The 72,089-nt window shown below is 46.4% G+C and overlaps 1 protein-coding gene across 1 annotated transcript; it reads left to right on the top strand.

Moving 5' to 3' along the window:
- Positions 1-27,543: 27,543 nt before the first annotated feature.
- On the top strand, positions 27,544-31,422 carry LOC139060122 (notch-regulated ankyrin repeat-containing protein-like). Its single transcript, XM_070538996.1, has one exon. It carries the CDS (start codon positions 27,667-27,669, stop codon positions 27,982-27,984), a length of 318 nt encoding a protein of 105 aa, XP_070395097.1. The 5' UTR covers positions 27,544-27,666; the 3' UTR covers positions 27,985-31,422.
- Positions 31,423-72,089: the final 40,667 nt, after the last annotated feature.

The following is a 72,089-nucleotide window of genomic DNA, read 5'->3' on the forward strand; positions in this document are numbered from 1 at the left end:
GCTAGAATCCAACTGCGCCATGGCCGAGCAGATCACTCTGTTTCACTGGCTACACCATAGGTGGTTAAGAAGAGGAAGATTGTTCCGTTATCGAAGGTGACCAACCTTTCTGGGACATCGGCCTGGCTACTGTCGTTGCCACGAATGAGCGCGTCCTGAAGGGCTTTGTGGGTGACTGTATAGGCACAGCCATTTCTATCTGAAGAAAAATAAAATTGAAAGTCCTTGTGCTCCACCACGAAACAATTTGACCACACTCTGCAAACAATTAAAAAGAAAAGAACTAAGAGGGATATAGCTGCAAGTGCTTTGGCAGACTAGTGGGCTGCCAGAGATCTTAAACCATTTTTGAGCTAACCACAGTGGCCTACCTTTTATTCTCAGGCACTTAATCCTTAGAAGTTTAATAGTTGGTGCACTGGCTGATGATCCTTTTTTGGGAGAGCGTATTATCCCTCCGAATCGCTCCCCTCGGTCTAACTATTCAAACAATGCGGCTTAACGCTTCATCCGTCATATTTTGAAGGAGGAACTGTCTATATTTCATGGCCAAAGCACTAGGTTGCTCATGCTGGTATTCGCTGCGTACCGTGGCTTTTATACAACGGTAAATATATCTTTATATTAAAATTTGAAGACTGCGTTGACACACGAACAAGAACTGGTCCCTGAAGGCAGCCCACACGCAGAACGCGGCATTGCACGTAGAGCGTTGTCTTAGCCGTTTAGCAGGAAACAAGTTCCAGTCACCACTGCCTCGCGATGCTTTGCTTGACCGAATCCGCAACGGCCAGGTATACGAAGTTCCGCTCGTTCCTCAATACGCACACAAAGGTCTGCTTGTTCCGGCTCATTGAGTGCAGCACAGCTAGATAAAGGTGCACTGCCAGCACGCCCTGCATAAAAAGGTTATCATTGCAGTTTACTTTTTTTTTACACAACAGTGCAAAGTACAATGCAATCAAAGTGTTACAAGGCACTAGAACTGTATACAACCACACCAACATTCTGTCACAAAAAGCCATACTTTCCTAAGAATAATGCCGATTTAATGACTCCTCCCCCAACATGTATTTCAACGCAACTGTTTTTCTTGCCTTAATTTCGTATTAGCACGAAGAATGGCACATGGCCGGCGCGATAAAAGTAAAAGGTAGAGCTGCGTTAAAACTGCTTAATAGGTTTTCACACGCTGAAGCTGGTTTTTATATTGAGTTACTTGATAAGTGGTAGTGCTCCTCAGAAAAGCCTACATTATCATAGCAGAAGCAAAAACTGCTTAATACGCGTCGCCTCTACCAATTGCGTGGGCGGCGCCGCTTAGCTGTCAGGGTGTGAAGCTGGTAGTCGGTATACAGTAGAGCGGTAGCGCTGTGCCCAAACAATATTCCTCTGCATCAGAAAATAAACACTGCATCCACCCGCGGGCACGGATATTCCCGCTGCGACTACCCAACAGTGCAGTATGTTGTTATTGGTTATTATTTTTTTATTTACTTTTGCATTCCGGTCCCCTATAAAGCGGCCGCCGGGACCCTGAGTCGAACTCTCTATGCCCCAGCTCAACAGCAGAACGACCCAGCCACCGAGACACCACGGCGCATCCATTGCACTCATCACGCCGCTATATTATACGTACGACGACGATGATGGCGCGATGACGACGGCATGACTAGAATCGAATTATGAAGCTGGAGTCACGACGATGGAACGACCACGACGTCATCAAGGCGACGGTAAGAAAGCGAATTCATGACGACTGTACGACGACGATGGTGTGACGACGATGCTGGAATGACGACGATACAATAACCAGGATGGCATCACAACCACTAGCACATACCTAGAGGCCCAAGCTATTAGATAACTTGGTTCACCGGGTCGGCGTGAAAAGCATGAGACGACGGCACGACGAAAATAAGATCCGGACATCCCCCCTTGATTTGCTCGTGTTTGTGTGCGTGTGTGCGCGCGTGTGTGTGTGTGTGTGTGCGCGCGTGTGTGCGCGCGTGTGTGCGCGTGTGTGTGCGCGAGTGTGCGTGTGTGTGCATGTGTGTGCGTGTGTGTGCGTGTGTGTGCATGTGTGTGCGCATGCCCTAAATTCCGTGCCCTAAAGCTCTATAACGATTGAGAGAAGCAGCCTTCGTTAGAGAGACTTCCAAGTGTTACAAAGGTCCCGCTTCGGAGCTCGGAAACGTCTTTCGCTGCTCAAGCCCTGTCTTCGAAAAACGCCTGGAAAGGCTGCACGCTCACTGCAACCAACTCTGTCTTTGAGTGCTCACCGTCAAGGGAAGGTGAAGGAATCACTCACCCTACTTCTCACGCCACTACCGATGCGCCCACAAGCGCCGGCATGCTTCAAGTTTTCTCCGCTTTCCCAAGGCGCGCCGGCAGCCCCGACACGCGTTCCACTCCTGCGATGGGTGCCGGATACGATCTTGCTCTACTAAAACCTTCCCCAAATTACTCCGGATGGTCCATAATGAGCGTCCAGAAATACGACCTTATGTCACTGGAAATTTTCACGCTCCTGACTTTTACTGTTGTCTTAAAGCGATCGTTCGCAAAGCCTGGCTGAAAGGATTAAGACGACTACAATATAACAACAGGCGGCCGCGATCTGACCATATTCTTTTCGGTGTAGGCGCGATACGAATGACGAAATAGACGCGTCGTCATTAAATCGTCGTTCGCGAACGCACGGTGAGTCCCAGAATCGGGTATGTGCCCTTCGTGGTGCCCTTCTGCGCCCTTGGTCGGCGACCGCGACGCTGCCATGGAAAACTGCTCCCCGGCGGCAGAACGACGACTCCTCGACCTGCCTTGTCATCCGTGGTGATGGGGGGGAGGGATCCTGGCCTCCTTCCTTCCCGCTCGCCGCACCTCTCTGGGTAGGGTTCACCTCCGGGGCACGTGGCGCGGCGCCCTCGTACTGTGTTAGCTGCGCCACTGCCACCACCGAACCCTACATCCATGCAAGCAGGGGACACACGGACCACCCTTTATTCCGCCATGGTCGGGCCCCTTTCCCTCGCCGCGGTGACGGTGTTCGTTTCTCTTCCTTCTCTCAGCCTCGAGGAGGAAGAGGAGGGTGCCCTTCTTTCTTTCGCCTTCATCCGTCGTGGTGGTGGCCCCCTTGGCGCGCTCTCTTGGTTACTACTACTTCCTTTCCCGTCGGTTCATGGTGCGACACGGTCTCGACCCCGCCTCGCTGCCTTCTTCCGAGTTTCGCAGAAGCGACAGCGATGCGGCATGAAGCCTCCCCCCGTTCTCTTCGCGCTCTGCTTTTCAAGAGACGCCCAGATCCCGTGGTTCGTTGGCCGGGGTCACGGACGTCTTCTCGGGGATCACGGAAGAAAAAAAGAAATCTAGAAGGAAGCCAGGGTCACTGAGGGCATCTGATACTCTGTGCTAGTGTCAAACAATTCGAAACTGGAGTCTTCCTGAAACAGAGCAACAGTGAGCCAGTGAGCAGCGGCCTCTCCTCGAATGTGGAGAAAGCGGCGCTGGTGCACGTATGCCGAACGTATTGCACAGCGCACTCTGAGCATGCTGTCAAACGCCAGACACTGGCCCAGAACGTGCTTCAGACAGAGCGTCTACTTGTACGATGTGTTTTGAGAGGTTCACGCTCTTGAGGGTCCACCGTGCATTTAATCAGCTCCCAAATGCAACATTTTCGCCAGTCAAACATGTTTTATCATCGCTGTTTCTTTTCAAAATCCCAGTGACCAATTCCATGTGATAGGGTAGCTTGGCGAGATTCAGTGCAAGCAAACTCATAAAATTGCGGTGCGCAGTGAAATGGCCCTGGGGCGCCTCCAGTTTGTTTTTGCGTCACCTGGCAACCGTGAGCGAAACGAGTGCAAACAGGTGTCCCCGCGCTACTACAACGGAAGGCTCATCCGTGAGTTGAATGGCGAGCTTTACGCCCATACCATAGCTCTCTTCACGTAGCCTTGATTACAGCCCCGTAACCCAGTCATACATAAATAAATCATCGATATTAGCACATAGGTGTAAGTCGGTTCTGAAGTGCGAATGAATTCCAGTGCGAATGGTCAAAAATTATTGACGACACCTCTCACTCGTTGATACGGGCTTTTATATATATAGCCGGCGACAACTTAAGAATGCAGTGGCCTTATGTATCACTGTTCAACTGAAAGAGAGTTTGCATAGGTGCGCCAGGCAATTACGCTCACTTACTTTCGTGACGTCAGGCGCCTTCTGTTTTCCTGCGTGTTTAAGACGACTCACTGCACCATACAGGTCTATTATTGTGTCACCTGTGTGCGAAAGCTGAATTTGTTGGCAAGTTTTACGGGTTAGTCACGATATCAGTGTTCAGCGAACGTACTACTTTAGCTAGAAATAACGAGCTTTTATTTTCCCATTAGCGTTGTATTTACGTTATCAGAGCAACCGCACTTATGCTGTGAGTAGACTCCAGATGGCGCGGCCTATTTCAAGGGTGAAGTCGTGGCAAGCGCTGGCTTGCCACGAACATTAGGCTGTCACCGAGTATAGCGCATTTTCACTCGCTCATGTTCGAATTTATGCCTAAGTATGTGCTCCTTATAGTCTCATGAACGCATCTAAGCACCCAGTTCAGCAGCAAAGAGAGACTGTAATCGTCAGGTGCAAGCCATGTTTCTTACGTTAATTGCACCAATAACGCCACCTAGACCATACTTCTCCTTTAAACGAATCTATCACTGATATGCTTTGTTGACGAAAGAAATGCTGCTTGTATGTACTAAAGTGCTGCTCAGGTAACTACAAATTCATTCGCTTGGGCACAATATGGTCATTTGGGCCAATGAAGGAATTAAAAGCATATGAATAGGTGAGGAAGTGAAAGGGGGAACGAAATTTTCCCACAGTTGGACCTCCATTTAGCAATGCAGAAGTTGCTAAAATTTTTGAATAAACCGATACGACTTTTTAAAACAATTTCTCTCTCTAATAACTCAATTTGGGAGAAGCCTTCCACAGATACATAAGCTCGTTCCTCAGGGATCGCAAGGCCACGCTCAAGATAGGTGACCAAGTCCGACAATTTCAGTTTGGGCTCCAGAGGCACGTCACAAGCAGCGGTAGTCTCACCACTGCTTTTTAACATCGCCATGAAGAAGCTATCCCAAAGGCTCTCCAACATAGAAGGGATCAATCATACGCTCTTCGCTGATGACATCACAATCTGGTGCACTGGAGGAAGCGAATGAGCTGTTGAATTAGGCTTACAGGAGACTGTACAACAAACACAGATGTACCTGGAAAATACAGGGCTTAGATGCTCCCCGAGCAAGTCTGAGCTCCTCCTCTACAGGCAAGTCAGGAGAAGTCGCAAACCTAGAGGCTGGAAACCGTTATCTGAAATAAACATCAAACTCCACATTAAAAGCGGCTGTACCATCCCCAGAGTAGACACCATTCGGGTCCTTGGCATGTTCATCGAATCCAATGGCAGTAACAATACGACGCTCAACAAGCTCACAGCCAAGATTGAGAACATGATCAGACTCATCAACAGAGGCTCGGATAGGCGTGGAGGCCTATGTGAAGACAACCTCCTCAGGTTGTTCCACGCCTCCTCATGAGTCATATAGTTTATGTGGCAGCCATGCGGGAAGCTGTAGAACAAACAGAGATGTACCTGGAAAATACAGGGATTAGATGCTCCCCGAGCAAGTTTGAGCTTGTCCTCTACAGGCCAGTGAGGAGAGGTCGCAAACCTAGAGGCTGTAAACCGTTGTCTGAAATAAACATCAAACTCCACACTAAAAGCGACTGTAACATCCCCAGAGTAGACACCATTCGGGTGCTTGGTATGTTCATCGAATCCAATAGCAGTAACAATACGACGCTCAACAAGCTCACAGCCAAGACTGAGAACGTGATCAGACTCATGAACGGAGTCTCGAATAGGCGTGGAGGCCTAAAGGAAGATAACCTCCTCAGGTTGTCCCACGCCTTCCTCATGTGTCATATAGTTTATGTGGCAGCCATGCACCATTGGTATAACTCTGTGAAGAACGATTAAACACGCTCATCTGAAAAAGTATCAAAAAAGTACTAGGCATTCTGCTACGGGCGAGCACGGACCTCCTTATGCAACTAGGAGTGCACAACACATTGGGCGAGATAACTGAGGCCCAGGAGTCAGCCCAACTGGCCCGTATACCCTGTAGCCCGGCTGGAAAGAAGGTCCTGGAAGTTCTTGGGATCAACCCTATCCTCATTTAAGAGCGGAAATATGAAATCTCAGAAGGTCAAAGGAACAACATACGAGCCGCACCGTTTCCCCGTAATGTTCAACCTGAACACAACGTAGGCAGACGAATGGCAAGAGCCCTCGCCCTCCTCAAGAGTACCAAAGACGATCCCTACTCGGCATGTTTTGTCGACTCAGCCCAATATGGACAGTCGTCTAACTTCGCCATTGCCCTAGTTGATCACAACAGACAGATAGTGAATACGGCTTCCCTGAAGTGCTCAACACCTACCAGAGCGGAGCAGGTCGCAGTTGCTATAGCCCTCCTAGATAACAGCAGATCACAAATCTTCACCGATTCGAGATCGGCGGTCAGGGCTTTCGCTTCAGGATCCATCACTGAGGAGGCTCACAAGATTCTCAAGAACAAGATAACCTCTCAACACACCATCACGTGATTTCCGGCTTACCTCGACCGCCAGCTTGACTCCTTTCCCAATCTCAATGACATCGCCCACTCCCAAGCGCGCACACTAACTTACCGCGCGGGAGCAGGGTCGAGATCAGACTTCGGGGCTCTCGAGTTTCGGGACACTCACTACTTTCAGCGAAATCACTACTCACTATCACCTGGGTAGGAGGATTTATCCTCCCTCTCATAGCAAACTGGCTAGACCCCTGGCGTCCCCTTTACGCATGCTTCAGACTAAGTGGTATCCAAACCGATCGCTGCAGATCACTCTGGAGGGATACGATCACTGCAGAGGCTTTTAGCTCTACTTGCCCTGACTGTGGGGCTGTTAGTAATGTCGCACAGATGCACTGGCGATGCCCCTCGTTACAGGGACCCAATCACATCACGGAAGAAGAATGGAGCTCTGAATTCTCACGTCAAACTTGGGCTGTTCAGAGAGCCCACGATGCGGCGGTTAGGCTCGGTCTACCAGTCCCCGCGTGGGAACGGCCCGCAGCTCTGCCCTAGGGCAAAGCTTCTCAGGACCATGTAAATAAAGTTCTTTGTCTGTCTGTCTGTCTGTCTGTCTGTCTGTCTGTCTGTCTGTCTGTATGTATGTATGTATGTATGTATGTATGTATGTATGTATGTATGTATGTATGTATGTATGTATGTATGTATGTATGTATGTATGTATGTATGTATGTATGTATGTATGTATGTATGTATGTATGTATGTATGTATGTATGTATGTATGTATGTATGTATGTATGTATGTATGTATGTATGTATGTATGTCTGTCTGTCTGTCTGTCTGTCTGTCTGTCTGTCTGTCTGTCTGTAATAGCATATACAGCCAAATAATTGCACTACTTAACGACATATTTTAATTTCCCAGGGCGTCACCTGATTTAGGTTCAGCTGTACGCGTTGCTCTCGTGTGCTAGTTCCAGAGTTGTCCTTCCTTACACGGGAACTTGCTTTTATCCCATATATTACCCACGCCCCAACACGGGCTGTCTACTACGCAAGTAAATTTTAATAGAGCTAAGCCATGGCTAAACACATAGACGAAAATTTTCGCTACACCCCTCTAAGCTGAACAAATACTTGGTATACGCCAGTTCTTTTCGCCGATTCCTGCTCCCCTCGTTGCCTGACATTCTTATCTTTTTTTTATACGTGGGAATTTTCACGTGGTGTTGTCCTTCAATGCCAAAAGCAGCGCTAACCGTTCATACTAACACGTGCTGTTGGTAGAACAGCCGGAACAAAAGAAGTGGGAAGGGCTGCTTTCAGGATCGTCGCACGCAGACCGGCTGCAGCCATGGGAAGTGCGTGAGTGCCTGGAACAGCTCCAAGAGTCGAGACTCAAGGCGCAACACTCCCGCGTTACATGCACTACACAGCAGCAAAAAGCGAACGCGCGCTCCCATGCTGTTCATTCAAGGCGTTTACACCATCACAAAAAGAAAGCGAAACGCCGCACCGCGCTGTTAGCGCATCGGGCTAACGCGTTACGTAATGGGCACGTGGGCGACCTGAGCGCTTGTCTTCACGAGTGCTATTTTGCTGCAGCTCGCTCGTTCTCCTCACTCCGCACTTAATTGGGCGTTAGCTCACTTTCTACATTTTCCTTCTTTTCGTTATCTTTAGAATCACCGATCATGCCATTTTCTTAGAACGTATAACCGTTCTGCTGTGAAACGGCAGCGTCTGGGCAACTATCTCCCTCAGTTGGCATACGTCAGTGAAATCGACGGCAGCTTAAGACTTCCTTAGAAGATACAGAACCGAACGTGACCTTTATAAATAGTGTACTTGTGTAGCTTCGCGCCATCTGTATTCCCCTTGCTCTCATTTTCTTTTCCATACGCCCGGCCGATACCGACACGGAACATTGAATCCCACCTTTCTAAATCTGACTAATTATGATTTATGCAAAAATTGGAGGGAGGGAGGCTTTTAAACTTTGTTAATTATGTGTGCATAATGCGATGCATGCACTGATGATTCTTTAAGTAAAAATTCTAAATGAATTTCAGGCTCAGGCAACACTGGGCAAAGTCATCACTTGCCACTGCTGGTCCCTGCTGGAACGCCTTCCATATACATCATAGTAATTCGGTATACGTGTTCAAGAAATGTCACAGAGGCTAATAGAAAAATATGTACAAGAATTCTAACATACTGAGGCGTCGCTTGCGGTATACAAAGAGGGGGAAAAGAAGGGGGACTGTAGTGTTTGTGGACCTACAGTTTCATGCAAATCTAACAAGAAAGTAGTCTCAATAAGCAGTGTTTGAGTTAAAAAAGCAACTAACTGCTTGAGTGACTGCACTGTGCACAGACATTTGCATAAGCAGTATATCCCAAACTCCGTGAAAGGCAACATACAATTGTGCTATGATATCCTGTGCTTTGGCACTTTGTCATCATGCTGCTATATACTGACACCGACCCGGACAAACCTGTAGATCTTCTTTCTTTTCAAGCATCACAACTCTTTAACTAGCGTTTGCGGTGCTTACAGACAAGAAAAGAAGATTAAAATATTTCTCATTTTTCAAATCAAAATCTTGTGGACTTTCTTTAATCGCCAACAAAGCTCATGCATGGCATAATTAACGTGCTAACAAACCAGGCTAACAACCTGGGATCAATTTCCTTTTTTCTTTCATTGACAAGCGGATTTCCAACGGCTGTATCCAAACTCAGTTGTCCTTGCTCTCGTTCCTGTAACGCTCCAAGGGATCTCCCAGGTCATCGGCGTCTTCTACCGTATGCACTCGAAGCAGCTTAGTTGTACGGTTTGCTGACTCATCCTTGCCATTTGCAGGTGGGTGTGGAATGCACACCACTGTATAGTGTCGAGACACTGGTATATCAGCATAGTGCAGGATGTAGAAGTGTGAAGTAAGGTAAAGTGCAGTGATCATAGGTTGGTGAGGTCTAGGATGTCCATCAATATGAAGAGAGGAAGAATGAAATTAGTCAAGAAGAAACAGGACAACCTAGACGCAGTAAAAGTAAAAGCAGACCAACTCAGGCTGCTGCTTGCAAACAACTAGGCAGCTTTAGAAAAGAGAGACGAAGATGACATAGAGGTAATAAACGAAATCATAATTAGGCTGATTTCAGAAGCAGCAATTGAAGATGGAGGTAAGGCACCAAGGCAACCAGTAGATAAACTCTCCCAAGTAACAAAGTACCTAATAAAGAAATGACAAAGCATGAAAGAGATGAGATAGAATTTGCGGAACTGTCAAAATTGATCAACAAAGAGAAAAGAAAAAAATTAAATTAAATTATGGGGTTTTACGTGCCAAAACCCCTTTCTGATTATGAGACACGCCGTAGTGGAGGACTGCACAAATTTCGACCATCTGGGGTTCTTTAACGTGCACCTAAATCTAAGTACACGGGTGTTTTCGCATTTCGCCCGCATCGAAGTGCGGCCGCCGTGGCCGGGATTCGATCCCGCGACCTTGTGCTCAGCAGCCTAACACCATAGGAGGAGGAAGTAAGGGTTATTCGAAATGATAACGTAAGAAAGACTGAAGAAGCAGTAAAAAAATTGGAGGCTTATCAAGGTTAATCCCAGTGGATGCTTCGCATCCAATGGGCTTAACCTTAGCGTATCCTTAGCGTTTGGAGGCATCTTGACCGCATACACGCCCGGCGCAAAGACGCTGGCGTGGTTGCGGGCATAGAGACTGACGCGACGGCGGGCGCGCGCCGCTTCATCCCTGGCATGACGTCACATATCACGTGATGCAGCGATGGTGGCGCCGCCGCCGCGTCGCGCGCGACGGCGCGAACCGAAGCGTGGAGGCCTCCGCCGGGCGACGTCCGACGGCGCGATATGAGGCCCCATCTGCAGCCGGTGTGACGTCATCACGTGACGTCACATCATGTGATCTCACTTCAGGGTCAATGGTGGCCACCGCCGGGAGGCGACCGACGGCGCGATAGGAGGCCCCATCTGCAGCCGGTGTGACGTCATCACGTGACGTCATGTCACGTGACCTACTTGAAGGTCACCTGAAGGTCAATGGTGGCCACCGCCGGGAGGCGACCGACGGCGCGATATGAGGCCCCATCTGCAGACTGTGTGACGTCATCACGTGACGTCATGTCACGTGACCCCACTTCAGGGTCAAGGCCCGAAACCTACGTTAATATGCTTCGCATAAAATTGTACACAGCATGAAATCAGGGAGAAGAAAACTTGGCGTAGGACAAGGCAAAGTGTATGCCCTGAAGATAAGCAGGGAAATAGCATCACCCATTTCGAAGATATAGTAAAAGCAGCGGAAGGATTCTATACTGATCTGTACAGTACCCAGAGCAGCCACGCTACCTTCATTCGAAGCAGCAATGAACAGGATGCAGAGGCTCCTACTATAACTAGCGATGAAGTTAGAAGGGCCTTTCAAAACATGACCCAGGGAAAAGCAGCAGGAGAAGTTAGATTAACAGCAGATTTAATCAAAGATGGAGGAGATACCATGCGTGAGAAGCTTGCGGCCCTTATACGCAATGCCTCAGGACTTCAAGTGTACCAGAGAACTGGTAAGAATGAAAACGTTTTACTGATGCACGAGAAGGGAGACGTTAAAGTATTGAAGAATTACAAGCCCATTAGCTTGTTTTCAGTATTGTACGAAATATTCACCAAGATAAATTCCAATAGAATCAAGCCAACACTTGACTTCAATCAACCAATAGAACAGGCTGGCTTCAGGAAGGGATATTCTACAATGGGATCACACACGTGTCATCAATCAGGTAATCGAGAAATATGCAGAGTTCAATCAACCTCTCTATATGCCTTTCATAGATTATGAAAAGGCATTTGATTCAGTAGAGATAACAGCAGTCACGGAGGCATTGCGTTATCAAGGAGTACAAGAGGCATACGTGAATACCTTGGGAAAAATCTACAAAGTTTCTAGAGCTGCCTTTATTCTCCACAAGAAAAGTAGGAAATTACCGGTCAAGAAAGGGGTCAGGCAAAGAGACACAATCTCTCCAATGCTATTCACTGCATGCTTGGAATGAGTATTCAAACTATTGAACAGAAAAATCTCAGGATCAACAGCGAATATTTCAGCAACCTTTGGTTTGCAGATGACATTGTCCTGTTCAGCAACACTGGGGACGAATTACAACATAAGATTGACGACCTTGACGGAGAAGGTGCAAGAGTGGGTTTGAAGATTAATATGCAGAAGACAAAGATAATGTTCAACTTCAGGTTTCCCAGGCTTCAGGCTTCCCAGGCTCTGATGATCCAGCTCCTTACGATTGAGTGAGTCTACGCCCGGTAGAGCCCTCTTAAGACGTATAGGTAACAGGCCGCGCACATTTTCATGCAGCATTGAACACGCTTCGCGTGTTGGGATTGCGCTGCTCAAGACAGAGGGAAAGGATAGAACCACCCTGGACATTCGAGGACATCACATGCAACTTAAGTGTACCACGATTGCAATCAAAGAGCTGCATTCCATCTGCAGAAGCCAAGTCATTAGTCCTGGAACACCTGAACACGATTTACCCGAATCACCTACAAGTATACACAGATGGCTCTGTCAAGGCAGACGAAGACCGCTGTGCAGCTGCATTCTATATTCCCTCTCTAAGATATACGTGGTCTGGCCGTTTGGACTGTATAGCCTCGTCGACAGTTGTGGAAGGCGCAGCAATAGCTTCTGCTCTGCGCAAATTAAAGACTTTGCCTCCGCAGAATGTGGTTGTCCTTACGGACTCAAAGGCTGCATTACAACAAATATACCATGGTTTGCCATCCCTCAAGTTCCCACGCAAATCACTAGCCATCGTGAAAGAACTCAACAACAAAGGCTCCACCGTAAAGTTTCAGTGGATTCCTTCTCACATTGGCATCTCAGGAAACGAAAAAGCTGATGCGCTTGCATACGCAGCACTCTATCATCCTCCCAAAATCAAGGCTTCAAAGAGTAATCAAGTGCAAAAATCTGACATTCGAAATCACTTTGCGTCGCTTTGGGTTTCACCGCATATGCCCTGCGTAACCAAGAGATTGCACCGAGAGGAAGCCACACTTCTATATAGAATAAGGACAGGATCTGCTAATACACCGGCCTGGTTAATTAAAACGGGGCGAATCAATTATCCGAACTGTACGGCATGCAACGAGTCAGGAGACATTGAGCACATTTTGTGGTCCTGCCAGCAATTCCAAGATGAAAGAGACACTCTCCTGAAAAATCTGCAAAACAAGAACCTTCCGCATGCGTGCCTGCAAGACCTTATATTTCCCGAGGGATGAGTTTTAGCCCGCAAAGAAACTTCACGTCTCCTCATCGATTTCTTAAGAGAGACCGGTTTGATGGACATATGGTGAAACCCTTCAGCTGTATTGTGCGAGACGCTCGGGCGGAGCAAGTGCCGGCCTTGTTCACCAGGCTAAACCCGCCTGTTGCTACAATTCACCACCACCACCACCATAATGTTCAATAGCCTGGCAAAGCAACAAGAGTTCAGGATCGCTAGTCAGCCGCTACAGTCTGAAAAGGAGTACGTTTATCTCGGTCAATTACTCACAGGGGACCCTGATCATGAGAACGAAGTTTACAGAACAAATATAGGTTGGAGTGCATATGGCAGGCATTGCCAGATTCTGACTGGGAGCTTACCACAATCATTAAAAAGAAGGCGTACAATCACTGCATTCTACCGGTGTTAACCTACGAGGCAGAAACTTGGACCTGAACAAAGAAGCTCAAGAACAAGTTAAGGACTGCGCAAAGAGCGATGGAACAAAGAATGTTAGGCGTAACGCTCAGAGAAAGGAAGAGAGCGGTGTGGATCAGAGAGCAACCGGGGATAGCCGATATTCTAATTGACATTAAGACAAAAAATTTGAGCCGGTCAGGCCATGTAATGGGTAGGATGGATAATCGGTGGAGAATTAGAGCTACAGAATCGGTGCCAAGAGAAAGGAAGCCCAGTCGAGGACGGCAGAAAACTAGATCGGGTGATGAAATTAGGAAATTTTCAGGCGCAAGTTGGAATCAGTTGGCGCAGGACAGGGGTAATTGTAAATCGCAGGGAGAAGCCTTCGCCCTGCAATGGACATATATATAGGCTGATGATGGTTATGTTTGTGTTATATATACACTCGTTGCCACTGTGCGCTGTAAGATTCGTCGGACGATCTCGCCGTTGCCACCATTTGTTAGAGTTGTCGGACGATCTACGAGCTGTAGGCCGATCTCACCGCTGCCATTCAGATGTAAGATTTGGCAATCGTAGCTGTAGGAAGGAGCTTGACTCTTCGTCGGGACTTAGGAGAGCAAGATTTATTTGCATGTTATTTACAGTTGAACATGAGATACATCGACAGTCTAGCGTGACTCCCAAATGGAGCCCGCAAGATGAGCATACAGCAAACAGCTTACGAGCACACAGCTCACGAGTACATATCGAGCACGACAACGAGCTCGACGACAAGCACACTCTAGCAGCCGACAATCGCTGCTTATAAGCACTCCACTCGACGTCATAGTTCGACGCCATTGTAGATGACCCGCCCTTTTGGAAGAAGCTGGTTCTCGACTTGGAGGCGGATGAGGGCTCACACACACGCTCACGCGCACACACATAGGTGCAATGGTCCGGAGCCGACGTCAGAGGGGCTTCGTAAAACTCTGAGCCGGACCGGGTAGCGCGACCGCGTATCACATTGTCTTGCGTCTTGGTCGGCGCCTGGGAAGGAGCCCTCGTCGGTGTTCCCGTGGCAACTCCCCCACTCATAGCAGAACAGGGCGGCGTTGTCGTGTTGCGCACAAAGCCTGCTTCGTCGAACTCGGAGCCGCCCCGTGTGGCGCGGCCGGGTAGCACATTGTCTGGTGTCTCGAAAAACACATGGGGAGGTTCCGCCAAGTACCTCCCCTCGAGAACTCCCCTGAGCTGACCCCTCGCTATGTGGCTGCCGGTTATCCGCAGTTCTCTGAAGTGCGCCACCGTCCCGGTTGGATCGGAACACGTTCAGCGGGCTGAAATAGCTGCAGGCCGATCCTACCAGCTCCTCCATGGTCCGGAAAATCTCGCCTGGCCAGTGCTGGCAACTGCTGGGCAGGAAGAGAATGGCTGGCGAGCAAGACGATGGCTTTGCTCTCTGCAACCCCTGCGCACTTGGAATGCCTTCAACCATCTCACAACAACTGGCACAGAAGAGCCGACCCGGCAACACAATACCGCTCAGCGTTCAAACGGCCGGAATTAGCTGTTAACCCACCAGGCTTCCTATCAACATTTCAATGCAAGTCACTCAACTGGGAATCCCAAATTATGCCCCAAAATTATATGCCGCGAAAGCGAGCGTTCACGTTCCCCTGAGTTTAACCAGGTCTGACTGTCGCACTGCACAAGAGTAAAGGTTTACGCAGAATTGAACCGAAGGCTCTCAACTACCAGTACCCGACCATAACTTAAGCAGCCTAGCTTCACGAACAGACTGTTCTTACCCTATCACAGTGGCGTACTTATCTCATGTACGATTGCCACTGAACCGTCTGGCCAACTCCACAGGTTCGCAATCACAAACGCGCTAGCTTTGTGGTCTCTATTCAGAACGCGTACTTGCGTCATACACAAAGTTTTTATCACGCTTACTCAGATTTGTTCCGTTAGTCCACACCGGACACGTTCCTTAACCGATCAACCAAACTTGCGCTATAAATATATATATATATATATATATATATATATATATATATATATATATATATATATATATATATATATATATATATATATACCCTTTCCGGAACATATATAACAGATATAACCCCCTTTCAATATATATATATATATATTGAAAGGGGGTTTATTGCAGCTCGTACGCGGGATCGCAAGTAGCAGCTTGATCGCGAGTCCTATAGGCCTTCGCATCAGCAGCCCGAGCTCGGGTCTCGCGCCGCAGCGGTCGCAGTCCGCACAGCGCCACATGCATATTACCCACTACAATTGCCCCCGCGGCGAAGAGGAGCCATCCCGGCAACCTAAGGCGATGACACGATAAGGGGGTCGTGGTACGGCTTCAGGCGGCTGACGTGAACCATCTCGCGGCCACGGCGGCGTTTGTCCGAAGATGGCGTCACCGGTTCAAACACATAATTCACAGGCGATGTACACGCAACGACCCGGTACGGACCCTGATATTTCGGAACAAGCTTTGGGCTAAGGTCTGGAGATTGGAAGGGAAGCTGAAGCCAGACGTGAGAGTCCACGGCGAAGGACTGTGTGGGCTGCCCGTTGTCGTGGCGATCTTTGTGAATTCCTTGGGTAGCCGACGTGAACGAGCGAGCCAGTTGGCGGCACTCTTCAGCATGGCGAGCAACTTCGGAAAGAGGGGTGAATTCAGAGGCATCCGGATGATATGGTAGCATGGTGTCGAGGGTAGTGTATGGTTGACGTCCATAAAGAAGGAAAAATGGTGAGAAGCCTGTGGTAGCCTGAACGGCGGTATTATACGCGTACGTCACAAAAGGGAGGACATCGTCCCAATTGGAATGATCAGGCGCAACATACATGGTGAGCATGTCACCAAGAGTGCAGTTGAAGCGTTCCGTTAGACCGTTAGTCTGTGGGTGATACGCCGTAGTGGTGCGGTGAATAGTACGGCAAGCGGCGAGTAGCTCGTTAATAACTTCGGGCGAGAAGACACGGCCTCTGTCGCTGAGCAGTTCTCGCGGTGCGCCATGCCGTAAGATGAAATGCCGTAACACGAATGCGGCGACGTCGCGAGCAGCAGCCGAAGCAAGTGCAGCAGTTTCGGCATATCTTGTGACGTGGTGTACGGCGACAATTATCCAACGATTTCCTTTAGCAGTGCGTGGAAGAGGCCCATAAAGGTCAGTGCCAATCTGATCAAAAGGACGTGCAGGACACGGTAAAAGTTGCAGAAGGCCTGTCGTATAAGGAGATGTCCTGCGTCGCTGACAGGCTACACATGACCGAATGTATTTGCGGTAGGGGTGTGCGAATATTCGAAATTTCGAATACGAATCGAATATTTTCCTTATTCGAAGCGTATTCGATTCGAGAAATGCATATTCGTAAATTCCCGAATATTCGAGGATGGCCGAATAATTGTCGAAACGGCGAATATTCGGACAAACTGTGAATAATTTAGCAATTAACGAATTATATGCTTGCTCCACATTCTCCTAAGAACATGTTTATTCACTGAGAGCTTCACATAATCCGCTCATTATCTGTATGCTCCGCATCAAGATGGCATGTTGGGCCAGTTGGTTGGGATTCATAGTTAGGTTCGTTACAGCGCAACACAGAACAAGGACAAAAGAAGGTACCAAACGCCGACACAGCGTTACAGTACTGTGATCTTAAGTGCTGTAACGAACCTTACTATGAATGTGTATGCTCTGTTCCAGTCTATCTGCATCAGGCCCCGTGAGACATGATCAGTCCCGATTTTTTTTTTTACCAAGCTCTATTCCAGGGCTCTTTCATAACAATATATGATGTACTTTCGGGCTTTGTAAGTATGCGCAATGAAATATGCACCTAGAAAATGTTACCTGTACAAATGTTGTCACAGTGCATAGAGAGCCCTTACTTTCTGAACATGTTGAGCAGTCAATTTTCCTTCGCGAAAATCTCTAACAAGCGTTTACCTGACAGAGCATTACCTGACATTACCTGAGTGCATTACCTAAAATGAGTGCCTCTTTAACCTGAAGCAACCTCGTAAAATGCAATATTATTTTTAAAAGGGTAATAAAACTATTGTTACCTCGTTATGCAATTTTTTAATACTACACATATATTCGATATTCGATTCGATATTCGAAGACAGTTTTTCGCCTTATTCGTATTCGATTCGTATTCGAAAATTTCAATATTCGCACACCCCTAATTTGCGGACATAATACATGCCGCGCCAGTAGTAGCGCTGGCGGAGCCACTCGTAGGTTTTCAGGACGCCAGCATGATCTTGTTGTGGGTCGGCGTGGAAATACGTGAATATGTCGGAGCGCAAATGGCGAGGGATGATTAGCAGCCATTTGCGACCGTGCGGCTGATAGTTTCGGCGGTGCAAGATGGCGTCCCGTAGCACGAAATGGGTGGCTTGGCGACGAAGTGCTCGAGGGCATGTAGCCGTTGAAGAACTGTGATGAATGTCAATGAGAGACACAATCCACGGATCTTTCCTCTGTTCAGACGGCATGTCAGTAACAGCAAGTGTAGCAACCGGGCACTCTATGGATGAGGATGGCGTTTCGTCGTGTCGCATGGGTGATCGGGAGAGTGCATCTGCATCAGTACGTTGGCGCCCGGATCGATACATGACGCGTATGTCAAATTCTTGGAGCCGAAGAGCCCAACGTCCAAGACGCCCCGACGGGTCTTTCAGGGACGCAAGCCAGCAGAACGCGTGGTGGTCTGTCACAACATCGAACGGATGGCCGTACAAGTAAGGGCGAAATCTGTTTAACGCCCAAACTATAGCCAAACATCCTTTTTCTGTGACAGAATAATTGGTTTCTGCCTTCGTGAGAGCACGACTCGCATACGCAACCACATATTCCGGAAAGCAGGCTTGCGTTGCGCAAGGACGGCTCCAAAACCAACGCCGCTGGCGTGCGTATGAACTTCGGTCGGTGCAGTCGGGTCATAGTGGCGTAGAACAGGCGGTGAGGTAAGCAGACGACGCAAAGTGGTGAAGGCGTGGTCACATGCCGGAGTCCAATCGCGAAGGTCACCAGGGCCAGCCAGGAGCTTCGTCAGGGGAGCGATGATGCAGGCAAAATTGCGCACAAAGCGTCGAAAATAAGAGCAAAGGCCGACAAAATTTCGGAGCTCTATCAGTGTAGTCGGCCGCGGAAATTCTGCGACAGCACGAAGTTTGTCAGGGTCGGGAAAGACGCCGTCTTTGGAAACGACATGGCCAAGTATGGTCAGCTGGCGGGCTCCGAAGCAGCACTTTTTCAAGTTAAGTTGAAGGCCGGCGGTGGCAAGGCAAGTAAGGACTTCGCGTAGACAAGAGAGGTGAGTGGTGAAATCAGGGGAGAAAACTACCACGTCGTCTAAATAACACAGGCACGTCTTCCATTTGAGGCCTCGCAGAATGTTATCCATCATCCTTTCGAATGTCGCGGGCGCATTGCAGAGGCCGAATGGCATTACAGTAAACTCATACAGGCCATCAGGCGTAATGAAAGCTGTCTTCGAGCGGTCGGATTCATCCACTGGCACTTGCCAATAGCCCGATCGCAAGTCCAAAGAAGAAAAGAATTCAGCACCATGTAGACAATCCAGGGCGTCATCTATGCGCGGTAGAGGATAGACATCTTTTCGTGTAATGTTGTTGAGGCGACGATAGTCCACATAGAAACGAATCGAGCTATCTTTTTTCTTAATGAGTACTACGGGCGATGACCAAGGGCTGCAGGATGGCTTGATAACACCACGGTCAAGCATGTCTTCAACTTGCTCGGTGATGACACGACGCTCGGTGGATGACACGCGGTACGGACGCTGGCATAAGGGTGCGTGATGTCCCGTATGAATGTGGTGAGAGACAGTACTTGTGCGGCCTAATGATGCTTGGTTCCAGTCAAAAGAGGCGTGAAAATCATTTAAAAGAGTTATTAGCTGCTCACGTTGTGTCGGCTCGAGGCCATCGGCAGTGGAGCGACAAAAAACATCCGGTGGTACTCGGTTAGATGGCACATGGTGTGTCAGGGCTGTTACGCTGGCAGTATCTACGTCGTCGGCAATAGGGAAATGCACAATAACGTCAGCGTCCACAGACTCGATGGTACCAATAGTCTCGCCACAGTGGAAAGCCAAAGTGTATGAATTTGGGTTTGAAATCAGTATTTCTGCAGCACCTTGGTGAACCGTGAGGAGGGCGAAAGGCAACAATATCGCCAAAGTGTACGAATTTGGGTTTGAAATCAGTATTTCTGCAGCACCTTGGTGAACCGTGAGGAGGACGAAAGGCAACAATATAGGCTGGCGGCGAATGAAGACGGCAGCGGGTGTAGACATGACCGTCAGTTCGGCAAGCGATGCGCATGAAACAGGGACAAATACAGCACTGTGAGGAGGAAGGTCAGTATCTGAAGCTACACAGATCCTGCTATAGGATCCTGAACTTGAAAGTCGTGAGATGGAAAATCGCACAGAACGGAGAACTGAACCTCAGCACGTCCACAGTCAATGACGGCATGATGGCGCGACAGAAAATCCCAACCGAGAATCACATTGTGGGAGCAACAAGTTAACACAAAGAAATCAATCGAATACAAGATGTATCGAATCAGCACCCTGGCAGTGCACATAGCGACTGGCTGTACTTGTTGTGCACTGGCTGTTCTAAGCAATGGTACCGACGGTTTCATGGTCACTTTCCGTAATGCACGACAAAGGTTCTCACTAATCACGGATACAGCAACAGCTGTATCGACGAGCGCAAGAGATTTGATGCCATCAACGGACACTTCAATAACGTTAGCGGGGGGAGAACGAGGACTTTGATGTTCCGACGATGACGCAGTTCGTGCCTCAGGAACTGCGGAAATCAGTTTTCCGCCTCAGTAGTACTGGTACTGGGTTTACGACGTATAGGTGAGAGTGAGCGCCGACGAGGGGAAGGCGAGCGACGAGTGCCGTAGAGTTGTGACCGCGGCGCCGGTATGCCATCAGCAGCGTAGACTTCCGGTGGTGGTCGTTGAGGTATGCGAAAAGGTCGGAAGTCGGAGCTGGGTCGTCGCGGGCTGCCCACGAAGGCCGGCAAGCGCCGGCGGCAGACGCGCACTACATGACCCGGGGTGCATAGCATATTGGGCGGTTGTCAGCAGTGCGCCAAGGATTTGTACCCTGCTGCCGTGCACTGAAAAAGGGATCCGCCGGCTGGCGAGGCGAAGGCGGAGGAGAGAACACCGGCGGACGAGGCGCTGAAGGCGGAGGAGAGAACCCCGGCAGACGAGGCGCCCGTGAAACGGCTTCAGCATACGTCAGAGGCGCGGCCACGGGAGCCGGCTGACACGGAGGTAGAAGAGCTTCCGTCACTTGCTCTTGAATTTTCTGTCGGATCGCTGGAGCCAAACATTGAGAAGGATTCTCCGTGGTCTGCAAAATCGAGAGCTGTCGTGCAACCTCCTCACGCACAAATTCTTTTATTTGCGTCAGCAAAGTTGTGTGGTTGTCGCCAATAATTAATGCTGCTAACGAATCTTCCGTAGGCGGTGGGCGCCGAGCTAAGATGCGTTGTTTCCGTAGCTCGTAAAAACTTTGGCGCAAATTGATAACTTCAGCCACGGTACGCGGATCCTTCGCTAACAACATTTGAAAGGTGTCCTCACCAATGCCTTTCATAATGTGTTTTATCTTGTCCTGTTCTGACATTGACGGATTCACGCGCTTACACAGGTCAATGACATCTTCGATGCAACTTGTGAAAGTTTCACCGTGATGTTGCGCACGCCCCCGTAAGCGTTGTTCTGCGCGAAGCTTGCGCACAGCGGGGCGCCCGAACACTTCTGCGAAACTCGTTTTGAATGTGCTCCATGTTGCGAAATCGTGTTCGTGGTTTCGGAACCAGTGGTTTGCGACGCCGGTTAAGTAAAACAGCACGTTGTGCGACTTGGTGGCGTCGTCCCACTTGTTATGCTGGCTCACCCGTTCGTAAGATGACAACCAATCCTCCACGTCATGATCATCGGTGCCGCTAAAGATGGCAGGATCACGCTAGCGCAACACACCGGAAACAATGACCGCCAGAGGCTGTCGTGCATCTTCCTGGGTGGTTTCATCAGGCATGGTCGCAGCAGTAGGTAGCGTCCGGCTTCGGAGTTCCCGTTTCCAAGCTTGTCTACCCCGCACCTCCACCAAATGAAAGGGGGTTTATTGCAGCTCGTACGCGGGATCGCAAGTAGCGCTTGATCGCGAGTCCTAGGCGTTCGCATCAGCAGCGGGTCTCGCGCCGCAGCGGTGGCAGTCCGCACAGCGCCATATGCATATTACCCACTACAATTTATATATATATATATATATATATATATATATATATATATATATATATATATATATATATATATATATATATATATATATATATATATATATATATATATATTTGGAGAGATAATCCGCTTCTTAAAAACAACTGCTTATTATGCCGATGTTTCAGCCGGACCGAACCGTCGCCATAATAACCACAGGATTTTGAAAAGTGCATCATCTCTTCAATGACAACCTTGCGGCAACCTCCGATATCGCTTCCACCTTCAAGTGATATATATATATATATATATATATATATATATATATATATATATATATATATATATATATATATATATATATATATATATATATATATATATATATATATATATATATATATATATCGTCACTGCAGCACACAATTTACAACTGTACAATGGAACATGCGCACAATAAATGTTTTTTGAACAGCTAGGGCAATCATTTGATGCGATAATGTTAACAGAAACATGGTCAATGAACGATGCGGATATTTTCCGTATCCCAAATTATAGTACCTTCTACTTAAATCGGTCTTACTCTCGCGGCGGCGGAGTATGCATCCTGGTAGAGGAAGTATTCGAGTGTGACTTACTGCCCGAACTTTTCGCAACAACTGACTATAAAATTCTAGCAAGAAAAATGCATAACACCATTATTACAGTGTGTTATCGCCCTCCAAAAGGCAGCGTTAGCAATTCTTTTGATAAATTAGAAGAAATCTTTGAGTTTGTTAATAAAGATCGGCTTGATTTAATTTACGGCGGGGACATCAATATTAATATGATGAAAAACGATTCCGAAACTTTACAACTACATATTTTACTGAAAATGAATGGTTTAGTGAATGTAATAGACTTGCCCACTAGAGTTACTGAAAATTCATCATGTTTAATTGATATTTTTTTCACAAATATCATCCCTGAAAAAGTTAAGGCGGATGTATTTGCCTATCACCTCAGTGACCACTTGCCTACATTTATTTGCGCCTAAGAGCACGTACGGGAAAAGTTAACGCAGCCAATGCACCAGATGCCAAAAATAACCCCACGCAATTTGTCGATATTTCGGGAACAAATAGAAAATGCCTGTTGGGAAGATGTATATAAATCCAACGAAGCAAATGGGGCCTATGAAAAATTTCTTCACATTGTCAAATCGACATGTGACTCTAGCTTTCCCTCAGTGCGCATTAAGCCAAGCAAAAAAAAAAAGTCGGAAACCATGGATTAACTCTGAGCTTCTCAGACGAATCGCGCATTAAAAATTTTCTCTATGGAAAGTTTATTTCAACTAAAGATATCGAATTATTCCGCCAATTTAAAGTGTGCCGTAATCGCCTAGATCAAGATGTAAAAAAAGCTAGGCGAGAATATATTGCAAATTTCTTTGCAACTGCTGCTGGATGCTCTGAGATTATGTGGAAAAGGCTCAGCTCTGTATTAAGGCATCATCCGCCTATCAGTAATGTTCTTAAATTAGACATTAATGGCATAGAATTATCTGGGGAGTGGCTTGCAGATACATTTAATACATATTTCGCAAGTGCAGGTAATACGCCTATGTGGCCAAATTATCTTAGTAATATTCCGGTTAATAGCAACACTATTTTCCTTAAACCTGTCGATGAAAACGAAGTAAGCTACATAATTAAAAATCTAAACACCAGCAGTGCGAAAGATATTGACGGATTACAGATAAAACCTTTAAAATACGTTGTTGATATTCTGGCTCCATGCATTGCATATATTTTCAACCATTGCCTCAGTCAAGCTATTTTTCCCAGTAAAATGCAAGAAGCACGCATTAGTGTCCTATATAAAAAGGTAACAAAAATGACATGAGCAACTATCGTCCAATATCAATCCTCCCTATGTTCTCGAAGGTACTTGAAAAAATAATTTTAAATAGCTTTATGGATTTTGAGCAAAAACATAAACTTCTAAATGAATGCCAATTTGGCTTTCGCAAAGGCCTCAGCACGGAGTGTGCCTTACTTGCCCAGAAAGAGTTAATTTCAAGGGCAATTGACGAGGGAAAACTGGTTCTGGGGTTGTTTGTAGATTTTACAAAAGCATTTGATTGTGTCAATCATTCACTTCTTATTAGGAAACTCCTGCGTTATGGCTACCGCGGGAAGGCTGCACCCCTCATCACATGTTATCTAGAACACCGCAAGCAAAGGGTTGGTATTAATGATAAACTCTCTAGTCCACTGCCCATTTCTTGTGGCGTGCCACAAGGCAGTATTTTGGGCCCTTTCATCTTTAATTTATATATTAATGATATCATTAGTATCAGTATCAAGGCAAACTATATAATTTATGCCGATGATACTAGCATATTCCTGCGGCGGATGAATTAGTTGAGGAAGCAAACTTAATCCTTCAAAGATTCCTTCAAAGTAAAAATTGTCTTAAAATAAACACAAACAAAACAAAAGGAATAATTTTTCGAAGCAAAAATAAAAGCGTAATAATAATACGCCTATATTGCTAAATTTAACGCCTATCGATATAATTCCGTACTTTAAAACTTTAGGTCTTATCATTCAAGAAAACTTATCTTGGGATATGCATGTAAATTCCTTGGCGACAAAATTATCTCAAACAATCGGGCTTCTTTACGGTAACCGTCATATACTGCCGACAAAAATAATGATGCTGATTTTCAACACACTGTTTCTTTCTAGTCGAAACTACTGTCACTTAGTTTGGGCTACTACCACACAGGGAAATGTACTGCAAAAAAAAAAAAAAATCGTACGAGTTGTAGAGAATGTTCCAAAATATGTTCATACAGTGAATTTTTTTATACAACAGAATGTAATGCCAATTGCTAGTATGTACGACTATCGACTCTGTAGAGCATACAAACAAGAAATAAAAAATGGAGCCAGCTTTCGAAGAACACTAGTGGATTTAAATATCAACATTACAACATATACGACAGGGACCAGAGAGTTTTGGAAAGTAGAAACCGTTAGAATGACATACGGACACCGAACTATTCGTAGCAACCTGCCAAGGTTACTGAATAAATTACAGAACGAAACCACCGGATTGGAAAATACCTCTTTTAAAGCTCTGTATAGTTATTTCTGCCTGCACTATATTGTTTCCCTGGCTTTCGCAAATTTTTCCTTATCGAAACCAACTAGTCCCATTGTATAGCTTATATTCTTGGTTTTTCATTTGTTTAGTTTGTATGAGAAATGTTATTGTTACAGCTCGTGTTATGATTATATCTTTCTCACCCATGTGTTTTTTTAACAGTTCCGATACCGTTGTGCCTATCATTGTTTTTTATCCTTATTGGTTAGAGATGTTTTTTACTATGCCCTGTTAGAGCACATCTTTTTTTTTTCTTCATTTGCTTCGCATGGTTCGCGATGCTCAATTTTGTGTAAAGGACATTTGTAAACAATGATGTACTGCCTTTGTGTTTGCTAGCGCCGCGCAAACGCCAATGCGGGGGCCTGCGGCTTCGTCAAGCTGTCCATGCGGCAGCTTTTTCTGCATGCCCCTCGCGTCATGTACTGATGCAAATAAACGTCATTGTCATTGTCAATAAATTACATAGGAGAGAGCATCAAAAGAGAAAATACGAAGGGAAGGGGGAATGCGCTAAACCAGCAGAGCGCCAGAGACGCCGCGAGCGAACTCCCAACCGCCGCCGTTTTCGGCGGCGCCCACTTTTCTCTGCGAACCAGTTCCGAGTGGCAGCGTCGCTCAGCAGCTCGAAGGGAGGTCCAGGAACGACACACGCACGCAGAAAAAACAGGCAGCCCAAAGGAGCGGCAACTAATTAAGCGCGCTGACGGCATGGGTGACGCGCCGGAGCAATGTTAGCCTCAATCGGATGACACAAAAAGAAATGCAATGGGCGAAAGGTGGAGGGATGCCAAGTGGGGTAGAAGAGAAAGAACGGGCGCCTCTTTGTAAACGATAGAGGCTCCGTCAACGGCCTAGCCCTCGTCCAACGGTTAAAATTCCAGCCACCCTGGGCGCTAGTGCATTTAAATGACCGAGGAAGCCGCGCGAGGAAGGAGGGCGATGGAAGGGAGGAGGAGGAAAGAGGAAAGAAAGAGAGGCGAACCGCGAAACGGAAAGGACATAAAAAAATTTTAAAAAAGAATGCAAATAAGTCATACGGGAAAAGCTCGCGTCGGCTCAGAGAGGAACGATGCTCCTCATTCAGACGACGCCACAAACGGAAGATGGACCCAAAAACGGCCAAGTAAACAAGTAATGAAAAAAAAAAAAGGCGAGGCCTCCTCCTCGCCTTGACGCCGAATGCGGAGAGCGCGGCGGTGAGGTTCCCAAGAGCAGAGAATGGACCTTCGTGGGAAAGCGGCAGCGGAGACAGGCGCGGAGAGAAAGCGAGGAGGCAAGCTTTCCCTCTCGTGACGTCTTCAAGGTCACACGCAAATCGACGCCTCCTCTCCACGCGCGGAGCTGCGCGCGCGATGGCCTGCTTTTGTTTCGCCTGCCGCTGAGTGTCGGCGGTCCCCGTGTCGCACTGTCGCCGTGCTCAAGCCGTGGGAACACGAAAAACGCAACCGCTGAGCTAGCGATATTGCAAGCATGAATTCGCTGCAGCATGTAAACGAAGAAGAAGAAAAACTGCTCGATAATTAAGGAGGAATTTGTGTAGATAACTCGGCGTCGCTTCGCGGGACAAATGCGGAGCATAGAGACATGCAGGCCCGTCACCTTAGCAACGCATGTTGTTTCTGTTTCTACACTAGCGGAGATGCGTTTAGAGAACATGCGCTCCGTCGTCTAGTCGCACTTAGATGAGTGCTCAACAATTTTTGAACGTCCTGCGCTGTCCTGTGCGCCCAGTGATTGCATTTTTATGCGGATGCGACCGTCCCAAACAGCGATCTCCGGAAGCGTTAGCACCACGTGCGCGACCACTGTTCAGTGCGCCGGCGCAGGGCGGCGCTGCCGACGCGTTTCGCTTGGCTGACAGCGAGAAACGACTCGGCGCTGAGCGCACGCAACCGGGACTGCGAGTAGCGGGGCAGGCAGAGCCCCGGCGCAGACGACGCTCACACTTAGTCCGACCCAGTGAATCCTACGGCCTCGAGAGACTGTATGACTGCTATAACGGAGCGGACTGGGATGCGTGCCGGTACAGGAGCCGCATGTAACCGCTTTAGTGATTTTTTTCATCTACCTCAGCGGGATGTGATGTCTTATTTTACGGTACCGGCAATGGGCTAAACTGAAACTGTCGAATCGATAAATACCCGGAGGAGAAAACTCCGGACCAATTACAGGCAATAAGATTGTGTCCAGCTTCTTCAGCTTCAGCTTCCTCTGTTTATTTAATTATTTTTTGATTGCAATTGTCTCCTGCCTGTAGAAGAAACATGGTAACTGGAAGCAACGTGTGCTACAAAGTCTAACAAGCCTCTTTCTTTTTTTCCTTTAAAGAGAGCTCGCACAATGCTCATGAGAAGAAAAAAAAACGCTGCTAACGAAACGGCCGTTGCTGAATGCGCAAGTGTCGGGTTGGGGCTGGAGCCGTCACTAGCCGAGAGAAATTCCCACGGAGCCCCTGAATTCCCACGGTTAAGCTCCACCGCAGTGCAAACGGCTGCAGTGCGGTGAAGTTACACGAGATGGCGCTGGCGGTTAAAAAGAAAATAGAGAAAGGAGTTACACGCCAATCGGGGTGCAGTGTAACGTGCCCGAAGGCCTTTCCCGGCCGCTTATTGGCTGCACACGTAGCGCGGGAAAGCGCCGCGCGCCGCCTGGCGCCGACGCGCCGCTTGCAAAAGAGAGGGGGCCCTGGCGCGGCACTTAATGGCATCGGGCGAGCGGTTGGCGCCGGTCACAGACTCTAGTGCCCCCATCTAGTCTCCGCGGACGGGTCCGCTTGTGTGCGTGTTGTGGTGTGTGCGCGCGTGTGTGAGCCATGTCGCAGACGGAGATTATGTCCCAGGAGGTCTTCCAGCGTGCCGTCAAGAAGGGCGACGCCAGCGAGCTGAAGCGACTGCTGCAGCGCTGGGAAGGCGGTTCGCTCAACGTCAACCTCTACGACCACGAGGGCCAGACGGCGCTTCACAAGAGCGTCATGGAGGGCAACCTCGAACTCGTCAAGCTGCTCGTCAAGTTCGGCGCCGACACACGGCTGGCCAACAGGGACGGCTGGTCGGCGATTCACATCGCCGCCTACGGCGGACACCAGGACATTGCGCTCTATCTCATCTCCAACAGTGGGCCCCGTCGGTAGCGTGTGGTGGCCTCCCTGCTAGGACAGTGTGTGCGATGCTCCTGCGCCGGACCAATCAAATCTCAGGAACAGACTCCCGACGACGCCCGTTTTTTCTCAGCCCGCCGGCGTGCGCGCGCCGTGCGCAAGTCCCGGACTCGGCGCAGACAAGGTACCAACCACACCGAACCAAAGCATGCCACGATGACCCACCTCACCATCATGGCACGTTTTGCCGAGCAAATGCCGCTCTCTTATGACAGCCTGTACATACGCGAACGTTTTTTTTTTTTTCTGTACGGCTACATTTCCAAAAGCTGTAGCGAACAAGTTCCTCCTTTGTATTGACTATTAATGCCGCTTTAGTTATGTCGCAGAATATTGTTGATTTGTTATGCTTTCTTTTTATTATTATTATTATTTCTACGAGACAATCCTGGTCGCGGGGTCGCTGTAGGCGCAGACCAGGCGTGCGCGCGACCGCCTCCTCTCCGCTCCAGACCTGTCTAATCTCATTCCCAGCATTGCGATGCTATCGGCGGATCTCCCGTAGGCCCTCCCCTGCTCGTATTTCGCTTCTCTCGCAGCGCCCGGTCCATTGTAAGCGGCGCTGGCTGCGAAGCGAAAACCGGACCAGACCGGACCGCGCGCGCAGCTCTCCTCCTCCTCCTCCGAGAGACGCGCGCGCTGCACGGAGCACTGCTCACCTCAGGGTCACCTTTCGCATCCCGTAAGGTGTCGCGCCTCGCTTGGCTGCTCGCGCGATGAAGGCGCCTTCACCAATAGCAGCCTTTTGTCACTCCCGCATAATTCTCCAGGTTTTGGCATCCTGTTCGGTGTGAATGCATGCTCGCCTAAGAAATGTGATCGCCGGGAGCATTTGCAAAGTTATCGTACGCTTTCATAAAAGTTTGCCTGATCACGGGTGGTCCATTGCGCGTTCGGTGAAATTGGTGGGTTCCTGCCGTAGTTTGATAATGTGATGGACGGATACATCTTGAGTCGTCAGCAATGAATGCCCACATGATGCTTCCAGATAAGCCTGTTTTGCACTCCAGTAAGGCACGGTTTGCTGGCTGCAGCTGTGGGTGCGCGTAATGGTAGATCTCTGTTCGGGACTAACTAAGAGCTGTCTTTCCCAGTGCTTATTAGGGCCTATTTGGTTGGTATGGTATCATAATAACGCCGTAACCACCTGTAGCCCCATGCCCACGAGCCCCTCAATTTAAACCTGTTAAAATATTTTTGGTATATAGTCAAGAGTTTGCTTTGCAATTATGTCATTTTACGTCCAGTAATCAAGAATACAGCAACCTATGCTGTTCTTTTAGAGCGATTCTTCGCATCTACTACCCGTAGTCATTTGAGTCTCTTAAGACGCTGCCAAAAACATCATGGTTGCCGTTAACGTGCGGTTCTCCCACCGCATGAACTCTTGTCGGCCTGTCATATGCAGGTCTCGCTTAGTTTTTAGTGACTTTTTCCGATTTTCCATGCTGTCTGTCCACTCGTTCCAGGGCTGGTCTTCTCGGTACTCATCGCGCTCAGTAAACAAGTCGTTTTCTGAGCGAGACGAGTTCTCTTTCTGTCTTTCGTCCTGTTTCGACTGTGCTCTCGCGCTACGGAAACCGTACAGGTGTTCCTTGAGCTGCTGCACACGCACATTGGAGCGGCTCTCGTCACAAAGAGAAAAAAAATGAGCGATGATCCGCCCAATTTTGTCCTGCACGGAATGTCGGGAAGGGCTCGCCTGATGGGGCACACCGTGGAGAGAGTGCGCGCAAGTGGGCTCGCCACCAGCCTGTTCTTTTTTCTTTTTTTCCCCCTTCGCTCCTGGCTTTCACATTGCTCGCTGAAACCATTCGGTGTAGTGACGCACTGGACACCAGCGCGGGTCGTGCGACGCTTCGGGCCTTCGCAGCTCGCCGTCCACACTGGACGGCGGCTGTGCGGGGAGTGCCAGCGAAGAAAGGAGCGGCGCGTTTTCCGCAGTGATGGCTCCGTGTGGCCCCGTATGCCACCACCGCCAGGCTTTTCTACAACTCCGCAGAGCGTGAACACAACCGAGCCATGCCGATAATTCCTTCACTTTTCTTTTTTTGCCCACCCGTGTCTTTTATTATTATCCTCCCTTCTGGCTGTGTGCGCGGCGGGAAAACCATTTGGCGCGTCATTAGCGAGCGCCCACACGACTCCGGGACCGGCCGGTGCTCGTTTTCTCTTCTTTCTCACGGCCTCTCTCGAAACTGCGGCGATGTCCTCGTTCCGAAGGAAATGCGCGCCGCCGCAGCCGCTGTCTGTGCATGTGGTAGGCGCGCGAGCGTTGTGTGTGTCTCTCCCGCTCGAGCGATTTCGTTCCCCGTACTTCGTGCAATCCATCAGCACTGGAAGACTTTAATGCGAAATGGCAGTCGGCCAGTGCCTTGACAGGCTGTTCCGCGCGCTCACCGGGGGCTGCCCTTCCTTCCTATTCCACCACTCCTGCCGCCAAGGACGCCGGTGCCATTCGCGTGCACAGTGGGTCGTGGCCGCTACTCGAGCGCATGTCGCCGCTGCCAGGAACTGGGTCCTCAATAGCGGTGCGCTTGCGCTCGGGTGCGGCCGGGATCGCGGGCCCGAAGCTCGACCCGCGCGGTGTCTCACTTTCGCGACGGTGAGCTCACTGAGTGGAGCGGTCGGGCACACGCTCGGTGTGTGGACCAGCGGTGTAGCCGAGGGGCGGGGCCATGTGGGGCCGGAAATGATGAGACCGACGCTGTGTGCGGCCATATTTTTCTTCTCCAATCTTTCACGGCCCTCCCACCCAAAGAAACGAAATGTATACCTCATCCTCAACCCGCCCCAGATTCTTCGCTTTGTAAACGAAGAATAATGTTCGTGGCTACACCACTGGTCTCGTTGCTCTGTGTAACCACCGTGGCCAGCGCGCCCGGCGGGGAAAAAAAGAAAACAGAAATTATACCGACTCAGGCCAGCGAGGAAGTGATGCCTACAAGTTCCTTCCGTGGTATTCTTGATCACGGTGAGCGATGTGTCGGCCCTCGGCAGTGAGCTCGGTACTCCCACAAGGAACGAGCTTGGAATGGTGTTTCGCGTGAAAATATGGACCATGGGGTGTCACATCGCCAATGTTTGTCTCTACGCTTTTTTGTCTGTACTTTGGAGAGAATCGCCTGTGTACGTTGGTTTCAACAAAGAAGGAAATGTACACACCCCTTTCTGTTCATATGGAATATTGTCTGTGCAAGCTGTGAAAAAAAAAAAAAACGAGCATGTGCTCCTGTTTCCCAGTAGTTTTTCTTTTTTTCTTTTTTTCATGACTCCCAGGCAATGTCAAATTTCTGTACAGCCTCTTCCTTTATTTTGTCCACGCTAAACGTGGGGTGTATGTATGTGTGTACAAATAGAATGAATGACTGAGCGACACGTTGTTTGATTAAAATGTTTATTGTTTGCTAAGACCGCCTATCTCGTTTCGTGCTCGCGTCCTGTCTCCAACTTCTTTTTGGGAAAAGAGAGGCGTCCAAAAGAAGTCTGCAGATGCGCCTGCTGCGAGGCGCCACATCTTTCACTCCTTCCGTCGGGGAATCTTTTTTTTTTTCTTTCCTTTCTGTTCTCAGAACCGATAAGGACTGTGATACGTGCCTTTTTTATGAGTTTTAACGGAGCAGATGAATTAGCGGCAACGACAATAGACACTTTACAGTTTTGTAATAGTCTAGGAAATTTCTATATGTACGTTAAGCGCAAGCACTTTGCGGGACGTTACGGTGTGCGTCATTTGAAGACAGTTAGTAAAGAGTTTTAGATTTTTCGTAGTACGCAAACGGCTTTGTGTAACCAAAGGGACCTCTGCGCACCCAAAGCGAAACTCCCTGCTTGCGTTCTTTTGTACCCCTTTTGATTTCCTTTGTGCACCTTTTCTGCATTATTTTGTAAACATTGCGTACCTAAAGTTAGGGGACGCAAAACCCCGGAATTACAAAATAACGCAGGAAGGTATACTCCATAGGAGTACGAAAGAACGCAAGCAGGGCGTGTCGCTTTGCGCACGCAAAGGTCCCTTTGGGTATCCAAACTCGTTTGCGTTACATGCAAAATCCAAAACTCCATCATGTGACGGAAGAGCACGGAAACGCACAGGTAATATAAGCGGCCAGGGCGCCCTCGGGTACCTGTCCACGCCAAGCATTCATCCTGTCGTTTCCATGACTACGCATCTCGTCGAACACCGGAATTGTCGAAAGATCTCAGAAATGGACGTGTTATAGCCCTTCATAGCTATCGTTTCAAAAAGGTCATTACACCAGTTAATGACGGTGAACGATAGCGAGAACGCAGCCATTCCGACAATTCACTCTGAAGCAGGCGCTATGGGTGCCGCCGTGTTTGATACCGATATTTCTTAGCGTACCTAAACGCATCGCACGTTAAAGTCGCCAAATCACGTTACGATAATATGCGTGCTTAAGCTACAGAAACTCGATAAAGTACGGAGCACGCGCAGTGAGCAGAACACTTTTACGAGCGTGAGCCCACTACGTTTGCTTGCGTACGCTGTGTCAAAACTGTCTACTATTTACCATGACATTACCGGTACCGTCGGCTGCGCGTGCACAGTCGGCTGTACATGTTTGTCGATCGCCCTGTGACAAAGAGATCAAGAGATGATGTCTCCATGCTAGCGGCATATCAAAGTACCCCCTGTTCTCTCGAGTCCTGTGCTCACACATCGGCAGCATAGCCACACTACCTTCACGCTTGGCTTTTGTCAGCAGGATATCAGCAGTGGAAGGATTCTCTGAAGGTCAGTGTCACGTAACCAGAAAGGCAAGTATTCTTTTCTTTTTTCATATTCCTTCCGCTATTTTGCGCATCGTCTGAATGGTCTAAGTAGTGCATGAGGAGGTCATTGGTGTCTTCATGCACTGCTACTTCGTTCTCGGAAACCCTGAAGGTTGCAAAAATTGATCGCTCCCGTTAGTAAAAGAAAGGGGGAAACGGTTCAAGTATGAGGGAACCCAGGAAGACAAAGGCCACGTTGCGTTTTATCTTCATGTGCGCGACGTCAATAATGAACTAAATTCCTTCTGAGCAGGAAAGCTTCGCTATGTCCTTTTCCAATGACTAACTTTGCGCATCGCATCGCTATTTATAATTCTAAATTTTAATGACTTGTCATTATGTAGTCATTTCTAAAAAGAATAACAGAGAAACATTTCGCAAATTCTGCATCTCAGAACGCGAAAAATAGGCAGTATTCGTAGGTTCCTGTGCTTGTAGATACGTTATCTACTGATAAACGGTATATACGATGCATACGCGTACAAGCTTTAATAGTTTGCCTAGCCTCTAGTTGCACTGAAGCTTTCTTTATCTCTCCAGAAATATACGCCACAGAGCACACGAAAAAGAACCTGAAAAACAGCCTTGCGTCGTGCAGGTATTGCAATGTTCTCAATGCACGTCAAGGTTTATGGTTTACCATCCGGCATGACCAAACAACGGGGCAAGGGAGACGAATGGTACCTCTGTCAGCAATATCAAATGGGTACACCCGTTACTAGATACTACAAGAGCAACGTGACTAGATATCCAAGATGCTATGTAGTTGCTTAGCACGTATATATGTCCTCAATTACTCTAAATGTTCTACGGGAAAGCTATTTATTACATGTCAGCGCGTCGCACACGAATCTCCGCATCACTAGTTAAATGTGGCTCCGAAACGAAATCAATGTTCCCTTCATATTGGCTCACGACTCATGCGGTACACAAGCTGCTCAGCTTCTGTGGATTTTAGCCCATGGACAAAAGTCGCAAAGCTTTTCGCTCGTAAAGATTGTTTATTATTGATACCCAGGGATTTTGGGCATTGTTCAAAATATTTTCTAAGGGACAATGTACTAAATTCATGGACATGAATAGTATGCATTATATAGAATATTAAAATATGAGCGTCCAGGTGCTATGCTTGAATTTGGGACCCTCTTCTATATAGTATAATACACTGTGTGTATTTTACATTCTGAAACAAACAAGTGATACTAAAGAGAGAGAGAAAATAAGGCAGAGAAAGGCAGGGAGGTTAACCAGAGGTAGTTCCGGTTGGCTACCCTGCGCAGGGGGAAGGGTTAAGGGGGATAAAAAGAGAAACAGAGTGGAAGGGGGAAATAGGAAGAAAGAGAGACAAGCACGAACAAAGCGCGTACACTACATAGCGGTAGGGGGCGGCATTCTTAGAGTCTGTCGTGAAGCCCCGTAGACCGCAAGAACCTTAATAGCGCGAGTAAGGGCTTCAGCGCGGATGTTCTTCGGGAGCATTGGCCTAAAGCTTTTAGTTCTGAAAGTGGGCGATTGTCCAACTGGTCCAGTACTCTGCACATCACTTGTCTCTCAGCACTGTATTGTGGGCAGACACAGATAATGTGTGCGAGCGTCTCGTCGATGTTGCATGTGTCGCACGTGGGGCTGTTGGCCATTCCTATGAGGAAAGCATATGAGTTTGTAAAGGCAACGCCTAGCCACATACGGTAGAGCATGGTTTGTTCACGTCGTGGTAATCCAGGTGGGAGGTGCATCCGTATGTCCGGAGACAACGAACGCAACCGACACATGGTGAAAACATTTGAGTCCCACAGGGGCAAAGTACACTCATGGGACATCAATCGCAGCTCAGCCGTAGCGTCTGTTCGCGAAAGCGGAATGAAGACTCGTTGACCACTTTCATGTGCAGATCGGGCGGCTTCGTCGGCTTGGTCATTCCCGCTGATGTTACAATGTCCTGGAAGCCATTGAAAGATTATGTTATGTCCCTTGTCATAGCTTTGATTATATATGTGCCGAATTTCTGAGGCCACTTGTTCATTGGGTCCATGGCGCATTGGGCTTCGTATGCACTGAAAGGCTGCCTTGGAGTCACTAAAGACTGTCCATTGTTGCGATGGCTTCTGCTTAATGAAATCAAGTGCAGCACGGAGCGCCGTGAATTCTGCACCCGTCGATGTGGTCACACGTGAAGTTCTTAATTTGATTTCCTCAGATTGTGCCGGGATGATGACTGCAGCAGCAGAGCTGTTGAGTTTTACTGAACCATCTGTGTATACATGCTGCCGGAATCTGTGCACGTGGTGAATGTGCTCCAAAGTTGCTTGTTTTAAAGCTTGCAATGGCGCTCCAGCTTTCTTTCTGATTCCTGGAATTGTCAGTTGCACTTGCGGCCGGTGCAGACACCACAATGGATTTGACAATCGTGTAGCGGGCGTAAAATCTGATGGCAAGTACGACTGGTGTCTTACAATAGTTTTGGCAAAAGTTGAAAGTGGCCTTTTTGCTGGCAAGCAAGCAAGATGGTGTGAGGGAAGCCGAGTCAGGTGTCGGATGTGCGCTCTCAGGACATCTGTATCAATGTAGACTATCAAAGGAGCGTCTCTGGCTATGGCTACTGTCGCAATCGATGACGTAGTTTTGGGAAGACCGAGACAAGTCCTGAGGGCTTGGGCTTGCACACTCTGGAGTTTGCGAATATTCGTAGTGCAAGTATTTCCTAGTACAGGTAAGCTGTACCGCAGGAAGCCCAAAAACAGTGCTTTATATAGTTGCAACATTGACGGTGCTGTTGCGCCCCAGGACTTCCCGCCGAGATATGCAAGAAGGTCCACAATGGCGGCCAAATGCTTCGTCATGTACGAGACGTGAGAGCTCCAAGACAAGTCCCGATCAATGATGACGCCAAGAAATCGGTGCGTTCGTCTATATCGTATAATTTGGGCATTTATCCGCAAAGCATATGGGGCCATCGACTTGCGAGTAAAAGCAACAACTGCACATTTCTCAGCGGAAAGCTCCAGGCCTTGTCTTGTTAGGTATGTTGCCACAGCCGTTGAAGCTTTCTGAAGTCGTGCGCGGACTTGTACACGTGTCACGCCTGAAGCCCATATGCAAATGTCGTCTGCATATACGGAGAGCTGAACGGTTTGCGGCAACGAATCAGCGAGACCGACGAGCACCAGGTTCAAAAGGGTAGGGCTGAGAACTCCGCCTTGCGGCACACCATGACTGGTATACCTAGATGGCGTTGGTCCGTCTTCAGTCAAAATAAAGAAAGATCTTCCATTCAAATAGTTGCATATCCAGCGATAGGTGCGCCCACCAATCCCTACAGCTTCTAAGGCGTCCAGAATTGCATGATGATCTACATTGTCATAGGCACTTTAACATCAAGGAATAGGGCCGCAGTGATTCGTTTCAGATGTTTCTGGTGTTGTACGTATGTTACCAGGTCGATAACGCTATCTATTGACGAGCGGCCACGTCGAAAACCAGCCATTACTTCTGGATAGACGTTGTAAAATTCCAAGTACCATTCTAACCGTGTAAGGATCATTCGCTCCATTACCTTGCCGACACAGCTGGCCAGTGCTATTGGACGGTAAGATGACAATTCCAACGGAGATTTGCCAGCCTTGAGGAGTGGAACAAGCCGACTGGATTTCCACGTTGTAGGGACCAGGCCGTCACGCCACGATGCGTTGTATAGGCCAAGAAGGGCATCTCTGGCCTCTTGACCAAGGTTTGCAAGCGCAGAGTACGTGATGCCATCGTGTCCTGGTGACGAAGATCGCCTGCACCCAGCAAGTGCGGCCTCCAGTTCTTCGATGGAGAAAGCAGCGTCCATACGAGGATCTCGGGAGCAAGGGGGCGCAATGGGAGTAGGTGCGCAAGGTGAATACGTGAGCGCCGGACCCGCGATCCTTGCGCAGTAATCTTCGGCTACCTCGACTTCTCGGCATCCTTGATGTAGGGCTAGAGACTTAAATAGACGACGCTGTTGAGGAGCTGTTCGAAGTCCACGGATTGTTCTCCAGACAACCGACAGAGGTTTACGCGGGTCGAGAAACTCACAAAACGATTTCCAGCGTTGATTTTGCAGTACAGCAAGGCGACGCTGAATTTTCTTTTGAATGCGTCTGGCCTCTCTAAGGTCGTATAATGATTTAGTCCATCTGTACCGTCGCTCCGCTCGCCGGCGGATTGCACGGAGGCTCTGTATTTCCGAATCAAAATCTGTGTATTTCTCTAATGGCCGAAATGAGCGCTTAGCATCCTGCATAGCCTTGGCGATCTCAAATTCTAGTGTGGACGAAATGCCTTCGTGGCATGCGTCTTCCATAAGTGATTTAAACATGGGCCAATCTATTGTTTCTTTAAAATTTGATGGAACGGATTTGGTGAGCCGTTTTATCTTCAGGTAGGTAGGAATGTGGTCGCTTCCGTGGGTTTCTACATCTGCGAACCAATGGACGTAGCGAGTTAGGCATCGCGAAACAAATGCTAAGTCTAAACAACTACTGTACGTCCGGCCGCGCAGAAACGTGGGACTGCCATCGTTTAGGCAAGAAAGTTCATGATCGCAAGCAAAGGACACGAGGTTTCTTCCTTTGGAATTTATCTTGTTGCTTCCCCAAAGTGAATGATGCGCGTTGAAGTCCCCAACAACAATCCATGGACCAGGTGTCGCATCTATAATGTCACTCAGTCTCTGCCTATCGAAACGACTTGATGGAGCAAGGTAAGCGCCCACTAAAGTAAACGCAAGTTTTTCTTTTTTCACGGTCAAACACACGTACTGATTAGTGTCATGTGGCCGCACGGGATGAACAACTAGATCTAGAATACTAGATTCTTAAGAAGCGAGCCTGGTGTATGCAGAGGTATGCGACACCTGTTTAAATACACAGGGGCACATGTCCATTCCAGGAAGTTGACAAAAACGGGTATATATCCAGTGCATGCGCCAAGAATGGGGCAGCCCAAAGGTAAAGAAATTTGAAAATCATTGAAGGCGATAAAATATCATGCTCTATTTCATAAGAGGTCTGCGTGCTTTAGAGAAAGAGCAATGTATGTACAGGTTTCATGTGATTCATTTATTGATTACGCAGCACATAGGTGCGCTTACTGGCACTGCTTTCCCGGTCAAAACACCCTGCCATATATGATACAAGCCGGCGCATCCGGCGAGACATCGGCCCTGCCTCGCCAAACTCAGGAGCGGCATATATATATATATATATATATATATATATATATATATATATATATATATATATATATATATATATATATATATATATATATATATATATATATAAAGAGAGAGAGAGAGAAAGGTTGGCGGTACTTTAGAGAAAGTACAGGTTGGATACATAGGCAGGTGTGGTTGCGACAATTAGGTACGTATAAAGGGATCATTGTAAGGTACCTGATTAGAAAGATTGTGAAAATATGGCGGCTTTGTCTTAAACAAGTTATTATGATACCACTTTACAACTGCTTGCGAATCGTTCTGGACATTACCCGTAGCACCCTAATGATCAGAATACCTAGCTAAATATAGTGAGTCGCCAGCATATTTGACTATATGAAAGCCGGTTACCAAAACCACTGGCGTATACCCCCCCCTCCCGCCCCCGGCTCTAGAATTGTGCCCGCTATCGCTATTCGCTAGTGTCGGTTCCCAAGGAGAACTATGAGAACTGCTTTGTGAATAAGGGCCTAGAGCATGGTGGATCGTGTGAATCACGAAGCAGATAATATAGCCACGATTTCAGACAACCATCTCTGAACGAAGAACTTTGTGTGTAGACCGGACCTCTGTTCCAGTGGGGCCGGGCAAACAATCGGAGCCCGGATGTGGGAAGCCGTCCTTCCCGCAACGGCTTTCCGAATCCAATCGGTCATTTGTGATAGCCCCGAGAACGATGGTGGCGACCGATGACGAACACGTCTGAGAAAGAAACACCCGCGAGCCTGATTACTGCCAAGATCGTAGCGGTCCCCCAGCGCGGGCGCACGTATGCTCTACAGAAACACGAGAATGATTCACAATGTGCGCACTGATTATGCCGTAGCACAATCCTTGCTGTCGTGAGGGCAATTCTCCGGAGATATTGAATTTTCAAACTAAACTTTTGGAGCTCCGTTGCTTGAACGATGCTTGCGAACGTAGGCGGGTGAAGCAAAAGCGCGTTTTGTCAACAACAAAAAGAGTAACGAGTCTCCGGTCTTTTGCAAGAGCTCTGTCACATGAAGGGTACAAACTGACAGCTAAGTTTAACGTGACTGAAAATCGCAAAAACTCTGTGACATACATTGCCAAAATGTGACATACATTGCCGTCGTCACACTCTCAGCTCAGTATATACACTGCATGTATACTAAACGGGGGGATCGTGTTTAATTTTTGCAGAATTTTTAATGTTCGCCTGTGGAAGATAGTACAATTCTTGTCCCTGAAATGGGGTATTTGAAAAGTTGGACATTTATAGCACGAGAAATCGAAACACATATTTAACTAATTAACAAGAATTCACTAATTGGCTTATTCATTAATTACTTTGCGGCATATATTGCAATTTACGCATTGCAGCCGGTGAGCTTGCACGACGTATGCACACTTGAAATGAATCTGCAGAATGACACCAGTTTAGGGATACGATTTCCCAAAGTGTGGGACGAAATTCATGGACGTCCCAGTTACTTATGTGCTTCAATGCATAATTTGTTTAAAAAGCAGGTGGAACAACAGGGCATTTTTACGGCGAGTTTGATGGCTCATATCTCCAAATTGATGTCATTCTGGAAATTAATTCCAAGTACATACGCCCTGCAAGTTAAGCGGCTACAATTCGTAAATTACAATATGTGCCATGAAGTAATTAATTAGGAAGTTAATTAGTGAATTTGTATAATTAGTTGAATATGTGTTCCAATTTCTCGTGCAAGTAATGTCCTCCACTCTGAATAATCCAGCTCAAGGACTACATTTACGTAATCTCAACATGCGATATATAAAGATTCCGGAAAACTTGAAAATAATCACCCCGTATATACGTTGACTGCTACATTTAAGAGGGCCTTGGAAGCCCGCTGACCATTATTCATTCCTGCACTTCAGTACGCGATCGTGCATCTCAACATTTCCCTCCACAAGTCGCTATATTGGAGAGAGTTCTGTCTTGAAATGCAGGTTAGTTTGCCAGCGTGTAACCATCTAACCGCTGCACTGTACTGGAGGGTAAGAGAAGTGGGTCTTTTGTGTTACTCGCGCATAGTTGTCATTATGGAAATACATTCCAAGTGTATACGCCTTGCAAACTCACCGGATACAATTCGTAAATTGGAACATCTGCCATGAGGTGCGTAATTAACAAGTTAATTAATGAATATGTGAATAATTTGTTTAATATGCGTTTCGATTTCCCAAGCAAGATTTTACCCCCTCTCCGAATAATCGAGCTCAAGGAGTAGATTATGTTATCTACAACAGGGGATAATTAAAACTTCGGTAAACCTAAAAAATGATCACCCAGTTAAACACCGTTTCCTCAGCTCGCTCACAGGCAAGTTTTCAAGTTTAAATAATTATCCAACACTTCCGTCTTTTAGCTGCAGGCATAGTCGTAATGACGTCCCGTTTTTATACAAAATCATTCATGGAATTATTACATGTCCGGATTTAGTTGCTTCTGTTTCACTGCGGATTCCCCAGAAGACTACCAGGGAACATAGACCCTTTCATATTCCTACCTCTTTCTACAGACACTCGCCGCAGGAGGAAAAGTCTGTACAAATGAGATTTTCTCAATCTCTATCTTTCAAAACGTGTTCTTTCTTTTCCGAGCTTCGGATTTTTTTCTTCAGTCTTCTTTCTAGCTGCACTTCTCTCCTATATTCTCATAGTTTCCCTCACCTTCTGTATATGTATTCCATCTTTGTATTGTGTGTTACTACTGCATTGTTGCTCATTATGTAGCTGTTCGTGGAACTACTTCAAAATTACTCGACGCACTGCTGCTGTGCTACTAGAGTCACTCTTTCAACTCATGTTTTTTTTTTTGTGTGGGGGTCATTTGCGTTACTCGCGCAGTGACCGCCTGACCGGCTCTTCTAATGCCACAAAAACATGCCGCCAACGACACCCCTGAATACTCCCTAACCTGTAGCGTCCCCAACGCCCTCCCATGCCCCCTTCTTTCTTTCTTGTTCTTTCTCCCTTTCTTTTTTTTTCCTATTGGTATACCCCCCTCATTTTTCTCTCTCTTTTTCTTTTTTTTTGAAACGCATGCCAGCCTTTCTGAGGCACCTTATTCCAGTTTACAAATTTTTACCACAATATGTGCGTAAAGCAATTGCTTAACAAGTTAACTTAGTAAATTTTCGTTGATGAGTTCAATGCGTGTTTCAATATATCGTGCTAGTAATGTCCGCCTCGTCGATTAATCCAGCTCAAGGACAATAATTATGCTATGTGCCACAAGCGAATGATCAGCCTTTGTATATATGCATGAGCTTATTCTGCACACGCTTAGTTAATGTGCTACTTGAATTAATTGTACCATTCCACACCACTGAGACGCATTCAAGTAATGGGAGACACACGGGTGTGAACGATTTGAGGGAGGTAAGTAGGGTACGGAAATCTCTTGTAAGTCTGCAGATGAAGCCTAGCGTGCGCAGACCTCGAGATGGCGACGCTCCTAGCGGAGAAGCTTGTCGTTGTAGCAGGAAGCACACCTTGGTCGCTTACTATCTTAATCGCTTTCGCAATAATAATAATAATAATAATAATAATAATAATAATAATAATAATAATAATAATAATAATAATAATAATAATAATAATAATAATGTTTATGCCACCAAAAACACATAACAACCTAAACAGGCCGGTCTAAGCCTCAGTTGGCTTGTAGGACCGTGCCTGTGAATATTATAGACATGGCGAAAAAGGAAAAAAAGCATAAATTGAAGAGATATCTAGGGGCCCTATAACGTAAAACTATTCCAATATGTTTCTATTCCAATTTCCTGACGTCAAATTTGCGTAACCACCGACGCAAGCACCGGGCGGTCACCCATAGGGTTGTCTGAACAGACCAATCAAACGCTCTCCTCGTTCATAGGAGGTCCCTTTTGTTTGCTTGAAAAACGAATAACATTGCCTACACTGAGCGGCTTGTTGTATCTAATTGGCTGACAAGAGGCGAGGAGAACGCTCAAGTGGAGAGGGATTCACTAGGGCAGAGCCAGTGCACTGAAAACCGATAACCGGATGAAGAGGGTGGTGCCGGCGTCTGCGATTGGTAGGCTTTCCCTTTACATAGCTTGTGGTGGCTGGTCGAAAATCGCGGCGGCATGCAACGGAAGCTTAAGAATGACGCTAAAATTGACCTTCAGCAAAGAAGAGTTGGCAGAATGAGGTAGTAAACGTGTCGAAAGTGCTTAAAAACGTTACACGGTCACGCAAGAAGTTTTATTATACGCAAATACACCCATGCTCTCCGGCAGGTGCGAGTAGCCAGCGTCTCAGCGATCGGCGGCAGCTATCTTTTATTCCTTTTGGAACGGGGCAGCCTGCGGCTATTCCGAAAAAAATTCAGTTTTGTTCGGCATATTAATGCATCTTTATCGCGTACACGTCACTTTGACGCGGTGAGTTCATGCGGTTTTGTGACGTCGCGTGACAGGCAGGTGAAGTGGGTGCAGCCCGAGAACTTTTTACCAATAGCCGAGGGCTAATGGCGAAAAGGGGTTGAATCAGAAATAACTGTTTTTCTTTTTTCTGTCAAATCATGCATAATCAGTGTGCACACATCATATCAGATGGGGAGGTATTGCGGTTTTTGTAACGTCGCGTGACAGACAGGTGAAATGGGGGGTGGTCGAAAAAAGTTTTTGACCAATCGCGGAGGGCTGATAGCAGAATTGGAATAGAAAAGTTTGGAATAGTTTTACGTTATAGCGCCCCTGAATAAAAAATGAGTGAAAAGATATGGAGACGAACAAGATAACATTTGTTTACACTACTTAAAACGAAGGGAGTTCAAGTAAATATTATGGTGCAAAAAACGTTCTGGAGGTTAATTTCACCATCGCCGATTTAATATTTCTTTCGGCGTAATTTTCGATGTCGCATTAAAAATTTCATCTGGTAATTTGTTAAATATGTCCGGCACATGTGCACCGCATGTGGCGGCACTTTTTTGCTTGAATGCGGAATTCCATAAATGTTTGACGACAATTGTTTCTATAAACAATGAATAATAATAATAATAATAATAATAATAATAATAATAATAATAATAATAATAATAATAATAATAATAATAATAATAATAATAATAATAATAATAATAATAATAATAATATACAATCAATCAAATGTGTTTATTGAAGTGGCCAGGAACAACCTCGAGGATCTTGGTGCTGCTGCACTCGACCGAACAATGCACAGGAAGAACAGTGCTAGCTCAGACGCACACATATACACATACGCACGCGCGCACACATTAAAAAATATAATTTCGCGAACAAAGATCTTAACAGAGCATAATATGTGTACACGAAGGGAATACAAAGCAATAGTGCAGAAACAGAAAAAGAATTACAGAATGACGGAACACTCAACAGATATGAGAGTTTTTGTTCAGTTATTGAAATTCCTCTGCAACTGCTTTCAGGGAAATATTACAATTAGGCATGAAGATATCCAGGCACTCGGAATGGGCATTATATGTCGCCTGCACTCAAGATAGAGGGTCACAAAAATCTTTCCTTGTGCCTTTCTGCGGAATGTAAAAGCGCACATGAGAAAGCGAGTGGGAGCAGCAGATTTTTCCGCGTATTAATTTGTGGAGAAAAAGAACAACCAATTTGTTGCTTCTACAGGTGAGGCAAGGTAACTTGAGTGTCTGTGTTAGCTCTACGGAGATGGAAGGCTTTTGACGCAATTAGTGTTTAAATATAGGTGTGAACTTTTTTGGCACACTTTCGAGAAGTTCACAATTTGACCTACAAGTGCGCCCCAAATGAGGGAGGCGTACTCAAGAACTGGAAAGCATACGCTCTTATATAAAGTTACAAATGGCCTAGGTTGTTTGAAGTCTCTCGTCGCTCGACACACTGTGCCGAGCGTTCGAAGTGCACGCTGCCTCGTCTGTTGAGCGTGGGCGGAGAAACTCAGAGAGCGATCGATGTGCACTCAAGGACCTTCGTTCCCCGAGCTCTTGGCAGGAGAACGTCTTTAACGCTATGGGGAAATGAAGCCCTGTTAATCTTGCGTGAAGCTTACAACTTTCGTTTTTGATGCATTTATGACCAGCTTGTTTCCAGCGCACCGTGACGCAAAATTTGCAATGTCCTTATGAAGAGCGCGCAATCATTACATTTTTTACCACTTTGAAAAGTTTCTCGTCATCAACATATAACAAAACTGAAGGGTTTTGACTGACTGCCGAAACGTGGTTAATAAACAGCGAGAAAAGAAGAGGGCCCAGGACAGACCCTTGAGGAACTCCACTTGTAACCGCATTAAGTTCTGACCACTGACCACTTACGCTAACGTAGCAGTACGGGTCGCGTTGGTAGCTTCTTATCAGCGCTGTGACAGAGTGGTGCAGATCAAGACAGTTCAATGAGTATTTTGTGGCATGTAACATCAAACGCCTTAGTGAGGTAAAAATAAATTACATCCAGCTGTGCTTTCTTATACACTGCTTGAGAGGTATGCATCATGAAGCTAACGAGGTTGATAGTTGTGGAGCGTCCCGATACGAAACCATGCTGCTGAGGAATGATAGTATTTTTAATAGAGGATGAAATTATTGAGTGCACAGTTGAGTCGCATAACTTAGATGCTGCGCATAGGAGAGAAATAGGCCTGTAGTTACACAAAGCAGTTTTTACCCCTGACTTAGAGACGGGAATGACCCGCGCTGTTTTTCAAGCATTTGGAAATGTACTCGTCTTTAAAGCAAAATTAAAAATAGAAATGAGCACTGCAACAAACAAGGACCCGTACGTCTTAATCAAAGCAGGTGGAATGTCATCAGGACCAGGCGAAAAGGGTGGTTTTAAGCGTTTGGATGCTCTTAAAGACAAATTCCTCTGAGATCTATAGACTTGAATCCAGGGAAGGGTGATTGGAAAGCTCAATGACTACGTCACTGTGGCCTTCACCGTACACGGACCCGAAATGTGGGGCGAAGGCGCCTGCAACATCTGGAACAGGTTGGCTGTCGCCGCTAAGTAGAGAGATATCTTGTTTCGTATTGGCGGATGACTGTTCACCAACGTTTCTCCAGAAAGAGTGAATTTTTAGAATTACTCGCTTCCATTTGCTATATAGATGGAATGATAATGCTTGTAAAGCCGTTTAGAGAGTGCCCTGTACATTTCAAAATCGATATGCCAGTGTTCCTGCTTTGTACGCTGTGCCTTCCTGCAAGTACAGTCTTTAAGTTTCAAAGTTGTTTTCAGTTCAACAGAAAACCAGTGGGGAAATTTAGAACGTTTAGTGCCCTTTAGTGGTATAAAGTAAAAATAAAATAATGCTATAAGTTAACAGATATAAAGTAATAATAATAATAGTAATAATAATAATAATTATTGTTGCCATCTTACAACAATCGTACATCAGAAGGCAGGCCCGTCAAAGCCAAGGAAGTGGCTTGCGTGACTTGGCCCGGCATGTCGGCAAACAAAGTCAAAATGGCAACATGTACAGAAATGACAAGCTCGTGAAGTTTATCACACAAAATGAAACAGAAACTCAGCTGAAATCAGTGACAAAAGAAATACAAGAAACAAGAAAAGAGAAATGTAGTATTATACATATCTTACAGCGCCTTCAACATTTTTTTCAAGTTTTGTTTCGAACTTGCAGTAAATATATGATCAGGAAGGTCATTGAATATTCTTGGGACATAAGCATACCTACTAGCTTTACCAAATCTTGTGTTGCAGTGCGGTACTATAAAACGCAATGTTTTCCGCAGTGCACGGGGAGCAACATATTCTTTTTTGAAATCAGGGTTCCAAAAATGTCTTACCACAACCGTTTGAGTGAACAAAGTTTTAAATGACGGAAGACCCAGATGTATAAATAAGTTCACATTGTCGGCCGAGGAAGAGTTATAAACAATGGACTTCAACATATTTTTTAGAATTCTGTCAATTCGACAGAGCCATCGAGATGAGCAAAACCCTAACAATGTAATGCCATAACGTAACACACTGTATGCTAAGGCGTGCATGATAGTGATTTTTACAGACATCGGAACGATGGATTTAATATTAAAAAGCAGCGAGGAAACACTTCTGAGCCTGCCGCAAAGATATGTCATGTGATCATTCCATGAGAGGTCACTGTCAAAGAAAACGCCAAGGTATTTAATGGAGTTAACATATTCTACAGGGGCACACTGACACGATTGACAAGTACGACAGTGTAGAAACAAGGGTAAATTTGTAACCGTTGCTTTAGGTGGATTTCTAAAACTTAACATTTTTGTTTTTTCTTTGTTTATTGACAAGCAGTTGTTAGCAAACCAGGTCACTGCATCGTACACACTCTCTTGAAGTAACGCAATTGCTCTTGAGTAACAGATATGTTTAGTTAAAATAATAATAATAATAATAATAATAATAATAATAATAACAACATATTGAAAATAATAATATAATATTTATTTATTTATTTTATTTATTTGTTTGTTTGTTTACTGCGGCCAGGAACAACGACGAGGTCTAAATGCTGGTGCACGCAAACATAAGAAAAGAGGGAGGGGGCAGGGAATGTAAGTTAAAAAAACAATGATTAGAAGGAACTGTTTTGAAAAGAAGAGTGTACATACAACAAGACGCAAGGTGAATATAAAAGCAGAAGGAGGAGAAGGCTAGTTCAATAGTATGTGAAACTATGGCACAACAATGCAATGCTGTGAAATGAACAATCCCAGCAAGTTACGAAACATAGAAACATCATGGAAATAAGCGTTATAAGGACCCTGCATTCTGTGGACGGTTGAGTGTTGGTGATGAGAGGCAGGAACATGGAAAGGTCTATGTTCTCTGGTGATCTTGCTCGCCATTAGAAAGAGGATACAACTGAGGATTTGGGGGCAGCTGAGGATAGCGTGAAGGAGTCTGAAAACAAGCAGGTCAGCGCGATTACGTCGGCAGCGAAGTAAGGACAATCGCAAAAATCCAACTGTGCTGCAGCAAGGTCTAGTATCCGTGCTAGCATACGGTCATAATATATGCTTAGAAACTTTTTTTCTGGAGCCCATCTATAACGTCATGGTTGGATCGAGAATTGCCATTCCAGACGACCGGCGCGTATTCTAGTTGAAGAAGACAAATTGCTGTATACAATCTACGGAAAGGTGTAGGAGAAATAAGTTGTCTCGATAGTCTGCAAACAAAGGCAAGAGAGCCCGTGCCCCGCAATGCAACGCGCGTAGTGTGAGCTGAAAAGTGTTAGGTTGCACCAAAAAGTACACCGAGATCATTGATCTCACAGGCCTTACACAGTGGTACAGAATCTACAGAATAAGAAACAGAAATGCTTGCTGTTTTGCGTGTGAAAGTCATGACCTTGGTGTTAGCAGCATTCGAGGTGAGGTTATTACCTTTGTAACATATTGAAAAGGAAAATAGGTCAACCTGCAGGATGAGACAGTCATCAACAGTATGAGTTTCCTTAAAAATCTTGACGTCATCGGCATACAGAACGAATGAAGAATTCCGAATATTGGAAAGAACATCATTATTGAAAATAATAAATCAATTATTAATGAATCAAAGGTGTTTAATAAAGTGCCAAGGAACAACAACGACAATTATTATTATTATTATTATTATTATTATTATTATTATTATTATTATTATTATTATTATTATTATTATTATTATTATTATTATAAAGGACATCAAACGAAATGTGGAATCACTGCCAGAGCTCCACGCGAAGGTGGATTCCCTGCTTCTGTTAAAGGCAGAATTCACAAGGCTTTGTATAGTGGTTAATGACGCAGAGGAATCCGTGAAGTTCCTATCTGCTCAATACGATGATGCGGTCGAACAAGAAGTGCAGCAACTACAAGAAAAGGTGCTCGCCCAAGAATCATTGATTCATCAACTGCAGCAAGGCCTAAATGATTCCGAACAACATAGCAGGAACACCAACATGGAAATTCATGGCTTGAAATCGAAAACAGATGAAAACCTGACTGAGTTCCTTGATGAGCTGGCCGAGAAACTCGAGCTAGAGAAGCCTCGTAATGGAGAAGTGGTGGCTATACACCGTCTTCCAAGCAAGAAGCCATCTCCGCCGATTTTGGTACGATTCGCTTCAATTGCTGTTCGGGAACGCTGGTACGCAGCGCGAGGCAAGCTGCAGAGCCTTTGTGAATCGGAATCATTGGACCAGCTGTATTTCAATGAAAATCTGTCGCAGTTCAACAGGAGGTGATTTTGGTTAGCAAGGACCACAGGAAAGAAAGCAGGCTACGAATTCACATGGGTAAGAGGCGGCAAAATCTTCGCAAAAAAAGATGAAGCCGCAACACTCATACGAATTACTTGCGACTCGGACGTCGATAAGATAAAATGACAGATCGATCATTACTTAGCACACAAGAATTTCCAGACTTTGCCACGTTTAAGGCGAACTTTGGCTGAAACGAAGATCATGAATTCACGTTGATAAACTTGAATATACGTAGTCTCCGCAAACATTGGGAACAATTCAAGATTTTAGCAAAAGAATCCATAGGTTTTGTGGATATATTTATGTTATATATGTTCTCACCGAGATAAATGCACCAGAGTCCTGTTTAGGTACGTTCACAGTGAACGGTTATCGTGCCAGTTTTATTGTACGCCCGGTACGCCGTGGACGAGGGATCGCTGTCTTTGTGAGTGAAAAATACGATGTTTCAGCTGTTGACAGTGCATTTATGCATGCGGAATGTTTGGCTCTAAACGTGAATTTATTACACTCGGCTTTTACATTACTCGCGGTATACAGACCGCCATCTGGTAGCATGACAAGATTTGTAATTGAACTCGAGGAAATATTTCTCAGGTACAAAGATGCTGAGTTGTTCTGCCTAACAGGTGATTTGAACATTGATATCTTAAGTACAAACAAAATTTCTATTTCAGATTACCTATCCTCACCTATGGAATTGAAAACACGATCACTGCCCCCACACGGGAAGATTTCTTGAGCGGTCGTCAAGTTAGGTCATGCCTTGACCACATCGCTGTTCGTGCGCTGAATCACACCTTGACCTCACGTATCATTTCTCAGCGGCTAGCTGATCATTATTTAACCGCCTGTCGTTTTTCTCAGAGTTACATCAAGTTTCAGTGATGTTAATAAGATACCCGTGTCAATTACAGATGAAAGAAAGTTGGATGCATTAGTGGCATCTTTTCACTGGGCAAGCTTAATTTCGGACGATTCAGCAGTGGTAGTTTACTTAAAAACGTGCCGTAAACTTGACGAGCTCAAAAAAACTTGTACGCGAAAAATTACGCGTAAAAGAAGGCGGAATCATGATTGGCTTAGTCCTGAAATTTTGCGGGCAATCACGAACAGAGACTGGCTTTGGAGACGTTCCAAGCAGGCTCCTAAATACGCAGACCTGCGCTCAGATTACGGAGCAGCCAGAAACAAAGTTGTAGCACTTATTCGATCAGCTATACGGCTGTACTTTCAACAGCAGTTCAAACAAGCATTTAAAAATCCTGCAAAAATGCGGTCCCTGATTAACCATCTTCGTGGACAAGACGGGAATGTGCCTAGTTTTGATATTTCAGTAGAAGAGCCTGTTTCAAAAGCTGATAGCTTCAACAAGCATTTCACGCTCACCGCAGAAATGGCAGCAGCTCGACAAGGCGTAAAATGCACCTTAAAAGAATCTTTGTCAGCTTCCGCATATCTTCCTAAGTTATCAAAAGAAGATCTTGCCAGATTAGTGTTTAGCTTCAAGCGGAGTAAGGCCACTGGAATAGATGGCTTATCGGCGGCACTGTTGCAACGGAACTTTGACGCTCTTTCGGACATTATGCTCTTTCTGATTAACGATTTCTTAGAACATGCCGTCTTACCAGAAAAGTTGAAGACCGCTATTGTAAGACCACTGTTCAAGGGAGGTCAGAAGAACGCAGTTGAGAACTATCGACCGATCTCTGTTTTGCCGATCCTTTTCCAAATACTGGAGAAATTTCTATTTGAACGCATGTCCTTCTTAAACAAATTTGCTGTCCTTTCAAACCGTCAATATGCTTTTATCCCAGGAAGAGGCACCATACATCTTCTGGAGGAATTAGCAGACCAGTTATACGCAGCATGTGAGGAAAACTCGTTTAGCTGCGCTCTCTTTCTAGACGTAAAGAAAGCTTTTGATACTGTTAACCATAGTATTCTTTTAGAAAAACTGTGCTTACTAGACTTTCGAGGTCCCTTTTATGCCATTCTCCAGAATTTTTTGAGTGGTCGTTCTCAAATTGTTAGTTTAAACAACCAATCAGAATATAGCAGCAAGCTGCCTGTGAAGGCTGATGTACCACAAGGATCCATTCTAACCCCACTGCTCTCTAATATATTTACAAATGACTTGAGCTTAATAACTTTCAAGTGTTTAATATTTCAGTACGCTGACGACACTGTTTTGCTCACAAGACATATAAACTACAAGACAGCAGTTAATATGTTGCAGGAAAAAGTGATTCATGTAATAAAATGGTTCGCTGAGAACGGAATTTCAGTTAACACACTGAAAACCAAAATAATATGTTTTAGAAATCCACTAAAGACAGCCCTTATAGATAAACAAGTATTTTTACGTGATCATGATTCTCTCTCTTGTCGTTGCGAACCCGTTGAATATGTAAATTCGTACAAATATCTCGGGGTGGTTTTCGATAGCAGTTTATCATGGCATGACCACTTGGCTTACGTTTGTACCAGGCTACGGAAGGTTTCATGGTTAATCTTTAACATCAGATCTTTGCCTCCAATATATGTGAAGGAAACTGTAATTTATGCACTTGCGCATAGTGTTCTTAGATACGGAATCACCTTATTTCCTTCATGTCCTCCCCGTTGGCATTGCCGAACTGATAGCATCTTAAAAAACATGTTGAAGAGCATAGCATATAATTGTCATATCCCATCCGGGGCGGACATTTTCAGCTTCTTACGTCTTCCTTCATTCCATTCTGTTTTCGTACAAACAGTTGTTCATCGCCACTTTTGGAATTCAGACTTTTAATTAAATATGATCCTAACCGGAAGTTGCGAAAAACCATTCGATATTATGTACCACGGAGCGTAACAAGGTATGGAAAGGCAAGACGGTGTGCTTATGTGCCGGACATTTTTAATGGGTTACCAAAAGACCTTTTTGCTGTAAACTCTATGCGGAACCTAAAAACGCATTTGAGAACATTGTGTTGATTCTTGTACTCTTTTACAGTTGTGCTTAGAAGTATGAGATTATGTATTCTAAGTTTTGTTTCCTTGGAGTTAGCACTGATGTCCTTGGTAATGCCTTTCTGATTGCCTTGTTTTTTCTATTTCTTCAGCTAAACCTATTGTTCCTTTCAATCAATGTTCTGTTTGTTGTTGCCATTTTGTTACCTCTGCCGTAAAGTGCCGGGCCCAGTCCTTCAAGCCTCCTATTGGCTTTGACGGACCTTAACCTGTCTGTATCCTCTACAAAGTGGCAATAATAATAATAATAATAATAATAATAATAATAATAATAATAATAATAATAATAATAATAATAATAATAATAATAATAATAATAATAATAATAATATCATTATTATTATTATTATTATTATTATTATTATTATTATTATTATTATTATTATTATTATTATTATAGCACCCAGGAGCAGCTACGGACCGAAGATTGATCCGAGACAGGACGATCTAGATTCCACTCAGAAATATTCTTGGGAAACAGCGGCAGCCCGCAAGGGGCCGTACTTTCGCCCATGTTATTTAATCTAGCAATTACCAGAGTCGCGAGGAAACTGGAGAGTATAGAAGGTATACACTTTGCAATATACGCCGATGACATAACCATATGGAGCGCCAACGGTAACGTAGGCCGAACGGAGACCAGACTGCAGGAGAGCATACACGCCGTGGAAAGCACGCTAGGCGAGATGGGACTCAACTGTTCGGTGGCAAAGTCGGAGCTTTTGGTCCTAAAACATCGGCGCAGGGGTCGAAGACCCAGGGGCTACGTACCCGGGGAGGAACCCAAGATTATCTTACGCTGTCACGACGGATCCGCGATCAAGCAGGTGGAAAAGATTAGAGTTTTAGGCTTCCACATACCAGCCGTAGGTACCAACCCCAATGCCATTCAACACATTTCAAACGAGACGGACCAAGTCATCATGTTACTAAGGAGAATCAGCAACAGACACAGAGGCCTGGGTGAGAACAGCGCTCTTAGGCTAGTGCACGCCTTCGCTCTGTGTCACTTCACCTACGTAGCAGGCCTATTTAAATGGTCGCAGGCCGAGCTGAACAAGCTAAACACTATGATCAGAAAGTTAGTGAAGGCTACCCTAGGTATACCCATCAGCACCTCGAACGTGAAGCTCATGAACCTAGGCGTGCACAATACGATAGAAGAGATGGCGGAAGCACAACAGATGGCGCAGCAGGAAAGACTGACGAAAACGCGAGCGGGCATGCTTATACTCAAAGCGATAGAGACAGACCCCAATAGATCGATGAACCCGAAGGGATCCGAGGTGGAATTGAGCGCGAACCTTAGAGACGCGATCAGAACCACCCCCCTCCCGAGAAATATGCACCAGGAACACAATGTTAGCAGGAGAAAAGCGAGAGCGAAAGCTTTAAAGAAATTGAACAGCTAGGACAACAGGCGGCCCTTGTAGACGCTGCCTGGGTCAAAGGCAAAGAGGTCTACACCGCCGTGGTGGTCGACAGCCGGGGCGAGGTACGGGATGCCGTCACCATCTTCACTAAGGATTCCACGATGGCGGAGCAAGCCGCGATCGCTCTAGCCATCAGGAACCGTAAATGGTCTTTCATCTATAGCGATTCCAAAGCAGCAATTAAGAGCTTTGACAAAGGCTATGTAGCTGGGACTGCGGCTAAAATTATCGACAAGGTCGAAGCTGTCAAAACTGAAATCCGATGGTTTCCTGCACATATGGGACAAGTGGACGAGACTCGGTCCAACCTCAACGAGGTTACGAACGACCCGGCACGAGGACGTGCTTGCCGTGCCGGTCAGAACTGAACCGACGCCCACTACCATTCCGGGGAGCATAAAGATCACTTACTAACTTACAACGACATCACTAAATATTACTACTTGGGGCGTAGGCAATTTCCACTGCCACACGTAAGATTGAACAGGGCTCAGGCAGTCACGCTACGTTTACTGCAAACCGGGACGTACCCCACACCGTATTTCATAAATAAAATTCACCCCGAAAGAGAAATTAAAAGGAAAGAATGTAACGTGTGCGATGGCATCATTGACATCAGACACATGCTGGTGGGCTGTCCCGCGACTCTCGCCGACCCCGAAGAAAAATGGCTTTACTGGCACAAGATGATATCAAGCTCTTCTTATCAAGATCAACTACGGGCTGTCCAGAGGGTCCACGATGACGCCATAAGGCTCGGCCTGGCGGTGCCGACGTGGACGCGGCCCACCTCGGTCTGAAAAGACCCGGCTACAGGACACTAATAAAGTTTTGTGAATGAATGAATGAAGCGCGCCTGCACTTTGAAGAGCTGACGACTGTGCTCAGTGAAGGTGAAGCGGTCGTGTGAACTCGACGCTACCACAGGGCAGCATCGACGTGCCAGTGGACTCGACGCGCACAGAATCTGTCCGAAGACAAGCCTACAGGAAACGCGTCACTGAGGACTAGTGCAAGGGGCAGAAGAAATAATATCTGCACACAACTTCTATCAGCACACTTTTTCCGTAAAAGACGCGCCAAAGAAGTCAGGGCAGTAGACATCGTTATGGTCCACGCGGAGAAATTACGTGTCGAAAGCGCACGTGTACTGTGTATTGGATGCACGTTTAAAGAACCCCAGCTGGGGAAAATTAATACTTGGTCCACCCACTTCGGCGTGCTTCCTAATCATATCTTGGTTTTGGCACGCAAAACCAAAGAATTTAATTAATTTATTTATCCAGGAAGGAAGGAAGGAAGGAAAAAGTGGAGAAGGAAAGGTAGGGAGGTTAACCAGTTTGGCTTAACCGGTTTGCTACCCTACACATGGAAGAGGGATGGGGGAGATTAAAGATGGGGAAGGGGGAGAGGGAGAGAGAGCACCTAGCACAGAACACACATCGTCCGTTGGAGTCCATCAATCTGGCGTGGTATGCGACATCACTCTCACAGCCGCTTGTCCAATCCCGTCTCTTTCAAAAACCGAAGTAGTCCCTTTGTCGCCTTCACCTGCGATATCTTCTGTCGGCGGCATGTGAAAATCGTGTCGAGGGACAATGGTCTACTGTCAAGGTGCGCTAGAACAGATACCAGGGACTGTCGCTGAACATTATATTCAGGACAGTCGCACAGAACATGTTCCAGCGTCTCCTCGCAAAGACAGGCATTACAGAGATCGTTGTCGGCCATTCCAATGCGGAAGGAGTAAGATTTAGTGAAAGCCACCCCCAGCCATAAGCGATAAAGCAGAGTCGCCTCTCTTCGACGGAGTCCAGTTGGCATATAGAGATGCATCAAAGAGGGCAGGTGGTATTGACGGTTGCTCTGGGTGGTCTGGCTGTTTGGTGTGCACCATAGAGATAGCGTGATCTCCTGTGCAAGCACTCGAAGTCTGCTAGCTGCGTCGGATCGTGAAAGCGGTATGGCCTCTTCTTGTGCGTCTTCAAGAGCTGCCCGAGCGGCATTATCGGCGTCTTCATTTTCACTGACGCCGCAGTGACTTGGCAGCCACTGAAACGTCACGTGGTGTCCTTTCTCCTGTGATGTATGGAGTAGGCATCTAATATCGAATACGAGCTGTTCGAATGGCCCGCGATGCAGAGCTGCTAGTACAGATTGTAGGGCTGCCTTTGAATCGCTGAAGATTGACCATTGTCGAGGTGGCTCCCGATTGACGACACGAAGTGCAGCGCGAAGAGCAGCTAGTTCAGCAGATGTCGATGTTGTTGGGTGGTCAGTCCTAAAGCTGATGGTAGTAGCTTTTGCTGGGACAACCACAGCACCGGACGAACACTGGATGTTTGTGGAACCATCGGTATAAATGTGTTCCCTGTCCGCGTACCTCTCGTGCAGAAGAAGCAGAGACAGTTGTTTCAGCACAGGCGACGACAGTTCAGACTTTTTTCCGATTCCTGGTACACTGAGATGGACTGTGGGGCTGATAAGACACCAAGGGGGTATCGATGGTTTAGATGCGGCGGTGAAGCCCGATGGAAGTTTGTCGTTGTATTTGATGATAGTTTTAGAGAATGATGATTGGTGCCTGTCTGTAGGTAGTGCTGCAAGGTGGTGATAGGTGGCACGTGCAAAATGTCTGATGTGCGTTCTCAGAGCTTCCACCGTAATGTGAGTTCGCATTGGATGGTCCCGAGCAATCGCAAGAGTTGCCTCTGTTGAGGTGCATCTGGGCAAACCAAGGCAGACTCTGAGTGCTTGAGCTTGTGCTGCCTGCAGAACACGAATATTTGTCTTGCAGATGTTGGTCAGTACAGGTAGACTATATCTTAGAAAACCGAGAAAGAGAGCTCTGTAGAGTTTAAGCATTGCGTCTACTGACATCCCCCACGTCTTTCCTGCCAAGTATTTAAACAACTGGGAAGTTGCTGTCAGGCGCCGTTTCATGTAGGCCACGTGCGGGCTCCAACAGAGGTCTCGGTCAATAATTACGCCAAGGAATCTGTGGGTTCGGACATAGGAAATGGTCCGCCCATTGATTCAGATGATATAAAGCGTCATCGGTTTGCGAGTAAATGCTACTAGTGCGCATTTTTCTGGTGATATGCTGAGACCCTGTTTACACAAGTAGTTCGCTGTCAAAGTGGCCGCTCTTTGAAGTCGCGCACGTATCTGAGGACGTGTGACTGCCGAAGTCCAGACACAGATGTCGTCAGCGTATATTGAAATTTTGATGGTAGTTGGCAAGTACTCAGCAAGTCCAACAAGAGCGAGGTTGAATAGCGTCGGGCTGAGAGCACCGCCTTGAGGAACGCCCCTGCTGGTATAGCGTCGCGTAGTTGGGCCATCGTCAGTTAACACAAAGAATGATCTTGCAGATAGGTAGCTTGCAATCCACAAAAAAACTCGACCACCTAGGCCAACCGTCGCAAGGGCGTCGAGAATGGCCTCATGTAATACGTTATCGTATGCCCCTTTCACATCTAGAAATAAAGCTGCAGATAAACGCTTACGGGACTTTTCGTGCTGGACATATGAAACGAGATCAACTACAATGTCGATAGAAGAGCGGTCACGTCGGAAACCAGCCATGGAAATCGGATAAATCTTGTAGTTGCGGCAGGCATCTTCCATCTCAGATTTGAAGTTGGCCCATTGAATCGTCCGAATGGTATTCCGTAAGCCTGATCTAGACGACAAGCCTTTGATGTTCAGATAGGTGGGAATGTGGTCACTCCCATGTGTCTCAATGTCTGGAAACCACTTCACACATCTGGCGAGAGAGTTGGAGACGAAAGCAAGGTCGAGGCAGCTGCCTTATGTCACGCCTCGAAGAAAGGTGGGGCTACCATCGTTCAGGAGAGTAAGGCCATAATTGTGGGCGATGCTTGCTAATCTTCGTCCTCTTGCATTTGTCCTTGTACTTCCCCATGCTGGATGGTGTGCATTGAAATCTCCTATGATGACCCATGGGGCGGGACAAACACTCAAGATATCCGCAAATCTTTTGGTATCGAAATTGCAGGAAGGCGATATATACACGTCTATGAGAGTAAACAAGGGTTTGTTCTTTTTAACTGTGATGCATATATATTGATTGTTGTCGTGGGGCGCAATTGGTTGCAAAACATAGGTGAGTTCACGACGAACAAAAATGACGATTTTGCTGCATGCACCATTTGTTGATGACATGATAAATTCGTATCCTGACAGTCTTATTGATTTCGACAAGTTGGGCTCACAAATGACGATGAGGGGAAACAGATTGGTGTACACAAACTGACGAAAATCTGAAATTCGTGATTTTAGCCCTCTGGCGTTCCACTGGATGACGGACGCAGCCTTGACTTCTTTCCGGAAGGATGGGGTATGGGTAGCCATCTTTCTAGTTGAGGGATGTAAGCACTGGGCTTAAGGCGTCCAGCACTTTAAGTGCGTTTTGAGCACAGGGTGTCCCGATGTCCACTAAAATTGCTCGAATGGCCTCTATGAGAGAACGTAGCACCGAGATGACTTGGCAGTCTGTTTTAGGTGAATCGTCCATGGCCGGAGAAGGATCAGGTGGGACCCCGACCTTCTGAGGTTCCTTCGCAAGGGAGCGGCTTGGTAGCGTACGCCATTCCTCTAAAGATAGAGTGTTTTCTGCTTCCTTCGTGGAAGTGGTGGGCCTTTTCGCGGCGTGACTAACTGGCACCGCAGTGGGAGTGGGTACTGTCACTTCGCGCATGCGCCTTCTTCGAAGACGTACGATGGCGCCTACGTCGTCGCCGACGCCGGACTACTTCGGCTGCCTCCCTGTGGGCAGAATTGTCTCTGGCCATTTGCTTAAGAACCGCGCGCTCCCTCTTGATACGGGGACAGTCCTTCGAGGAGGCCGCGTGAGGGCCGCTACAGTTGACGCACTTCAGGACCGTGGCACCGCAGGTCTGTTCTGCATGAGGTTCAGCGCAACGGGGACACAGTAGCGAGTTGGGACACACGCCTTTGACGTGTCCTAGCCTGAAACACTGATGGCATTGAAGCGGCTTCTGGATGAATGGTCGAACCGGATGTCGGAAATGTCCGACTTTAACGTGGGATGGGATACAATCCCCCTTGAATATTACTTTTACGCAGCGTGTATTCCCAAGACGGCGCACTTGCGTAATGATCGTGCCTTCGTATGCCGGCTTGATGAGGCTAGGTAAGTCATCATTGGGAATGGCAATGTCAATGTCGTAAATCACAACGGCTATGGATGTGTCGTCGATCGGGATAAAGGTGCGCATTTTGATTCCGTCTAGCTCTGTGATTTCTTGGAGTTTTCCAAGCGCACTCGCGTTGTACACGTCTATGGCGAGTATATTCTTGCGTGGATTTATTCTTATGTCTTTAATTTGATCCGGCACCGCACATTCCAGAAAAATGGATAGGGCTTGCCTGTTCAGCAATCGTAGGTTGCTTGTCGGTTCTTCCGGCATAAAGATGATGACGTGTGGCCAGCGCGCAGGCCTTGTCTTCACAGTCGTTGTGCTCGCAGGAGTTGACGGCGCTGTGTTGGCGATTTTTCTCCTCGCCCTCTTACTCCGGACGGGTATGAAGCCGTCGTCGGATGAGTCGTCTTCCGACATAGAGTACAGCTCGGTGTCTTCGGTGTCACTGGGGGAGCCAACTCGCTTCCTTGCGGTTGACGGCCGTGATGACTTCTGGCCAGGCGGGTCTCTGGCATGCTCCGCGTCCATGGCCGCAAGACGGGGAGGCGAGGCACCTCGAATAGCGAAGATTTCACCAAAAATTCACAGAGCACAGAAACAAGTATTTATCCAGACCAATACAAAAAAGGTGTTCGCTCGAACTGAAGAAGTGGCATGGCCGCCGGAAGAGTGTTGATTCAAGCTTGGCATTGCGTCGGACGGGAAGATGAAGAAGGGCCTCCTTCCACGAGGTAGCCTGTGCGCACGCGCGGCCAGAGTCTAGCAGAGTGGTTTCTATATTCTATATAGCAGCCCGCTTTCTATATTGTATATGGAAATACCCTCTTTAAATTGCGTACATTGTGCCATCCCAGAAGATTCTGTAAAACACGTCCCCAACAAGCGCCCAGAATTTGGCTAACATCGGGGGATACTTTGTTGTTGTCTTGAGGTATTAAATAGGCGTCCCTTGTCTGTAACGAAATGCCTCAGACCCTGTCCCTGTCCATATAAACAAGTATAAGCTATAAAACATTTGCGCTATAATCATGCAGACACATGACCACATTAGTTCTTTGTGAATTCTTCTATTTGTGTGAAGGACTTTCAATGCTTTCAGAATTCTTTGGGAACTCCACGCACTTTTCGGTACGTCCACACGTATCTAGCCTCTTTCACGTCAACTTGGGTCCCTGGGTATGTCTGTGTGTGTTCCCGGTGGACAACTTGGGAATATACAACTTGGGTGATTGTTGCATGTGCCACCGGGTATGTGCCCGAACAGACAACAAGGGCCATTGGATACACGTGTGACTGGGCATGTGACACCAGGTACGTGAACATTCTTGGCCAGTATTCCAAAATGGGTAAGTGGCACTGGGCAGGTGCCCGGATAGACAAGCAGAACTAGAGGCAAGAAGTGAAGAAGTCGGCATCAAAAGCAGCCGCGTGTGGAGAAAGAAGTGAAGTAGACAGAGTGGGACTGGAAAACTTTATTATGATCCTGGAGGACGCGCTTAGAACGTAGCGGGCGTCTCCCACGTAGGAACCGATAAGGAGAACGTGGCGGCCGCTTCGCGTGCCAGGTACTTCTGGAAGGGCACTGTATTTGAAGAGGGCATTGGGTGAGGAACGTTGAGCTGCGTAGAAGTGTAGAAAATGTCAGTGATAGAAAATTGAAGATGTCGGCTACACAGAAATTAATAGTTTGGCAATGTGGTGTGTCGCTGCGTTGCTTCAATGGTAATAGCATTAACGTCCACATCACCGTTAGGGTGAGGTAGGCCGAAATTTTTTATCTCTAGGTAAAGTTATGATCATTTGCTCGTGTCATCGACATCTTGTGTGCTTTTTCTTTCTTTTTTTCATCTCAATTTTATGAGAACTATTCCGTGATAGGGACGTTTTAGGCACTGTGTTACGAAATGAACCTGCTTATGCTTGTCACAGATCATACGCTTACTCTGCATTACGCATAATTTGTATATATTTGCAACTTTATCTCAAGTTCTTGGTGTGATTGCTGATCATATGTAGTGTTTCTTTCTTTCTAAGCTGGGTATTATGCGTGCTTATGATTATTATAATTTTTCTCTATTTACATTGTTCTCTTGTTTAGGGTTTAGCTGTTCGCACAGACTTCATGTGCGACCTTTGGAGAGTTCTGGCGTAAGAACGTCTTTGCGAACGTGGGCCCATAAAGGGGCACCCATGTCATGTGCTAACGCAGGAATACGCACACAAACGTCGATATTTCTGCCACACAACTGGCATAAGACTCAAAGAAAATAATTATTCTGGCATTCGTACAGATGAAGGACTGCTCGACTGCAAAAGAAGAAGAAATTAGAAAATAAAAAATAAAAAACATTTGTCAACCCTGATGACAACATTTGAAAGAAACTGAAAAAAAGAAGGAAAGGGGGTACGGGTGTAGGAAGTGCCTAGAAATAATTCGCTGTCATTATCCAGACAACATTCGTGTTTCCTCTACGCGGAAACCAAGGAAATCCGCCGCGGACTGAGCGAAGCAGCACGGCTGTGTTGTTACGCGACAATGCACGAAGGTCCCCAAACACCCGCGGCGGTGTGCTCGCTCCCAGGCGGCAGTTCCCACGCCGGAACGCTGCTCTGTGGCGGGTTACCACTTGTTATCGCCGGCCGCGATTGTTGCTTTTATTGCTATCCTTGGCTCTCTTCTCGGTCGCGGTGGCTAATTCAAGCGGGCCTCTCGGCAAAATCTGAAAGACCCCGTGAAACACCGCTCGTCGCCGGTGCAGGTGCTTTGCCTCCGAACCTGTCTCTGCTTTCGACAGTGTCGATGCGCTGCAGAGAGAGCACGACCACGGGCTGGGTGCGAAACGTGCAAGGCCTGCGAAGATCGGCTGCCCCTGCGTCAGCATGCTGCGGCCTCTTATTTTTTTTATCTACGTTTTTTTTATTATCTTCTTTTCCTCTGTGCGCTCAGATACGTATATCATTTTACAATTGTCACTTCCGTCGTGAGTGAGGCGCCGGAATTGACAAAATATACTAAAGACTGACACCCAGGTTAACATTGACAGCAGCAGTGCTCAATTCTTGATCTCAGAACCAAACCGATAGCCGCATAGTAAAGGATTAAAGTAAAGCCACATTTCACCAGCATGCTGCGTTAGAAGGATATGTAATAATGTGTTTGCGGTCACACTACAGTCATTGAGAAAGAAATTTCAACAAGAGCGGACACTCCCATAAAGCCCAGCGGCCGAATTGACTGTAGCACACCAAGTGGATGTTGTTGACTCCTTCCGGTTTCGGTTTTGGGCGCGCGCGTTTTGAACACCAGTTGGTACACGCCGCGCCGGCTCCGCTGCTCGGCGCGGCATTAATTTTTTTTCCCGCTTCTGCTGAACCTCGCATGGCCTTGGCGTGGAATGGTTTCATTATTAAGTAGAAATGATTGCGATTGACCTTTCCAAGACTGCACCGAATCTGTCTGGTGCAATTTCATAAAGAAAACGAAAGACGTCTTCTGAAATGATGAAATGTTTATTTTGCTCTATATAAATGCTCGTTCCGGGCTTCTTCTGCATTCATCCAAAGTTGTGGCACCAGGTAAACAGCAGTCGTTGCCGTACGATGCTCCACCGTATGCCATCAGCTGAAAGAAAGTAAATTACAAGCATGCATCATTTCGGTATATTGACCTAACAGGAGTATTGCGTGTAGAGGCGAAACTTGCGTAAGTGGTGAATGAGCGGCATTACAGATAAATTCACTTTTACGTACATTTCGAAGCAAAGACTCCTCCCAAACAATGCCATAAAATCTGGACATCCGATTTTCAAGCACCCCTCCTTTCCCGGGCATCATTTCCTGCACTTTAAGTGCACAAATACACGGGTGACTGCGCGTTTCCAAAACAACTTGGCCTCAGTCGACACGATGGTACCCCAAGTACACAAAGGTGGCTACAACACAGGCTCAGCCAGACCATATTACACGCTCGCAGAATGCCTTCTAATCGCACTCAAGTCAGACTCGTGGGTGCAAAGCCTGTTTTCAGTCGCTCAGAATACGTAAATGTCATGTTCTTGAGCTCCTCCGTGTTATCTTTTCACTTTTAGTGGTAAGGAATAAAAAAAATAAAAAGTTGTCTGGAAGTTTATTTCACATTCTTTTTTTCTGATGCTCGCGTCAACTAACGGATGGTGTTGAAACTAGGCGTGACGTGTTTCCTGTTGCCAGTTTTTGAAGAGTGTCCCCTCTTGTTGGATTTCTTTCTCTATGCCACAGTTGCCGTCTGATGGCGTTAGTGTTGCACCCATATTGGGCCCATGCTAAGCATACAGCTGTCGCTGCTTCCTATCTGCTTACGACTCATTACAAGTACATCTCAATAAGAAAATAAAAAGAAGATTGAGAAACTAGACTATGCGCTCCCGATCTAAACATCCGATAGCGTAAATGAATCTTTTCATAAGGCACGGGTAGTGGCTGTGCCATAGCGGGAACATAAGTGGTAATGCATTATGCGCAGAGTTGTCGTCGACATAAGAGCAAATTGAACGAAGAAAAAAAAAGGGTTCTGCACAAGCGAGCTCGAAACGAGAAGGAAGAAACGAGGAGGAACTTAATCTCCCTTGCCATCTTTGCACTCGTGTCACACTGCAACTGCTCTCCTTCCTACTTTGAGCGACAACCCTCACCGTTGTTTGCATTAAATCACTATGTGCGCCCTCACCGCCATGTACAGATACCCTAATCGACGGATGACGCATGCTGCGTGGAGGAGCCAAGTGTTCAAAATAAAGATCGTTCTTGCCCGCCGTCAAGGCGACCCATGGTCTACGAGAACCAACGTAATTACGGCAGTGGGCCCAGATTCCAAGGTAAGCGAGCATAAATTGTTATGCCCCGGTAGCTAATTTAATAATTCACTGAGTCACTTTTTTAATTGTTCACTTTGGCGGCACGTACGCGCTGCAATTTAGACTTTGAAGCTATGCAGTAGTGAAATCATGTTAGCTTAGCAGAAATCGTAAGGCTAGCAGCCCTTTCAACATGTCCCTCCCCAAAATCTACCCAAGAAAGAAAAACATTGGCCATCCTTAACATCTGGAGGGACGATATATGAGTAATCTGTGAATTTGAACGCCAACGTATTTCGACGCGGTTTTCCAGAAAGACGGATATCTAGAAAGTGGGTGCTAGTATTGGGATTTGTGCAAAAGTGGGATGACTTTACAACCGCTCGGCTTCAACTTTCGTTTCAGGCCGCCCTCGGCACCTGTCACAAACCAGTTGTCAGTGAGCGCAACGTGTCGTTTTTGTCTTCCCTCACTTTGTCTGTTCCCTTAGCGCTCTTCCCTGCTGAATACGGATAACCAACTAGCTGACGTTAATAGAATGGTATTTCAAAATTGAAACGTGTGCTCTAAATAACAATTACAAATGTTAATTAGTGAATCTTATTATTTAGAATCTTGGACATTGCATTTTCTCGTGAACGTAATGTTCGCTTCTTCCAGAAGTCCACCTAAAAAAGCGAAACCAAGCTACCTGTCACATGCTATAAAACAAAGAAGTAAAATTAAATTCTGGTGTTTCGCGTGCCTAAACCAGTCTTATTATGAGGCACGCAGTATTGCTGATTAGTTTCGGCCATCTGGGTTCTTTAGAGTGCACGCAATACACGGTATAATGGCGTTTTTGCATTTCGCCCCCATCGAAATGCGGCCGCCGCGGCCGGGATTTGATCCCGCTAACTCGTGCTTAGCAGAGCAACACCAAAGCCACTAAGCCCCCACGGCAGGTAGGCAATAAAACGACTGTTCGAAAGAGAATAAAAAAAACAATAAGAGAGAAACAGGTGGTATATGGCAGCACAGAACTAGCGTAAAAACCGGGATAGAGACGAACTTTTTTTCAAAAAAGCCGCGGCAAAAAGTCGACCCTAGCTTATATATCGGCCATTTTTTACCGGTTTATACCATTTTCTTTCGTACTCTTATTTTTTTAAGAATTATTATTTAGGGTTCGACCTATATTCCGGTCCGAAACATATTCCGGTTTTTACAGTAACGCAAATGTGATGATTCAATTAAAGCAACAGAGAACATTCCAAAAGCAGAAACTTAGCTAAAATCTCTTGCAGATCGCTTTCCGTCATCAAGGATCACCGTACATGCACCACTACAAAGATAAGAAATCCTCGAAGGCTGTGATTGACTTTCAACCAGCCGCCCTTAAGTGTTAGTGTTATACGTGTCGATGTAAAGAACAAGAAGAAAGGAACAAGGAAAAGAACATTCAAAGGAACCGCAGAACATAACAGATCCGCCAATTGGATCTCAATCGCAAGGCACACAGGTAAGCCCCAAAGCTTTTTCTTCGTCCTTATTTTAAAGCGAAGCTTGTTTTTAAATAGAACAACTCCGGATGTGGTCATACGAGTCAGGTATGTCGCCGCGTTTCCTCTTTTAGTTTAACCACCGCGGACTCGTAACTGCGCACCACCGTCACTGCCGGTTACACGGAGCTCTCAGATTCTAGTTTCTTCGGCATCTCGTTCACACGGCTGGCGCAGGCGGCATACAGGAAAAGCCACCGCCGCTCTCAGCTGCAGGCTAACTGCGCATACCCCGTATAGCTTTAGTGCGATATGCATGCGCAATGAGAGCCACATTGTAGCGGCAATGCTCCCGAAACGGTATGCTACCAACCGCGCATGTGATGTGCCCGAGCGAGGTTCTTTATAGCCATGGCTGCCGCCGTAGCGGCGCCTGCAGCATCGCTGACTGCGGGTCTGCTCTTCTCGCTGCCCCAGGAGAGAGCGCCGGGCGGCCGTGCGAAAGGGGTCAGCGCCGCCGTCTGGCTGACCTCCGGCGGCGTTCTTCCGCGGCTGCCGGCCAGGGTCAGAGGTCCGTCACGATGGCGTGTTTTCCTTTGCAGAGGGACCCCCGCGCAGCGGCCGCCGCCCCCACGAGTCACTCCACGTGGCAGCACAGCGATCAGCGTGGCCTCGCAGCTCGCCTTCTGCTGCCTTTATTTGACTCTTTTTCTGTTTCTTCCTTCATACCCCCCCCCCCACCCTCCCGCAATGACATCGTCTCTCATGGCACACCGGCTGACCAGCGCAATTGTACCAGGGCCGAATTGTAATTCTTTTCGTTTGGAAGATCTGTTTGTCATTGGCCGGCCGCCGTCGCTAATCTTAAGATTGACTTACATCTGAACAGTTCTAGCGTAAGAACTCTTTTGTGGCGCGCCTTAGCATTTAGGTTTCTTGCGAGCGATGTCACAATATCATCGTATATCGAGCTCGAGTTTCGACCTCGTGGCTCGGGAATGAAAGGTCCGCCCTGCACCGTAAATTTATGAGGAATTGCGTTTCTGCCCGCTACTCTGAGAAGTCGTTATGCCCGTGGTTGCACTCGTGTCTTCGCCTACTGCGGCAGCTTGCTTTCGTTGCAATTTGACTGAGATGCCTGTATGTATTTACACCGCGTCGTAGTAATGAACTCGATTTGTTTGAGGAATAAGAATAGATTTCTAGCTGCAGGCGCCCTGTCGTTTATTAAGCCCCCGTCAAATTGCCCTATACTCTTTTGAGCACCGGTGCATTCGATAGTTCGGGAGCAGTTTTCTTCAGCCGTCTGAGTGGAAAAAACTAATTGTGACAGAGGTTCGTTACTTGATATGCAGCTAAAAAACTTCTATGTTGAGCTGTTTGCGTATTGTGCGCCGGTTTTCCTCGTATGTAGGACCTGCTAGATATATCCGCAATTTTCATCCTGAAGCAAGACGGTTGCTAGTGCTTACTGATGTCAATGTTGACAAGATCAATGTTTTTTTTTTGTCTGATATAACAACCAAAAGGCCCATTGCTTTGGCCCAGCTTTCGTAAGGCCTCGCAGAACAGGACGGCTGTTATTGACCCAGAAAAAGCCAAGGACGTCACACATTGTATTCGTGGGAAGGATGCGACGCTCAAAACGAAACACGTGGAAGTGCGCATGTTGCGGAGAAAGCGCAAATATCATGTCCAAAATGCTATCTCGGCCAGTGACAAGAACCAGCGAGTATCGAAAACAGCTGTACGTGCTCATTCAGGGCCAAGCCTTTATATCGAGTGAAACCTGCTCTTGTAGTTTAACCTGGAAAATATGACGGCTGAAGTGCACTTTACTTGCATGGGTAAACCTTGGCCGGCGTGTACAAGAGCGAAAACCTTTATTTCATTTTAACGCCAGGAGTCATGCAGAACAGACTTGCAACACCTCATTAGGAGCTGTGCAGCTTTTTCACAAGGGAGATCCAACATTCAGCATCTACTACACAGAGACATTAGAACACTGGGAATTGCAATACAAACTAACCCTGAAACACAGAAAGCCATTGCGACATATGGCAGACAAAGTGGCCTGTTTCGAGTAGTGTAGAAGGGGTCGACCAGCCCATGTGAGAGCGGCGGAGCTGAACATGCACCTGAGCCTGCATAAAGCGGACGATCCCAGACTGAGATGAAGAAGTGGTTCAGCCAACAGTCTGGGTACCCAACTTCCCTTCCCTCCTAATCCCCATCAGCGGCCTAGAGCCGTCCCCTTCCTTAAAATAAAGGCTTTATTCGTTCATTCATTCATTTTAACGCTAAATTACGAGCCTCGCAGAGCAACTCTTCGGGTCCATATATGGCTTAACTGCATAGTCCATGCCCAACATGTGGCATCTGGTCAGTGATGAACAAGGAGCGGCTGCGATTTTCGCATGCAAGCTTTATTTATTAAGTGTCCTAAGGGCCCCAAGGGGCATTACGTAGGAGGGGATTTGAGAACAGTAAACATATCATGAAACACTACAACATAGAGAAAAATATTCATGTCGGAAGAAAAAAAAATACGTAGGTGAACCTAGGTTGAGAAAGTATGAATATGATAAGACCTCTAAAATATTCTATTAGACCTCGAGGAACAGTTCCTCCCAGGAAGTGATCGAAAGTTAAAGTGGCCGGCAGGCAGACTTGTTGCGGATCTGAAGCATACATTATCGGTGTGGGCACATTCTACTGTCTTTTCGCGCTTTTTGCCTACAGGATCAACACATAGCGTCGCTCTGCATTATAAGACTTCCGTCATTTCCTCTCTGCTCTCTGTTGTTGTGCACATGCAGAGAGCATGTGCACAACAAAGCTCGCAGCGTAAATTTTTCTTCAATAAACCTCCCTCGTAAGTGAGCGTCCTTCCTGTTCATGTGATATTTCCTTCGCTACAACGTTAGCGCTCCACTTCACAGAAATGTCGCACCAACCAGCCGAGCGATTTACTATTCTAAATGAAAAATTTCATCATCATCAGCCTGGTTACGCCCACTGCAGGGCGAAGGCCTCTCCCATACTTCTCCAACAACCCCGGTCATGTACTAATTGTGGCCATGTCGTCCCTGCAAACTTCTTAATCTCATCTGCCCACCTAACTTTCTGCCGCCCCCTGCTACGCTTCCCTTCCCTTGGAATCCAGTCCGTAACCCTTAATGACCATCGGTTATCTTCCCTACTCATTACATGTCCTGCCCATGCCCTAATTCTTTTTCTTGATTTCAACTAAGATGTCATTAACTCGCGTTTGTTCCCTCACTCAATCTGCTCTTTTCTTATCCCTTAATGTTACACCCATCATTCTTCTTTCCATAGCTCGTTGCGTCGTCCTCAATTTACGTAAAACTCTTTTCGTAAGCCTCCAGGTTTCTGCTCCATAGGTGAGTACTGTTAAGACACAGCTATTATACACTTTTTTCTTGAGGGATAATGGCAACCTGCTGTTCATGATCTGAGAATGTCTGCCAAACACACCCCAGCCCATTCTTATTCTTCTGATTATTTCCGTCTCATGATCCGGATCCGCCGTCACTACCTGCCCTAAGCAGATGTATTCCCATACAACTTCCAGTGCCTCGCTACCTATTGTAAATTGCTGTTCTCTTCCGAGACTGTTGAACAGTACTTTTGTTTTCTGCAGACTAATTTTCAGACCCACTCTTCTGCTTCGCCTCTCCAGGTCAGTGAGCATGCATTGCAATTGGTCCCCTGAGTTACTAAGCAAGGCAATATCATCAGCGAATCGCAAGTTACTAAGGTAATCTCCATTAACTTTTATCCCCAATTCTTCCCAATCCAGGGTTCTGAATACCTCCTGTAAACACGCTGTGAATAGCATTGGAGAGATCGTATCTCCCTGCCTGACGCCTTTCTTTATTCGGAGTTTGTTTCCTTCTTTACGGAGGAATACGGTGGCTGTGGAGCCGCTATAGATATCTTTCAGTAGTTTTACATACGGCTCGTCTATACCCTGATTCCGTAATGCCTCCATGACTGCTGAGGTTTCGACAGAATCAAACGCTTTCTCATAATCAATGAAAACTATATATAAGGGTTGGTTATATTCCGCACATTTCTCTATCACCTGATTGATAGTGTGAATATGGTCTGTTGTTGAGTAGCCTTTACGGAATCCTGCCTGGTCCTTTGCTTGACAGAAGTCTAAGGTGTTCCTGATTCTATTTGCGATTACCTTGAAATGAAAAGTGTAAGGTGACTTCTAAGTGCATGTGATTTGATCTTCCCAAGAAACAACACGGCAGAAATATGGTTGGTTGGTTGGTTAAGATATTTACCACAGGCAGGGTTACGATAGAAAAAGCTATCAGTGGTGCTGCTGCACTGCAGTTATCCAAACTAGACAGCTGGATGCTTACGGGAAGATGGAGAAGAAGTATAGTCTATTCTGGTTGAACAAGGAATGTCTCGGACTGGAGAGAAGAGGGCTCGTCCTCGCTCTGAAGAAGACAAGTCCCCTTGTCGAAACGTCTGTTGAGGTCTGAGACATTACTTGTTCGCCCATTGCGTGACGTACGTACATGGGGAAGATCTTCGATGTAGCGTGGCAGAGTACAGTTTCGTTTTATAAAGTGCAATTTCGGCAGCTTTTTGCGCAGGTGGCAACACGAGGCATGCTAATCAACGGTATCGATGTACCGATGTTTCTTGGACCAGGCTATGAGCATAGCCAATTTCTTCGAGTTCACAATGGGATGGTACCCATTGTGCAGTTTTGAGCGCGGAACTTTTGGTAAGCAGGCTTTTCGCAAAGTGAAGAACTTGAATCGGCGCTACTGCTTTATTTATTTTATTTTATTTATACATACTGCAGCACAATTTGCGCTATAACAGGAGTGGGTTGAGAAATGTACAGGAACTGCATTGGAGTATACAGCGGTAAACACAAGTGAACACATTTACAAAAGAGCATTGATGAAAGGAAAATACACAAGAAGTTATACAAATGCTGCCGGGCATGGGTGAGCACGATTATGCATCTAGGATGGCGGTTGCACAAATTCGGGATGAGCATGAGCGAATGGACCCAAGTAATGGATCCCAGTCTTCGATTGAGTGGGGAAAAAAGATGAATTTGAACATGTTAGTACGCGCGTAGTAGGGTATCAAGTTTAGGTCATGATGTCTTGTCGTTGAAGATCCTGGCGCGAAGTTAATGTAATTATCATTTGATAGCCTAACCAAAGAATTGACAATGCAATGCAAGAATTTTAATGATTCGACACGGGGACGAGAAGAGAGCGTGTTTAGGTTCAAGGAAGAAAGCGTTGAAGAGGGCGAAAAGTCGCGATCGTAACGATGACGTATAAAGCGCACAGGTTTTTTCTGTATTGCTTCTAGCTTATTAATCTCTAACTGCTTATGTGGGCTCCAAACTACAGATGCATAATCAAGAACAGGAGGGATTAGAGATTTATACATTAGTAACTTTGTGCCTTTAGGAGATCGGGTTAGCGTTCGCCTCAAGTAACCTAATTTTTTAGTGCTTTACTGCATATGTAATCATTGTGTTTAGACCATGACATGTTATGCGTAAAAATGACACCAAGATACTTATACTCAGAAACATTAACCACAGCACGGCCATTGAACGAGTAACTATAAAGGGAGGGGGAAGATTTGTTGCAGAAAGACATCAGAACGGTTTTATTGAAATGAATGTTCATTTGCCAAGTGTTACACCAATCGCAAAACCTCGAAAACGACTCTTGAAGGCGATAATGATAATTAGAAGAGTTAATCACTTCATATCGAGCGCAGTCATAAGCATAAAGACGGATGTTAGAAGAGCAGTGAAGTGGCAAATCGTTTATATATAATAAAAAAAGAAGCTGCCCAAGGACGGAGCCTTGGGGCACACCTGATGTCACATCAACAGTAGCGGAGTCAGTCGAACTTGAAGAGACGAACTGGGAGCGAAATGAGAGGAAGCTTAAAATCCAGTTAACTGAATGAGGATTATTCAGTACAGCATTAAGTTTAGCAATAAGTTTAGAATGTAAAACGGTGTCAAATGCCTTCGAGAAATCTACAAAAATGGCATCAACCTGGTTACATCCATCAAGGTTAAATGAAATGTCATGCGTGAACTCAGCTAGCTGCGTTAACGTGCTAAAACCGCGCCTAAACCCATGTTGCATGTTAGACAGTAAATTATTTGATTCCAGAAAGAGCGTGATGTGCTTATGAATGACGTGTTCAAGCATTTTGCATGACTGTGACGTCAGTGAAATTGGCCTGTAGTTCGACAAACACTACTTATCTCCAGATTTATAAAGAGGGAGCACTTTGGCGAACTTCCATGAAGAAGGTACGGTAGCGGATGATAAGGACTTTCTGAATATGACTGACAGATATTTCAATGACCACAACGAATAACGAACAAGGAACGCGTTGTGTATCCCGTCCGGACCGGGGCATTTCTTAACATCCAGGTTTAATATAAGGTTGAGGATGCTTTCGCAGTTTATCTCAACGTCACTGATTGCTTCAGAAGAAACTATATTGATAAGTGTCGGGATAAAGTTGTTATCGGAAACAAACACGGGCTGGAAATACTTGTTAAAAGCATCAGATATCACCACCGGGTCGTTGATGACGTCATAATCTATTCTGAAAGAAGTGGATGAAGCATCGCGAGGCATAATAGAAGACCTAATTTTCGTGGGTTAGTTCTTAAAAAATTGTGCAGGCGAACGCGAAAAAAAGAAATCCTTGGCCTTTTGCAACTTAAGATTGAGTTCTTTCTTTGCCTTAACAAACCCATCCAACGCCATGGGAACACTGCCGCATCTGGAACGCCTTAACATTCGAACGCGACGGGACAAATGCAAGATATCACGAGTCATCCATGGAATGTTAGAATTTCTTTTCTTAGTTTTAATGGGCACAACACGTTCGATACTTGATTTGACGAGACGCTCAAAGTAATTAGCAAGGCAGTTGACTTCCTGGTTATCTGAAAGTGCACTAAACGTATCGAAATTAACAGATAAGACATCAGTAATGGAGTTGTCGTCCGCACGAGTGAAATCAGGGAAACTAGTAAACGTGTAGGGGGATTTAGAAATTGGACAAGAGAGTGACACTAAAACGCCTTTATGGTCTGAAATACTACCTCGCAAGAAAAGTTACGTTCGGCTAGAACGGAAGTCAAGGACGGAATTTAACCTGGTTGCACTAGGAACAACCTGGGTAAGACCAAAGAACAAGGAAATGTTTATTAGTTCTTTACAGATACCTGTGTCGCGACCGACTGCAGACAGTGATGGCCAGCGGATGCCAGGGGCGTTGAAGTCACCCATACAGATAAAACTCGACGAAGCAATGTTAATCTCGCTCATGTAACTTGCAACAGCGTGAAGGACATCAAGAGTAGAGCCGGGGGACGATATATAACACTAATCACAATACACCGATTATGTAGGTAAATTTTACACCACACGGGTTCTGTTTCTGGAGGAGAAGGCAAGACTGAGAATCGTAGATCCGAACGGATAAGCAGTGCCACGCCACTACCAGTACCACAATTCCTTTCTAAGCGCAGGGCAACAAAACCGGGTGGAGTGAACTCAGATTCGTAAATACCACTGTGCAGCCAAGTCTCTGTGATGCCGATAACATGGGGGAATGAATCGGGAAACTTTTTAACAATACTACGAGCGTTTATATTCAAGACAATAAGGTTCTCAAAACGGCCAGTATGAATTCAGGAAGTGGATGGAACGCAAGTCAAATGACCAGGCTCAGAAGAAACACGTTGAGCGGGTGCCATTACTAATGAGTTCGAGCTGTCATCC

This window comes from Dermacentor albipictus, chromosome 1 (assembly GCF_038994185.2).
Source record: "Dermacentor albipictus isolate Rhodes 1998 colony chromosome 1, USDA_Dalb.pri_finalv2, whole genome shotgun sequence".
In the NCBI taxonomy this organism is placed as follows: Eukaryota; Metazoa; Arthropoda; class Arachnida; order Ixodida; family Ixodidae; genus Dermacentor; species Dermacentor albipictus.

Bases quoted from the DNA above. Each gene is read 5' to 3' on its own strand.
- LOC139060122 (XM_070538996.1), top strand. From the start codon at position 27,667: ATGTCGCAGACGGAGATTATGTCCCAGGAGGTCTTCCAGCGTGCCGTC.